At 44.8% G+C, this 70,550-nt stretch overlaps 4 protein-coding genes and 1 pseudogene across 4 annotated transcripts; all 5 read left to right on the top strand.

Annotated features, from left to right (window-relative positions):
• Positions 1-8,683: 8,683 nt before the first annotated feature.
• On the top strand, positions 8,684-18,410 carry LOC107527592 (membrane-spanning 4-domains subfamily A member 7). Its single transcript, XM_016200370.2, has 6 exons — positions 8,684-8,830; positions 11,163-11,297; positions 13,251-13,307; positions 14,540-14,743; positions 16,306-16,407; positions 17,152-18,410. Exons 1-6 carry the CDS (start codon positions 8,684-8,686, stop codon positions 17,233-17,235), a joined length of 729 nt encoding a protein of 242 aa, XP_016055856.2. The 3' UTR covers positions 17,236-18,410.
• Positions 18,411-23,565: 5,155 nt separating this feature from the next.
• MS4A14 (membrane spanning 4-domains A14) lies at positions 23,566-34,357 on the top strand. Its single transcript, XM_087822294.1, has 7 exons — positions 23,566-23,703; positions 25,093-25,221; positions 28,053-28,103; positions 30,013-30,162; positions 31,059-31,157; positions 32,243-32,758; positions 33,281-34,357. The coding sequence occupies exons 1-7, from the start codon at positions 23,566-23,568 to the stop codon at positions 34,355-34,357; spliced, it is 2,160 nt and encodes a 719-aa protein (XP_087678420.1).
• LOC148092079 (nucleoporin NDC1 pseudogene) lies at positions 25,292-27,382 on the top strand (annotated as a pseudogene).
• A 4,559-nt stretch (positions 34,358-38,916) lies between the features above and the next one.
• MS4A5 (membrane spanning 4-domains A5) lies at positions 38,917-46,450 on the top strand. The gene is made up of 5 exons (XM_016200368.2): positions 38,917-39,069; positions 41,115-41,243; positions 43,296-43,352; positions 44,923-45,075; positions 46,340-46,450. The coding sequence occupies exons 1-5, from the start codon at positions 38,917-38,919 to the stop codon at positions 46,448-46,450; spliced, it is 603 nt and encodes a 200-aa protein (XP_016055854.1).
• Positions 46,451-59,071: 12,621 nt separating this feature from the next.
• MS4A1 (membrane spanning 4-domains A1) lies at positions 59,072-64,719 on the top strand. Its single transcript, XM_087822295.1, has 6 exons — positions 59,072-59,230; positions 59,658-59,777; positions 60,663-60,719; positions 61,739-61,975; positions 63,251-63,352; positions 64,483-64,719. Exons 1-6 carry the CDS (start codon positions 59,072-59,074, stop codon positions 64,717-64,719), a joined length of 912 nt encoding a protein of 303 aa, XP_087678421.1.
• The last annotated feature ends 5,831 nt before the right edge of the window (positions 64,720-70,550 follow it).

The raw sequence follows: 70,550 nt of genomic DNA on the forward strand, positions 1-70,550 counted from the left end.
CACACTCGGAGGAACCAAAAGAGGCTAAGGCTGGGGCTTTGGACACTGATGGATAGTGTGTCTGTTGTTTTTGTAATGAATACCACAACCTTAGAGGTTTAAAATGACACACATTTGTTATTTTAGTGTCTATGGGTCAGGACTCTGGGCATGGCTTAACCACATTCTCTGTTTCAGGATCACACAAGGCTGAAATCAAAGTGCTGGCAGGGTTTCGGTCTCATCTGAGGCTTAACTGAGAAAGGATTCACTTTCAAGCTTCCACTGTTGCCATAATCCAGTTCCTAGCAGTTGTAGGACAAAGGGCCCCATTTTCTTGCTGGTGTTTACTGGAGGTCTTCGTAGGCTGTTGGCTAGAGGCCACTCTCAATTCCTAAAAGCTGCCTACAGTTCCTTGCCACATAGAGGCCCCTAAATAGCTGTCTCTTTCCTCAAAGCCAGCAAGGAAAAAAAAGACAGAAGATACACCCTTCTGCAGTGCAATCATGTAATCACAATACACACAATCACATACATCTTGGCTGTATTCCATTGATTCCAAACATGCCACGGTCTTGCCTATCCCAAAGGGAGGCAATCACAGAAGACATGAGCGCCAGGAGACAGGAATCATGAGGGGGAGCCTAGAGCCCGTCTGCTCCAGCTATGCAGGAGGTGTAAGTGGTACTGGGGAGGCCTGTCCCACAGGTGAGCCATGCGAGAGACCCCAGCTGGGCGGTCTTAGAGCTTGCTCCCAAAGGACACCAGGAGGAAGCAAGGAGACCTTGAGGCTGAAGGTTTTCGCTGGACACTCAGGGATGGGACAAAGGAGGAACTATGAGCAAGCAGCTGAGTAAGTGCATTAGAACTCTGTGGAACCAGAATCTCACTGGAACCACAGCTCATCCAACTCCTGTAGACATGACATCAAGTTGGGAAATTACCAATGAAGGAAGACATTTTCTGCCCCTCAGCTCTTCTCATTCTAACTTTGGCTCAGCAAGAATCAGAAATCCCTCTTAGCAAAGCTAGCAAAGGACAGGGGGAAAAAGAGAACAGTCTTTCCTTTTTCCTATTTTAGACAGGTGTCCTGACTAAAGCAGACCCAAACGGAGAAAAAGAAGACTGTCAATGACAATGACAGCTGAGTTTTGATTCTTGGGGAAGACTGTGCATTTTAATTACTGAAGGGACTGGAGAACTTTTCACTAGTTGTCAGTAATTTATCTTAGATTTTAAATAAGAAACGGAAGGGGAACTAGGCACACTGAGAATGTTTGGAAAGGACAGTTGTGGGCAAAGAGTAAGGTTTTCTTTGAATTCTCTGCGTCGGTCCTGTTTATTCTACTACAAGGCACAAAGATTTTGGAAATCCGAGTAGCAGAAAAGGGCTGTGTTCTTTTGAGGGTCTCCATGTTGCATATATTCATGCTTTAGGGACTGAACTATTAAATTCCTCGACACCATATGATTCTCCGTAAAGAAGACTTGGTATTCAGCAGCAATACATCTGATAAGGGGTTAATATCTAAAATTTATAAAGTACTCCTGCAACTCAACAATCCAATTAAAAAATGGACAGAGGACCTGAATATAAACTTCTCCAACGAGTACCTACACATGGTCAATAGATGCTCAACAACAGTAATCATCGGAGAGATGCAAATTAAAACCACAATGAGGTATCACCTTACACCCGTCAGAATGGCTGCCATCAATAAATCAGCAAACAACAAGTGTTGGCGAGGGTGTGGAGAAAAGGGCACCCTTGTGCACTGTTGGTGCAAATGCAGACTGGTGCAGCCACTGTGGAAAACAGTATGGAGGTTCCTCAAAAAAGTAAAAATAGAGCTGCCTTATGACCCAGTGATCCCACTTCTGGGATGCCACTGCAGCGTTATTTACACTAGGAAAGATGCGCAAGCAGTTTGCATTTCTCTGTGCCCTGTAAGGAAATCTCAGAGCACAAATCCACTGTGCACCGAGGGGGAAAGTCGGGGGTTTCCAGCTGGTGAGGACTCTTTCTGCTGATCATGCAAATTGAAGACCGAAAACCAGCACTCTGGGCAGGAAAGATGAATTATTTAAAACAAGTCCTGCTGTTCAAAGTTTATAATTATTCAACAGCTTCCGCGGGTTGAATTAGTTGTAATGAAACACAAACTCGGCTTTGATTTATTACCTAGAAACTATTACCTTTTACACTCAAAATTAATTGCTAGCCAAAATTATAGGAAAATATTGATGAACAAGTTTTGGTTTTTAAAATGCCATTAAAATTTGATTCATATAGGGGCTGTGTGTGGGGGGGTTAAAGATGAAATACAAAATTCTTCAAAATAATGTATTTTAATAATATCCGCAAAGTGATGGTAAAATAGTTCTATATCCACTCACTGTCTGGTTTAAGAAAACACTTAGAAGAAATCTTTTTAAGTCTTAAACGTGTCAGTTCATAATTTTTCAAATATTTGCAACTAGATCTTCACACGAGCTCATAACCAGGTTACCTGAAGTGTGCAAAGAAGCCAGCTCACCAGGAGGTCACCTTGCAAATTCAGCGCTAATTGGAAACAGACGACCTGCCTCTTCACTGTCCAGTGTCCCTGTCCTTCTTCCAAAACGACGGCGACGTTACTCGGCAACAGGACAGTGCGCGGCCAAGAGACGGCCTTTTCCAGCCTCCCGTGTGGATAGAAACGGCAGCGACACGGCCTTGGCCAGCGAGTCCTGAGGGGAACCTTGCTGGGAGAGCCTTGGGAACGCGCCCATTTCTTCCTTAGGAGTCGCTCCTCTTCAAAGCTGCCTTCCTCCTACAGGAAGGCGGCCGGAGAGCTGGCGGTGAGGCCCCCGGCCTGCCACCCTCCAGGCCCTGAGGACGGACGTGCGCCGTGGAGAGCTGAGCTGGAAGAAGACCAGGGGGCCCCAAACTCCGATGACGCCTCGAACCTTCTCCCTTAGCTCCAGGCAGGCCCCCGGGCTTCTTGAAGAGCCCTCGCTTCCTAAGCTTTGGTGTTCAGGAATCTGGGACGCAGAGTTAAGTGCCATCTCTAAATGACGGGCTAACATGGGCATGGCTGGAAAGAAGGAACATCGGCTGTGCCAACGAGCAGACAAACCCGAAGCTCTCGGCACAGAGCAAGGGTCAGAATGATCGCCACTGATCGCCTGGCCACCTCCCCGGCGCTTTGGGGCTCAGCGTTACTTAATGCTGCGGTTGGAAGGGCCGGAGAGTCCCCGGTTTTGTCGCCCCCGCATTAAACGGGCGGGGAAACCGGGCTGCCCCAGAAATGGGTCAGGCTCAGGCTCAGGCTCAGGGCTCCTTGCTCCAGCCTGGATTGCTTCCTACACCGTGTGTCTCGTCCACGGCGAATGATCTGGAGAACTGTTGGTATCTGGTTAGCTGATAAGGGACACGGGTCAGTCACGCCGAACGGCCTGGTCCTTGAAGGTAAGGCCGACAGGGAGGTTAAAATGCATTCTCTTTCTTAACGTTTGTTCTACTGGGGATAATTGCACCACTTGGGATTCTCAGGGTCTCCTAAATGCTTTTAGTGTAACTGCACCAAAAGTTCTCCAGGGGACTCTAGACATAAGTGGATCATGGGTGTAGGCGATTAATTACCTTCAAATGCAATTGTTGGGGAGACCCAGATGCAGCCAGCAAGCTGCCGGTGCTAGGGCTCGGGACACCTGCTTGTCTCCGTGAAAGTTCACGTGTAGAAGGCTCCCCGGGCTCGGAGCACGGACAGGATCTATTCCTAGCTTTCAGCTGCCAGCTGTGTGAATACTCACACAGGAATTTAGGCATCGGTACTATTTGTGTCATAGTGGGGGGATTGTTTGCGTGTAAATGTGTCCGTATTTTGTGTGTCTTTTGGCTCTGCTGGTCCCTGTATGGCTTCTCCCATCTGCGGCAGTCACATCGGCCCGGGCAGGTTCCTTAGCCGTCGACTGGACGTTGGCTTCCCATTTGTTCACTGCACATAGGAAAACGTAGACTAATCAGATGTGTGACTTTATCACATGTGCTCATTTCCAGAATTTCCAGTTCATAATGACAGGCCCTCCTTCACACGAAGGGCGAGCCCACTGCGTGTCACCAGGATCATCTATCGCCTCCCGTGAAGATAAGTGGGTATAAGAGCCGCTCTCTTGTGCCATGGTTAGTGAGCGAAGCTGCAAAGAATGAAAGAAATAAAACCTGTGCTCTATTCATGTTTTTCTCCCTAGTGGTATAAGAATTATCCCCGGTAGAACAAACGTTAAGAAAGAGAATGCATTTTAACCTCCCTGTAGAGGGAAAGTCACCTCATTAGAAAGCCTCTCAAATTTAACGAAGCCCTATGGATTGCTAGAGACTTCTACGGGTTTGTCAAAATTTAGAATAACAGGTGTCAGGGGCTCTCAGAGGAGACAGGAAAAAACAAAGGGCACAGAAAGGAGCAGAGCTGCTTCAGTTAAGGGAAGCGGGCGGTGACCTGGCCAAGATAAGAGACAGAGACGCACATGGGTGGCAGACCCGTTTTAAGGAATCCTTTTGTATTAAGCTACTTTTTAAGAGGCAGTAACAGCAGAAGTTTATAACAGTGTTAATAGTACTTGGTTGAGAAAAAAATATGCCAAATGTACTTGACTCTCCTAATTATGGCAAATTCTTGGAACAGATTGCTTAGGCCAAGTTGGAAAGACGGCCACCTGCCCGCCCTCTCCCCAAGGTTAATAAAGAACCGTGGAGCCTGTCAAGATTTTTGAGTTTTGAGAATTCAATGATTATATTGCTAAGGTTTGGAAAGCAAATTAATTGAAGTTTCCTAAAATTCCTTACACGTCTTCTAAATCAGATAAATGGAGACTACTCACACTAGACATCTGATGCTATGTAAGAATCAGCATTGCCTTAAATTAATTGGATTGCAGTAACTTATGCCTTGGTAATAATGGACTCGCATTCAGACAAGTGCTACAAAGTATGTGAATAGTGGACTAATATCAGGGTGCACTAACATTAAAGAGAAATTAATGAAAGTCTTTGTTAACATGACCATTTTTAAATGATTTAAAATTCATAGATACAAAGATCAAAAATCACTACACTTCAGTTTTAGTGCTTATGTTCAACAGTTTTGTTCCTCACAGCATTCAAAGTAGAGGGTAAAATTAATAGAGAAAAACCACTGTCATATGTTTGATAAAATGTCCCATATTTTAAAAGCAAAAACCAATGTTTAAGTAATATTGTCATCTAACAATATTAATTATTAGTTTATTTAAATAGATAATATGTTTAAATTAATCTTTTTTCAAGAAGATTGAGCATATATAGAACTGGCAATGTAGGTGGCAAAGTTTTTGCCTCACCCCAAGGAAATTATATTCCAGTTTTTAGGAAAAACAACAAATGTGTTAACTGCTAAGTTTTCAGAAGGAGGTGTCTTATTAGTAAGTAAATCATATCTGCTCAATAGATGCAGAGATTCCCTGGAATCTTCTTTGTTCTTGCTTTCAGACCACAAACAGTAAAACACTTTTACAGAAAGGACAGCATGGTCGAGTAGGATTCCACTATAACGCACCACAACTTTTTTACCCACGCATCTACTGATGGGCACTTGGGTTGAATTACATACAGGAATGCAGGAAATGGATTCTAAATGGGCCTGTGCAGCTCACTCGCCCTCACAAGCTCTTTCTTGCCTGTTACTTCTAATTTATGTCATTTTCCAGACCTTGACATTTAGAAAGAGGAAGCAGAGGCACTTTTTACATCAACTGTGTGTAAGTACGGCGAGACTCCTATCTTGTGCAATCGTAAATATTACTCTGAGAAAGGGAGAGGAAGTCTCAGAGGTTGGAGAGCAAGCAGAAAAATCGTGGCAGGAACAGCCAGTAGGAAGTTCTTGCTGAGAGTTCCCCAGAGGTGCCCTGGCCCACCAGCCACAACACACAGGAGCAGGCCGCAGGAACAGGTAGGCGTCTTGGTTTGGATCATAAATTTTGGGGGGGATTACTGTTTTCTTAACCGACAGCCAGGAATTCGATTCTCACCTTGTCTCTGCTGCTGACCACCTGCGTGGATCAGTGAATCAATTTCCCTCTTCGGGCCTCAGTTTACTCACTTTCCAAATAAGCGAACTGGGTAAAGCCATCCTTTGGTTTCCTTCATGCTTTGAGGTGGTGGTTTTATACAATCCTTTGCATTTCCTGATGTGTCACTCAGTCTTACAGAGTGCACTCTCCACAAGTACTGTACAGCTAGGTTAAATCCTGCAATAAGACCCCATTTTTCCATTGTAATTCTGTAATAGAGAAAACTGCTGTGTGCAGAGAAGTTGTTGTCCAAGCTATGACTTGTCCCCAAAGTGGGGATTTTAGAACGGTCTTGGAAAGTTGGGGGCCACACTAAGTTTGTATGCATGTGGTGAATGTGGAAGGACAGAGGATTGTTCTCAGACTGTGGAGTTTGGAGACGATGGCATCAGCATGGAGATTTCTTGTGAAACCATCCTCACAACCAAAACCCCCAAATTTTCATCTCAAACTCCATGCCCATCAAACAGTAACTCCACATTACCCTATCCTCCCAGCCCCTGGTAATCATCATTCTGTTTGTTAAAAATGAAATTTATTGGGGTGACAGCGGTTACTAAGATTAAATAGGTTTCAAGTGTACATTTCTATGGTACATCATCTGTATATTGCACTGTGTGCCCACCACCCAAAGTCAAATCATCTTCTGTCACCATATATTTGACCCACTTTGCCCTTTACTACCCCCCACCCCCTTCCCTCTGGAAACCACCACACTGCTGTCTGTGTCTATGTTTTTGTTTGTTTGTTTTCTTATTTGTTCCTTTGTTGCCTTTAGTTTTATAGGCCTCTATGAATTTAAGCACCCCGGGTTCCTCACAGAAAGAGGCCTGCTGTGTGGCATCTGTCGCTCTGTGACTGGCTCATTTCCGTCAGCATGTTGTAGCCGCGGCTCGGTCTTGGTGTAGCATGGGTCAAGATTTACTGTCGGGCCTTTACATTTGGGATTGCTAGTGTCTATGTGCATCGGTGTCAGCGGTGCCCACAGGAAAATGCTGAGCGCAAAGAGATTGGTGAGCGGCCTGGACGGAATGGCTGTTCGTGTAGGGTGAGGAATGTGCACCAACTAATACAAAGAGAGGAGGCAAAGGACAAAGGAGAACAGGAGCATGTAGGGTGCATGTGAAACTGGCCACTGCGTGACAGGTAAGGTTTAAGGAACGTTTTTGTTTTTTTCTTCAAACCTTATCGCCTCTTTGGTTGCTTTTGCTACACAATTCACTCTTTTAAACAAAACAGACAAAAGTAATACAAGAGAATAAATGTACATGGTATCCGAGAGTGCAGTGAGCTAGAGGCTCCCAGGCAGGCTCCGGGTTCTAGCCCTGGTCCTAGAATCAAGCACGTTCTGTAGTCCTTGGGTATAAGAATGGAAAAATACAGAAAGGAATTCACAAGTACAGAGACTTTGTTTTTAATCCTTAAATTGGGGCCAATCTTTGGCTTTCTTTCTTCGCAATTTATTTTTTTATTGTAGTAAAAATACTTAAGATTTACTCCCTCGACAGCCTTTCAAAAGGACACTACAGTGTTGCTATCCTTAGGCACCATGTTGTACAGCAGACCCCTAGGACTGATACTGCGCAATGGAAATTTCATATTGCACAGCAGCTCCCCATTCCCTCCTCCCCCGGCTCCTGGCACCCACCATTCTCTGAGTGGGACTATCTTCCATACCTTATATAAGTTAAATCATGCAGTAGTTGTCCTTCTGCGACTGGCTCATTACACTTAGAGCAGCGTCCTCAAGGTTAGCCTTAGAATAAGAAGGATATTTTGCAACACGTGACAATATGGATGCAGCTTGAAAGACTGGTTATTAAGACTAGAAAGAAGAAGGGATCTACATGGCATACTTGGCTATTAAACCCCAGCAGCAAGACAGAAGCCAAGTTACCAGGATATGGGAACAATTGTGGAGCTAGAGACCATCGGCCACGTTCCCTGAGGTCAGAATGTCGCCGTGGGTGACCATGGAGCTGATGAGCGGCCACCAGTGGGCCTCAGTGGTGGGGGAGGAGGGAAAGGCTCCGGGGGCCGAGGATCGCGTGCAGCTGGGCGCACAGGCCCAGACCTGCAGCGTCTGGAAGAGTTCTGGCATTAGGCTGTGTGGGTTCACACTGCACACTAGAACTCTGGGTGGAATAGGAAAGGATCACCCAACATCGTAATGGAAAGAAAATAAGACAACGATGCAAGACTGAGCAGCGTGGGTGCCGCATCCCGGGAGGTGGAGCGCGGGGACGTGCCGCAGGCGAAACAGGTCCAAGGGCCGGGGAGGGAGCCGGCAGGGCTTGCTGGAGGGATACGCTCAAGGCTGAAAAGCGAGTTCTATGTAAACTGTCTGCCTCTCAGCTGTGACGCCTCCGAATGTTACAGTTTTCTCCAGGGACATTCTTCCCGTCCACATGGACGGGCTGTGTCAAGCCTGCTAGCTTTCCAGCTCTTCTTCTGCTCCCCATAGGCAGCTTTGTCCCTGCAGGACAGGTCACCCCTTGGACAATGGAGGAAAAGCTTAAGTTCCTGCGAAGTCTGGTCCCTGGAAGTTTCGTATCAGCGAGTCTAACCGCGGGTCCTCACTGAGTTCACTGCCTCTTCCAGCGTCGTCAGCATCATGCGGTCACAGCCCGAGACCAAGGGAGCCTTTGCCTCCTCCGCTCCCGAGGACACAGTTATCCCCCAGCGAGAGGGGCCCGGACACGTCTCCCAAAAAGAAGATACAGTGCAGAGTGATCTCCAAAACGAAGCCACAGTTCTTGGAGTAAGTCCACCTTATTATAAGGAAAACCCTGAGGAAAGATTGCGAATGTAAACCGACTGCAGATCTGCAGTGGATCTGGGAGAGCCTTTCATTTTCTTGGTCTGACTCCAGGCTAACTGGGACATGGAATGGGGTTTTATGGGAAGACTGTGTCCTTCCCAACCTTTCTGTAAACTAACAAAAACCACTGGGTCTTTCCCCCCTGAGATCTAGACAATAAATTCTCTTGTAAATTGCCCTTAATATAGTAGAGATAATGACTTAACCATACGATTTTACTCAATATGGTTAAGTTAGGTCATCTTATTTTGAGCTCATTTCTCACACATTTTAAGGCGAGACAACCTGGACTAATCTCACCATACATTTTCTCCCTGTTCACCTGGGCAACTGTAAGACACACCCTGGTGTCCCAGGTCCTCACCCTTCAGATCCAGGACTTTAATTCCTGCACGGTTCTGAATATCACCTTTGAAGACCCAGCTCCTACTCATTCTAGGTTTTGGAAACCTGCCCAGTTGTGCCCTCTGGAATTCAGGGCCAGTCAACAGCAGAATCCTCTTTTTTCTCCGTGTTCTCAAAGGCCTCTTCATTGCAAAGGCCATTTCTGTGCAAACCGAAATCTAGCCCTGAGTGAACTGCACCCCTCACTTCCAGGCGTGGAAGTGACGACTGTGTCTTCCTAGCTCCTCGTGGATGCGTCTAGATCAGTCTTCCCCGCTCATCTCTACACCTAATTTAGAAGCGCACAACACCCTACTAGGTAATTCACTCCCATTAAAAAAACAACAACAATCTAATTGTTCTTTTTAGTTATTATTTGAAAAAGCCTAATTCAGTCTTCTACCCCAAATGATAGTTTAAAAAATGTTACTTATATTTTGAACACTGGAAAAGAATAATCATTTCAAGTCATTATAGACAGTCATGAACTTCAAGAGGTTTTTTTTTTTTAAGGTAAATTTAATATTAGGAATAATTGAGAATTGATAGGAGAATTAAAATGTAAGAAGACTGAGTTTAGTTTAAGAACCTAAAAATAATCAGTGTTTTATAAAATAACACGTACTGATGTGTTGGCAAATTTGAAAAGTGATCATCCTTAGAGAAATCCTTTGATGAATATGTTGCTTGAAACTAAAACCAATTAGTGTTTGTCATTCTACTATTACTTACCAATATTAACTCCTAAATTAACTTCTTTCCAGTGACCGATGCCCTGCTAGGTTGCCTTTTTCCCTCTGAAGAAACCCCTTGTTCCTTCAGCTGACGCTCCCTACAGTCTAGCCTATGTGTAGCCTAGAATCACAAACGCAATTCATTGTTGCTCCAGCAAGCAATAAGTTATTGTAAATATGTTGACTTACTCACACATTCATCTATCATTAATTGAGCACCTTCAATATGCCAGACACTATTTTACACACTTAAAATTATCAGTGAACTATACAGGTAAAAGAAAAAAATGACATTCTCATAGTGTTTAAGAGATAAAGACAAATTTTAGTGCGCTCTCACTTCCTTCACTCTCCCAGGTAACTTACCTTTTTCCTTCATGACATTGACTCCTCAATCACTGTCAATTCCTTTAGTAAAGTTACTGTCATAAGCCTTGGCTATTTCAATATTCATGTTTATGATTCTTCCAGTATCATGTCTTCTCAGTTCCTTCACTGCTTCTCCCAAGCATCTTACCCATCCTTCCCTAGACAAGCAGTCCCCGAGTTTTACCCTGGGCCTTATCAATACTAACAGCAGTGAACCCATCGTCAGCGACATTTCCAGCATCCCATACTCCAATCAGCAATCTAACCTTTCCATGTCACTCCCTCTGATTCTACATTGACTCTACTTTCTTTAATCCCACTGACACTTATTGATAATATCTTTTTTGCTGTCTTAACTCCTTATGTTGCCATTTCCTTCTTCACCTGGACAAGATCTTATAGTTCGCTCTCTCTTGTGAAAGCTCTCAACAGCCTCGTGTCCATAAACCATGGTCTTCAGGAAAAACTGTAACATTAATACTCTTTATAATTCACAATGTACTTTTAAAAAATATATATTTTTATTGATTTCAGAGAGAGGAAGGGAGAGAGAGAGATAGAAACATCAATGATGAGAGTAATAGATCCACTGCCTCCTGCACCCCTGCTGGGGATCAAGCCCTCAACCCGGGCATGTGCCCTGACCGGGAATCGAACCTCGATCTCCTGGATCCTGGGTCGACGCTCAACCGCTGAGCCACGCCGGCTGGGCCACAATGTACTTTCAAATGCCACTTTCCTCTATTTAAAGTATATTCCAATGTTTTCCCTCTTGTCTCTTGTAGACTATCCACATCCTGTGTTGCCTGGTGATTTCAAGTTTCGGGGCTATTTTGATTTCTCCTGCCTACTCTTCCCACCTGAAGCCCGCAGTTTCCACCCTGTTGATGTCCGGGTACCCATTTGTAGGAGCTCTGTGTGTGAGTAGAGTGGGGTCTCCAAGAGAGGACATGCTTTCTAAATGCTAACGGGGTGCTAAGTCATGTGGTAACTCAGTCCCAAGAAGTGGGGAGAGAGGAGGAAAAGGCTAAGGCCTCCGACTCTCCCTCTGTCTCCGTCGCATGTCATGCCTCTGCGCTTCAGGAAGAGCAGAGGGGCCGTGACCGCCCTGCGGGGTGAGCAGGCACCCCGGGAGTGAATGGCGGGGACAAAAGGCAGCAGGGGACACAGTGGGCGTGCCAGCACTTCTCACCTGGCCTCACGGCTTGCCTCTGGAAAAGTGGAAGCTTCTTCACAGCCTTCTTTGGGCCTTTGATGAGGCCGTTGGAATTTCTCCGGTCTAAGAACAATCTAGCTATCAGGTAGAGAGTGAAAAGGTGGTTTTTAAAATAAAACGAGCACCACTGGTAGATGCCGCAGGTTTGCAGAGGATTAAACCAGCAATGGTAGAGTTCCTGGCAAGCAGGGCGCCCTTGCCACGTGTTCAGGGGCAACCAGAACACTGGAAAGCATGTTTGCTGCCTGCCATGTCAAGGCTCATGAAGAAGGTCCCTTTCTTTGGGCCCTCGCCAGGGCCTAGGCATACCTCCCCACACACTTCTTTTCTACGTAGTATTCTGTACAAAGGAGAAAAAGCACACATTCCGGGCAGATGCATTTTACCAAGGCATCACCTCTGTGTGGATACAGTACTTGTGTGGACGCCAATCACGCAGTGACATAAGAAGGCCCTGCTCCTGCACCCACAGCATAATTTGCCCGTGATTTTTCTATCTAGCCAGTAGTTGTGGCTTCCACATTAGAATTAACTCATGCTGGACCCTCTTTGCCTGTGACAACCAAATCCCCAAGCCACGGCTAACCAACATTGTACTTTCTCAGAATGTCTTTCTTCTACCAGTTGGGATCACTTACTGACTTCTGGGGCTTTGTGATGAAACACTCTTCACATCCGACCCTGTGCTTCCCCCTTTCCTCCACCCCAGCCTGACTCAGGCCACCCGCACCGATGGCTTGAAGCCCACGTGCTTCTGCACCTTGCCCCACGGGTGCTTCTGCTGGCTCCTCCCATCTTCCTCTCCCTTCAAGTCATTGGTCTTTCTCAACCTCCTTTCTTTCAACCACGTAATTTTTTAAACGTACAATGATGTTTATTATGGAGTTTCTTTAGACGGTGAAACATGGCAAACAGTGAGATGTCCAACAATAAGAGATGGACTAATAAATTATGCATCAGCCATATGACTAAATATACAACCACTACACTTAAGGCTTTAAAGGAATAATGATTTAATGAGAAAAAGCTTACAAGATGCTGTTTAGCGGGAAAAAAAAAAAAAAATAACACCAGAAAACAACTCTATAATCAAATTCAGAGAAGAAAAGCCATACACATAAACTGTATTTACAGTCAGATTCTATGATGGAAAAATAGAGCCCTGGCAATAAATATAAATAATTAAGAAAAATTCCCCATCTATTAAAAACAGTTGATTCTAAGTGGGGAGTTTCCCGATGCTTCCATCTCACATCAAGTGTTTTGCAGATACTGCTTGTAGTCAAGTCTGGCCCATTACAACAATCAGATGTCCCTAGACCCCTACTGTATGGAGATTTCTAGATCAGACACTACACCCGGGGTAGCAGTCAACCTTGTAATTTATAACACTCTCCTCCTCCATGCGCACCTTCTCTCCAGGCGTCCTCAGCTCTCAGTGATTTTCACTGACATGAATCCAGACTCTTGAGCATTTGCCGATTCTTGAAAGTCAGTGGAAAACACCTTGAGGGCAGAAACCAGGCCTCTCTATCAATATGGACCCACACCATTCCTAAGCGTCACCTCCCTAAAAGTTCTACATTACTTATCGATTGAGTGGTTGACACGTTTCCACAAAACAACTGAACTGATCATTTCTCTCTCTTCTGAGCAGTTTGCCGTCACCGGATTCCTCTCCATTATCTCTGGGAAAAAATCAACTAAGCCCTTTGTAAGTATAAGAACCATCAAATCTCAGCTTGTTGGTATAAAAGAAACTTCAGAGTTAATTCTTCCAGTTCAAAATCCCCATTTGACTGTTTAGGGAAACAGGCGCAGAGCAAGTGAAGGGGTCCAAGTTCCCCCGGCCCACTGGCAGGACCAGCAGCAAAGCCCGCGTCCCTTGCCGCCCCAACCGGTGCTCTTTCCCCTACCAAACGGAGCTCGTGGGTCACAGCCCAAGCTCGGGGGAGGGTCACCTCAGTTGCTTAGCCAGCAGAAATGTTTACGTATGCCAGGACTCTTTAAAACTTGTTATCTTGGCCCTGGATAGGGTAAAGGACCATCCCACCTAGATCCTAGGGATTCTTTTTTCTAGAAAAGTTCACCTAATAATTTGTCAATTTCCCTAAATGGCATGGAGAGAGGCAGAGGTGTGTGGGCTTAGATCCTCTCTGGCTGTCTCCTTTACGCCTTCAGGAACAAGGAATTGTCAGGCTGTAGCCACTCTCTGGACCAAGGTCAGGAGTTGGGGGGCAGGGGGCAGAGGCAGCTGAGGTCTTCGATCTTCTCCATAGCAACCTTTCCCTCTCCCCTGACACATACCCTCAAGGATGACTGCAAGGAAAAGAGCGTGCGCTGGGGACCTGGTCCAGAGCCCGCACATCAGTGTCTTGGCAGAGGAGTCACATCCTGTGACAGCCCCTTTCCCCAAAGAGACTATGACCCTGGAGTGAGTGTGGTGATGAGGTCCTCATAGGCCCGATCCACCTATAGAATGTGTCCCAACTTCTCCAGTTTGCTTCTTTCTTTTTTTCTGAAGCTGCTTCTTTATGGAAGAAGCAGCCATAGACTGGTCTTCCCAGGAGGGACCACAGGCCATAGTCTAGGAGCCCTGAAAGCTTCTAGAAGCTGATTCTAAGTCTGTTGAGGAGTCGAGGGAGATATTAGCAGTACCACTTGTGTCTTCAGTGCTGCAGCGTCAAGGAGCCAGAACCCCTCTCCCAAAGCAGGAGTTGTTCATAGAGTTTCTCATTCAACAAACATTTACTGATTATAGGAGGTGAGGAACTAGACAGTGAGGAGTGCTTCGTTCATGTGATACAGGCATGAATGAAACACAGCGTGTGCCCACTAGGACTATGTGGATTAGACGGGAGACAGACCCAGGGAAGCTCGGCTGCAGTGGGGAACAATCACCTGCTGCTTCTGTGATGAGGTCCCAGCGCAGAATTTCTCTTCCAGGCCACGAGCAGCCTGACCTCCAGTGCAGTGAGTTCTGTTGTCGCTGGAGTGGGCCTCCTCTTCCTCATTTACAGCCTGGTAGCCCTGGGGGCTGCCTCTCAACTGTGTGACTCAGAAAAGGAGCATCTATTCTTGCCTCACTCGGGGTCCCCCAATCCAACATATGAAGTCAAGGACTGTGTCCTGGACGGTATCAGTCTCACAGTAAGTACTTTCGGATGGAGTGCCCTGTCATGTGAGATCTGTCTCCCCTTTGCACAATCTTGCCTTTCCACCACTCCTTGCCCTGTCGGCCTGAATACCTGGAGGCAGGTAGCAGAAGAAAAAATCACTACAGTTGAAAGAGGCCCATCAGCAGACTGCATAATATGGGGGGTGCCTTGTGCGAAGTTGAAAAAGGAATCCAAGAAGGCATGTGGGCAGTCCGTCCCTTCAGCAGTTTTTCTTAAATAAATAAAAATTCCCTTCTCAGTAGGTTTAACTCTCAAAGTGCCCTCTTCGTTGAACAGGCATTATTTTCCTCAATGAAACATCTGAGAAACATACTCTTTATTTGAATTTCATTTGATTTGGGATGAAGGTATCCTACCTTAAGTTACATACAGATTTTTGAACCTGAAGCCCATACATCTGATTGTTATACTTTGGCCTCATAGGTCTGGCGGGGGGGGGGGGGGGGGGGGGGAGGTGGCCCACCAGCGGATGCGACTCCTCGCAGAAATGCCAACATCTCTAGACAGCACTTTCTTACCTCCTTTCCCTCGAAACTTGATAGTCACCACCTGCTGATGGAGACAATCCTGGCTTAATCCATCCTTTTATATACAGGCTCAGAGTTTTAAAACCATCACCTCTGGTCCTTTATGGAGAAAGGTTTCTTCCTTTGTGACTCCTGCCGTTAGGCGCTGGGGAGACAAAGGCACTGCCCCTCCCTCCCTGGGACCTGTCTCGTGAAGCTTAGGGGGTGTGCCCCTGCCCATGAGCCCGGGGTTGTCCACAGCAAGCCCTGTGCCCGGGCCTTGAGGGACTGGAAGAGCACAGGTCTGTCAGCCTTTGAAAGGACAGGAGGCTCCAGGCCCAGGGAGCGCGCCGGGGCCCACGCGGCGTAAGTGAAAACGGGCCCGCACCTGCGGACACGACAGGGCGGCCCGAAGGAAAGGGACATAGGAAAAGCCGCTCGAGATAAATAACGGATTACTCTTCTCTCCGAAGGTGGGACACCAAGGCTCTGAGATGAAGCTGTGTTATTTTTCTTTCTGTCCGTCCTTACATCGTTGACACTTACAGATGGCCCCATTCTCCCCCTCGCCCCTTTGCCCACCTCCTCCCAGCTCCCACCCCTTGCCTCCGGCCTCACCGCGCTGTTGGCTGTGTGTGTGGGGTGTGATGTATGTTCTTGGACAAAGCCCTTCCCATTCTTTCACCCAGTCCCCCCCCGCCCCCCCCGACAGCTGTCAGTCTGTCTCCATTCGTTACGGCTGTTCATCTTGCTCATTAGGGCCCACACGTCAGTGAGATCCTGTGGTTCTTGCCTTTCCCTGCCTGCTTATGTCACTGAGCATGACCGTCTCTGAGGTGACACCGCTGCTGCTTATTTCCCTTCTTCTGCTAAGCGATCCAGAAGAGAAAGCCGGAGAGAGAAGGGAACGACTCTCCCTGTCCCTCGTTCTGTCCATGTCGGGAGCCTTCGCCCCCGGCCGCCTCTCAGTGAGGCCCGGGGCCGGCTCGCCCCGCTCACGCGGCGCCCTCCCTGTGCTGCTGTGCAGGCCGTGCTGGCGGTGATGCTCATCTTCTCGGCGCTGGAGCTCCTCCTGGCCGCCTACGCTTCTGTCTTTTGGTGGAGACGGGTCTGCTCCAGCAACCCTGGGGTGAGTACTCCGACACGTCACACGATGCTTGCTGGGTCCCTAGATTTGAGCTAGGATGATCCAGGTCACTGGATGCATGTGGAAGGCAGGTTTTACGGTGAGAAAAGAGTTGGAGTAATGGGCGCGGGGCCTTCATGATGACGCTCAGGCCATCTGAGATCAGTCGGTGCCCACTGAGTGGCAAACCAGTTAGAGAATTACTGAATATTAGAGATCATATGTCTCAGTGCCTTATAAAAGAACCACGGCTTGGGTAAGTCACGTGGAGAATGAATAATACAGACTAATGGGCTGAGGTCGAGAACTTGCATCTCCTCAGTCTTGCCATGAGCAGCCACCCGACTCCCTAGCACAGGTCCCTGCCTGGCTGATGTGATGAGATTTTACTACGACATCTCTGTTCTGCTTAGGCTTTCCTGTGATCGCCCTTATTTCTTCTTAGGTCTTGACATTACACATTTAAAATACTCTTTTCTTTAAAAGCTGTAGTAGGAAAAAGAGAGAGAGAAATATTTAAAGGGACTGAATAAATTATGACTCAGTTATGATCTTATCTGAAAATGGCAACATAATTAGCAGATTGGAGAATGGCATTTGTTTGAACTAACTGGTGCAATCATATATTATTGGAAAGTTGGGAGAGCTCCTACTCTACAACATTTGGGGGGAATGCAGTATAAGTATATATTTAAAAACCTCCAAAATTTGAGTTTAAAAACTGTTAACAAATTTTATCTTTCCTAGAGTTCATTTTCCTTGCCTCAGTCACAAGACCATATCAAACGTGTCAAAGACTTCTTCAAGGCCATGGATATGTGTAACTGTTAGACTTAGAGGAAAAAGTAAAGAGAAACCCAGTGCTCCTGGGAAAGTGTGATGAAACTTTCCTGAAGTTTCAGCTACTTTACACTCTGAAAGAAACTTTTAAAAAATAGCTTTTGTTTCGTATTTTGTCTCTATGAGTAATTTTTTAGTTGCTCTTAAAAACAATTTCCCCAAAGCTCAGGTCAGTAAAATTTTACTAGCCTGTCTTCTAAAGTGGCCATAAAATTTCTATGTTTTGGGGTAAACTAAACAGGAAGTGATTGTCTATTCATAAACAAGGAGAGAAAAGGCGCAGTCTTGTGCTAATGCAAATTGGCTAAGTCATGTGGCTGTGCAGGCTCTGTTTCTGTATTATTTTCACATGCATATTGCTTAAATAATAGATGTTAGGTTTGCAAGAACATTTTTATTAAAAATACTTTAAAAATATATGGCTCCATTTCTGTCAATTGAATTAATTACATTTCTGTCAATTAAATATAGCTCAACGTTCTGTCTCATTTAATGACTTTATTCTAAAATATGTGGATTCAAAGATTAGAATTAATCACAATGCTCTCTCCCATCTAAGTTCTGGACCAAATAAGAAACTAGACATATAGAAATAACATCAGCTTAATTACTGTATTGGAGTAAACAACATGACTGACCTAATAAAGACATTCCTAATACTGCCCCTGGGTCTAGGTCTTGGGTTCTGTCCCAGAGGGGAACATGCAACAGACGTGCACTTAGGTGTTTTCTAAATGACATGTACAAAAATGGTCATAGAAGTCATACACATACGAGCCCCCAAAGGAAAACTATTCAACTAAACAGCAGAAGAAACATAAAAAGGGTGGTATATTTAAACAATGGAGTAGTATGCAGCACCGTGAATGAACACACCACAATTCATGCGGCCACATGGGTAAAGCCACAAAACAATGATCGGGGAACAAACACTATGTATGAGAGAGTACATACTGTATAAATGCATTTACATAAAATACAGTTTAAACACAAGCAAAACTAATATATGGTGTTAGAATCAGGGGTGTGGTCACCCTTGGAGTTAATAATTGGAAGGGAACCAGAAGGCCTGTGGTTTCTGGAAATGTTCTTTTCCTTGGTCTGGATGCTGGTGCTGTGCATATAGGACATGTCCTCTTGTTCCTACGTTACAATGGAATAAAAACATTTTAAAAGTTACTTTTGACCTCTTGTGCCTGTCTTGTTATTGAGCCATCCCTCATTTCTCCATAGTCAAATTCCTTTAAAACGTCATCTCCCCCAAACCTTGGAGTCATCCTGGGCTCTCCTGTTTGCCTCACACACCATATCTAATCTACCATTAAAACTTGCTAGATCTAACTTCAAAATATATCAAGTCTGATTACTTCTCTCCACCTCGCAAGCGCTCTGGTTCATCGTTTTCCACTGGCATGACTGCAGTGAGCACCGGGCTGGTCACCCATGCGCCTCGGCCTGTTCTCCACACAGCAGACGGTGGGAGTTTTAGAAATCTAAAACCGTATCATGTCGTTTCTCTGCTCAAACCCATCCCGTTCCATTCTAAATAAGAGCCAGGGCCCTTCAGTGGCCTCATTTACTCTCCGATCTGCTCCCTGACGTCTGTCCCCCTCGCTCTTTCTGCTCCTGTCCTGCTGGCCTTTTGCTGTCCCTTGGCATTTTCTTTGTTTCTGGAACTGTACACCTGCAGGCTGCCCTGTCTGGAATGCTTTTCTTGCAATCATTTTCATCACTGGTTTTCTCACTTCTTTCAGGTCTTTCTTCAAATCCCTCAGCCTCAGTGAAACGTTCCCCCACCAACCGACATAAATTGTGACCCTCTTTCCCCTTGCCTTGCTAACTTTTTCTCCATAGTACTTACTGTCATCTCACTTACTATACATTTTCTTTGCTTGTCAATTGTATGCCTACTGCCAGCAGTCTGCAAGCTACATTAGGGCACTCAAGTACTACTCCCCGCTGAGGCTTCAGCTCCCATTTCGGTGCTTTTATGTGTGTGTGCCACTTTTAAAGTGGGGTGCAGAACCTTAGAGATTCCCCTTTATCCTATAAGTCAAGCCATGCAATACAATTATATTTTGCCCAAGATCTATTTCTTGTTTGTTTTTTGTTTTTTTTTTAAATTTATCTTTATTGTTGAGAGTATTACAGGTGTCCCATTTCCCCCCCCAATTGACCCCCTCCACCTCACTCCCACCCCCTTCCCAGGCCTTCACCCCGTTATTGACTGTGTCCATGGGTTATGCATATATGCATATAACTTCTTTGGTTAATCTCTTCCCACCCTCCACCCCCCCTTCCCTCTTTCCTCTGAAATATGATCGTCTGTTGCATGTGTCAGTGTCTCTGGATCTATTTAGTTCGTCAGATTCTTTTGTTCATTAGCTTCTTCTTAAAGAAGACACTTCAACTTTTCCTGTAGTGCTGGTCTGGTGGTGATGAACGCCTTTAGATTTTTCTTATCTGTGAAGCACTTTATCTGACCTTCAGTTCTAAATGGTAGCTTTGCTGGGTAGAGCAATCTTGGTTGTAGTTCCACGTTTTTCATCACTTTGAATATTTCTTGCCACTCCCTTCTGGCCTGAAAGGTTTCTGTTGAGAAATCAGCTGACAGTCCTATGGGTGCTCCCTTGTAGGTAACTAACTGCTTTTCTCTTGCTGCTTTTAAGATTCTCTCTTTGTCTTTAACTTTTGGCATTTTAATGATGATGTGTCTTACTGTGGGCCTCTTTGGGTTCCTCTTCTTAGGGACCCTCTGTGCTTCCTGGACTTATAAGTCTATTTCTTTCCCCAGGTAGGGGAAGTTTTCTGTAATTATTTTTTCAAATAGGTTTTCAATTTCTTGGTCTCTTTCCTCTCCTTCTGGCACCCCAATAGTACAAATGTTGGCCCTCTTGAAGTTGTCTGAGGGGCTCCTTATACTATCTTCATATTTCTGGATTCTTTTTTCTTTTTGCTCTTCTGGCTGGGTGTGTTTTGTTTCCTCATGTTCCAAATTGCTGATTTGATTCTCTACTGTTGACTCCTTATAAATTATTCTTCATTTCAGTTCCTGTAGCCTTCATTTCCAATTGGTACTTTATTATGTTATCGATTTTCTCAGTTATTTCCCTAATAGTCTGCTTAAACATCCTTATAAACAAAATTCTGAACTCTGTATCTGTTAGGTTGCTTGGATCTATTTCATTTAATTCCTCTTCTAGAGATTTCTTCTGTTCTTTCCTTTGTGACATGTTTCTTTGCTTCTGTATTTTGGCTGCTTCCAGGTATTTGTTTCTATGTACTAGGTAGAGCTGCTATGTCTCCTGGAAATTGTAGAGTGGCTTTGTGTAGTAGGTGTCCTGTAGGGTCCAATGGCTCAGCCTCCCAGTCACCTGAGCTGGGCCTTCTAGGTGCTCCCCTGTGTGGGCTGTGTGCACTGTCCTGTTGTAGTTGAGCACTGGGTGCACTGTCTCTGGGGCCTCCCGGGAGGTGAAAAGTCAGCCTGTGCCAGTGCCTTGCCCAGGGCCACGCAGCATGAGCTACACAGCAAACCGTAGTTGGCTGCTACTTGGGCTGGGCTTGGAGGTGCCCAGGAGAGGCCAAGCTATGAGCCAGTGCAGCTGCCGCTAGTGCCAGGCCTGGGGCCGCTTATCAAGCCGTATGGGGCAGCTGCTGCTTGTTTGAGAGATTTTAGGAAAGTCCTAAGCATGAGGCTGGAGAGGCCACTTGAACAGAAAAGCCCCTGGAAGTGGCCTGGATGAGCTGCAGGTGGGGAGGGGCGGGGCCTCCGGGAGTCACGGGGCGGGGCCAAAGGTGAGTCAGGTGCTGGCGACTCAAACATGGCGCCTGCCTGCCGGGTGTGTGCGGGGAGGACTCGCCACAGGAGCCATGGCCTCTGCCAGCCCTTCTGCCTGGAGGAAGCCGCCCTCCGCCTCTCGCCCGGATCTCAGGCAGGTTAGTTCCTCCCGAGGGTCCCGGGTCCTTTCCGGCTGCTGCCCGGCGCTGGGCTCAGAGGGAGCGTCCGAGTGAGTCCGCGCCGGGCCCTTTAGAGGAGCTGCTGGGGCTCCCGCAGCCTCCGCGACCCTCAGGGACAGTCCCCGCTGGGTTCACAGCCCGGAGTTGTGGGGACGTCTTTTCCCGGCCTGGAGCCCTGGGCTGGGGGCCTGCTGTGGGGCTGGGACCCCTCCCTCCTCCGGGAAACCCCCACCGCCGAGATTCCCTTCCGGGTTTACCCGTGGCACCGGGTGTGGGCCCGCGGCCACGTCTCCGGGATCCAGCCCTGATCCACCCGCGTCTCTGCTCCTCATCCCGGTGTTGGTGCTTCTTCAGCTCCCTGGTTGTGGGGCTTCTGTGCAGCCAGATCTCAGGAGGCTCTGAGTGACGGTGGTTCAGGGTTTTAGTTGTGATTTTGATGCGGCTGCAGGAGGCGGCGGGTGCAGCTGCTCCCTACGCCGCCATCTGGTTTCTTCAGCTGTTTGTTTTTTGCTGTTAATAGAAAGTTTCTTCAGACTATCTGGAGAATTCTATTCAGAATTGTCAGAAGCAGTAGAAAAAAGCAGAGGCTGAGAACCAAAATGGTAAAATGAGACACATTTTGAAATAACCTTCGCCTGCTTAATATCAGTAATTCATCCCTAAAAATCAGGGATTCTGCATGAAGACAGTTCTTTTTCATCATTTTAAAGGAAACAAATTCTATGCTATTACCCAAACTCCAATTCAATTTCCTAAAATATAAGCAAAAGGCAGTAAACTATCTACATATAGGTAGTAAGTTAACAGGTTATAAAAGGCTTAGAATATTGCAGTTACTTGCTCACCAAATAATCACGGCTCTTGGCTGCAAACACGCCGTGTGCGCAGTTCGTGGCTGCGGTTCATGGCTGCGGTTCGTGGCTGCAGTTCGAGCCAGCACCCTCTGGCCTGCTCTTCCCTTGCGCTGCACAGAGGGCTTTTCAAAACCCCACGTGATTCCGAGGGCCTATCAGCTCACTTAGAATTTAAATACACACTTGCCTCACACTTGGTTTTGTTTAAAATGTTGCATTGCACGTTAGGTACATACATTAAAATTTACCTGAATAAACATCGGCAGAAAAATGTTGTGTTGAGAAATACATCCCTTCTCTGATGTTTGGATGTAAAAAACAATGAGGAATTATATATATATAAAAAATAAGCAGAAAGCACAGTGTGCGATTATTTCTATACACCAGTGGTTCTCAACTTGGAATGATGTGTTTCCCTCAGAGAGCTACTTTGGCCATATCTGGAGACAGTTTTGGTTGTCACGATTGGGGACGTGCTACTAGCATCTGATGCGTGGAGGCCAGAGATGCTGCCAAATATCCTACAATGCACAGAACTTCCCACAGCAAGGAATTATCGGGCCCTAAATGCCAGCAGTGCTGAGGCCCAGAGACCTTGCTATGTGTGGTTGCCACGAACTAGGAAAATCTCAAGATAGTATTTGTACATTATTTTTGGTTTTCTGAAATCATTTGTCTTTATGGTTCACTAGTTAAAATCACAGCGAATATAAGAATATAAAGGATTAATGTGGAAAGCAAAATTCCAAAAGGACCCTGTATATTGATTTAATTGCATTTGTATAATTTAAAGCAGGAAGGCCTCCAGCAGAATTAGTTTTACTGGTCTTTCTGAAAGCTAAAATGTGCTCTATTAAAGCGGGAGCTACATCGGGGCCTATACCTTCTTAATGACTGGTTTTTATACTACAAAGGAATCTGGGTAAATAATATAGGAGACAATTCATGAGCTGCAGGTGGGAGCCTGCTTCTGAAAGAGGGTGGAAGCTCGAGTAGAAACAGCACAGATGCCAAGATAGAGGAGCGGAGTTCAACTCCTTCCCCTGTCCCGTAGCATTGACCCTGGGCACCCGGACCTCTCTGTACCTCAGTTTCAGCCCTGAATTGTTCAAAGCAGTTTAATACATGTTAAAACCAAGCCCCTCCTACAGTGCCTAGAGCACTTTATGTCTCATGAACATAGTTCCTTTATATCTCATGAACGGAGATGCTGGAATTTGTTTATACATATACCGTCCATTTATTTGGTGTTTACTGTCTGTCTCTAATCAGCTGACAAGGAAGCACGTCTTGTGAGTGACTGAATTCTTCACCAGGAAGGCAGGGGACGGATGTGCCCTGGAATTCTAAGCCTCTGTGACTCAATGACTATGATTCTGTGGTTCTAGTACTGAGTGGAGAAATCACTATGGCTCATTGCTAAGGACTCCACGTGTGACCAAGGGAAGGCCATGACCGTGCCTGCCATGCTCACTCACTCACTCTTCTACTAGAGTCTTGCCATTGAATCATGGATCCACCATTAGAGGTCAAAAGACCGACCCGTGTTATCACTGTCCAACCAAATGAAACGGTACTGACTGCTTTTCCCTACGTGCCTCACAGCTCTCTGCTGGATTTCCTCAAGGGAGAGCCAAGAGTCTTGGGGGTAAGTCGTCTCCCATCCGTGGGTCTTCTTGGAAGGGAAAAAAGATGCTATTTTTCCATGTATGTCTGCAGAGGTGTTTTTCAGGAAGGGAGTGGACTCCCTCTTTCCCCCCTCACCTTTCAACCATGACATATCCTTCTTGATGAATCATAAGTACTTTTAAATCATTTGCATGTACAAATAATTGGATCATCAGTACAAGAGCCAATGTGTAGCCAATAATACCATTTCCCTAGAGTTTTGATAGGCAAGAGAAATAAAAGTTCTGTTTAGAAACACACACAGTTTGCCTCATGCCTTGGAAATGTTCCTGAGGGCTTATTTAACTCTGAGAAATAGAATATTTCATTATAATTACTAACTCCCCTTTACCCTGAGGAGATCCTAGGACTGTTTCATAAGGAGTTAGTATTGGTCTTTGAATCATAACGGAGGGGATGCAGGAAACCAGTGTAATTTTTCCAAATATTTTATTGAGGAGGCAACTTCAGGCTGTGGTGGCACCTCTGAGCTTGGAGCAAAACCCATTAGAGGAGAGTTGAAACTTCCCCTTTGTGCTGTTACAGGCACTAAGAGTTCTTCAAAAACCATGTCCAGTGCTCCATGGTCATCAACAAAGTAGACGTACACATATGAACAGTTTCAGTCATCAATGTACCTAGAAGGGAGGTGTATGCACAGCCTCCTTAGGACAAGAGTGAAGTCACTACCTGTGGCAAGGCAACACAGAGGTGTGCCCTGGGGACAAAGGCCAGCATGCTGGAGGAGCAGCTCTGCTCTGAGAAGAGCCGCTGGCCCCGCAAGACCCCCGAGGAGTTCCCCTCCCTGCAGACCGATAGCCCACTAGGTTACTCTCAGCTCCAGTCGGGCCGTCGCACTAAGGGGTGAGACATAACCATACCCCAGCCTCTCTGCCCCGCGTCAGCGAACTTCGTAAGCTTTTAGAGAACTGGGCTGAGCTACAATCCCCAAAGCAGGCAGCGAATGTGGAAAATGTGTGTGTGCTGGGGAGGGAGGGTAATCACGGGCTGCTGGTGCTACAGAAGGAAAAATGTAAAGGAGAAGAGCTTGTAGCCTCTGTCCTCGGGAAGTTCACAATCTACAGGTCAAGTCAGGCAAATACTCAAATTTTTCTGATACAGGATAAATTGGTATTACCAGGGGATATAGCAAGTTGTGATGGATGAGAGTAAAGCATTTGACCCTGAAGGGCCCAGATGAGTGTGATGGGGAGAGAGACATATTGGCCTCCTGGAAACCTTCGAGCGGTTGGTCAGTGGAAAGAGGAAGGTGTTAAGGGACTTAGAGGGAAGCTCAAGGGGCCTGGGAGCGCCAGTGCAAAGATGCTGGGGCACTTGTGACCTCAGGTACCCGTTTCTCTCTTCACAGGCTATCCAGATCCTGCTTGCCTTGATCATTGCGGGCATTGGAGCTATATTTGCATTTAATTACTTCACTTTCTCCCAAAGATTTCCACTTGTTTTCTTCACAGGATACCCATTCTGGGGAGCACTTATTGTGAGTACTGTCAGGAGCTTTAGAAAAATTACTATAAAGACTGGTTTGAACTGCCTCAAGTCCTGGGATAATGAATCCCATGAACCTGGTCCCCAAGGAGACCAGGCCCTTCCATGGTAAGAGAAATGACTCCATTTAGTCACTGCACTGCCATCATCATAGTAATAACTACTCTCAGGAGTGCAGTGTTTAAAGGTTTCCAAAACCCTTGTGTGTATAGTAAGGCATTGGCTCCTTTCTACCAATCTGGGAGATTAGATGAGTAAAGATCCTGCTTTTCCCTTTGCAAATAAGGACACTGAGTTTGAGAGGAATCGATAATTTAAACATATCTAGCTAGCACTCATGGAATCACAGACTCCCACAGCTTAAGGAGAATTTTAAGATGATGATTATGGTTCAACCCCCTTGTTATCCTGAAAGACAATCTTACATGTGTTACTTATCTAGTTAATTTTGGAGCCAGAACTAAAATTCTCAGTACAGTGCTATTTCTGTCCAATGCCCACAGCCTTGGCTCCTGTCTTTGTGCTCCAATATTCAAGGGCAGACTCATTAGAGCTTCCACCACTGGAACATACACTCCCAAGAGGGCAAGAATATTGCCTCAGTGGCTGGTACAGCCTCAGGACCTAGACTCCTGCTTAATGCACAGTAGGTGTGAATGAATGGATCATTCAATGAACAAATGGATGGAATGAAAAATAAATAAGACTTTTGTCTCTATTAAAATCCCTGCTCCCTCTAGATGAACATAAATATTCCATGCCTTTTCTACCATCTGTGTTTCGAAGACAGTTCGTAGGGTTTTCATTTCCAAATATACATAATCCTGAATGTGATCTTCAAACTACAGGTGTCGCACTGTAGAAAAATCAAACAGACCCACTTCTCACTTGCCCATTTCACAGCCAAATTTTCCCAGTGTGACTTTGTGTGATCTGAAGGCATGAATTTTAATGAGGTCCCGGCATACCGCTTGTTAAGACACCACCCTTCATTGAGAAGATATTTACTGAGCATAAAGTATATCTTCAGTAGTGTCCTAGCTGCTGAAAGTTCTGGTAAACAGGCCTTCTCTGAGAGAAGTGGTGAATTGCTCTTAGAATTAGATGGTTTGTCATGTAATAGGGAGTTTTAAATAGCAGTTCTCCCCTCATCATAGAGGATGTGGCCTTGCAGGGCCTGGTGCTGCTTTCTCAATAGTCTCCTTCATGAAGACAAGAAGGTTTTAGTCTTAGCCAACCAGGAGGACATCTGCACAATCTGACAGCCACTTCAAGGGAGTGTTGAAATCTTTTATATGATATGACTCAGAAACTGGTTCTCTGCCAAGAAGCCGCTGCTATGAATGGAAGAGTAATGTCTTCATCATACCCAGAGGAACCTAAGAAATTGAATTCTCCAGAAGAAACTACTTCTCAGACCCCAAAATCTAGCCAAGTGCCTTGTCCTTCAGTGTCACCATTCGTTAAGACACCAACCACTGTCATCCTCAAAATTATCTACTCCTGATGTTACAAGTCCCCTTGGATGCCCATTGAATGAGTAGGATGGCTGAGATTTTTATGTAAATACCTGCTATGGGTCACCTCAAAGTTCTCAGTTAATAAGAAAAGGGCCAAGATTATGGACTTCTGCTTCTGATCAGAAAATGAATGAATTTTCTAGCCTTCCGTGCGCTGTTAGTGCTGAGGGAAAGACAATGAGAGCCCAGTGTGATTTATTCATGGACTCAGAATAAATGTGAACGGATTAAGAATTTCTTGTCAAAATGGGTGCTGATCATGTATTTTTTCAGTAGGCACCCAGAGGCCTCCATTCAGGCTGTTGGAAGCTCTGTCTCAGGAGCAGCATCATTTACAGAAGATAGATTTGCAGTTGTCCAGACTACACTACCAGCAATTCTCAGTACTTTGTTGATGCTGCAAGGGGCAGCTGACAAGTACTTCAAGCTTCTTCGTGGTTCCAGTAAACCACCTCGGATTTCAGGAACCTTGTGGGTGCTTCTTGTGAAACATTAAGATTTGCATTTAGGGCATCACTAAAAACTACCATCTGTTGAATAACTACTACATTTGGTCAACATCTGAATTCTGTTCAAGCATCTGCAGAACATCAGAAGAGACTTCAACAGTTCTTCGAGTTCAAAGATAGCTAATATACACTGTGTTCATTACATGGCTGATATAAGGACAGATGGACAGTAAATGTTCAGCATTCTTGGATCAGAAGAATATAAACTAATTAGATGCTTCCTTTGTCATGGCGGCTGTTTTGAAAACTATACTTTAATGGGAGAAATCATGGAAAGAAATTCTCAACAGAATAACTGAAAACAGCTTTTCTGTACCAGTTGCTTGTTATGTGTGTGGTATAATAAAATCTTTATTCAATTTCCAAAAAAGGAGTGGCTGAGATCATTACACTAGATTCCAGCTCCCACATCAGCCTTGGAGAGCTCCACCCTGAGGAAGTCTCCTTCCATCTGCTCAGAGCAGACACAGCTCACCCTTCCCTTTTCCACACCCCGAGTCCAGGATCATCTTTTGTTCTGGAGCCCAGCTGGGCCAAACATCTGAGTGGGATCCTTTGGACCTTAAAGAGGGGCCTGCCTCTCCCAGTTGACCCTGGCAAAGAAGTTTAGTGCTGAGCACAGCCCGCACAGTATCTTATGTCCGTGCTACCGTCCTCTGATGTTCAGGTGGAAAGACTAGGAAGTCTGGGAGAGTCACAGACGCATAGATTACAATATAACTTCCAAAGTAAATTATATTGTAAGGTGGTAAAGCCCATCACCTGTTAACTTTTGTCTCTTTTCTTCTGAAAAGTTCATTATTACAGGATATCTCACAGGACTCAACAGGAAGAGAAATTTTCTGGTAAGTAATTTTCATGACTTCTTTGTAATTTAAAATCTTCTACTTGCTTTATCTCATCTTTGTGTGTAAAGCCTTTAGTAATCTAAGATCTCCCAGGAAAACCCTTATACATCAGATTCGCATTCATGTCATTCCTGTTCGTCAGTGTTGCCACTAGCCCTACATTCTTTCACCGGTTCCAGTTTCCCTGGTCAACGAAACTGAAAGAGATGCTTATTAGAAACCTTCCTACATTCCTCTAACAGCAATTTTCAACCGGTGTGCACAAGAATATTTATTTGTTTGTTTATTTTTGTTCTCACCTGAGGATATTTTTCCATTGCCTTTCAGAGAGAGTGGAAGGGAGGGAGAGAGAGAGAGAAACATGGATGTGAGAGAGACGCATGGGTTGGTTGCCTCCCACATGAACCCCAACCAGGACCTGGGATCGAGCCTGCAACTGAGGGACGTGCCCTTGGCTGGAATCAAACCAGGGACCTTTCAGCCCATGGGCAGGAGCTCTAACCACTGAGCAAAGCCGGCCAGGGCAAGAATTTTTTTTTTTAAATTTTTTTTTTGTTTAAAATATTACAGATGTCCCTTTTTCTCCCCAATGACCCATTCCACCCCGTTCCTTCCCCCTCCCCAGTCCCTCTCCCCACCATTGCTCGTGTCCTTGGCTTGTGTAGGGCAAGAATTTTTAAATGAAGGGATACCTGACTATTAGTCAGGGGCACTGACCTCTTTTCCCTTAGATTGTCCAAAAAAAAAAAACCACAGAAAAAAATGACAATAGCCAATGCAACAATAGCCATCCAGTGTGAAACTGTGAATGAGTCAAAATTATACCTATTTTTTTTTTGTCAAATCAGCAAAAAATGTTGGTGTGCCTTAAAATTTCAGTAATTAGTTTATGTGTGTGATGAGATGGAAAAAGGTCGGAAATCACTGCTCTAACTCAGTGGTTCCTAATTGAGAGCGATGTGGGGCCCCGCCCCCACTTTTACCCCCTAACCGCCCCCCCAGTATTTCACAATGTCTGCAAACATTTTTGGTTATCACAGCTGGGTAGAGGGGTACTGCTGTCATCTAGTGGGCAGACACCAGGGATTGTTTGAATCGCCCTGGGGAATGGATTAAACCACATGACGGCAGGACCTCGGCTACCCTGTTTATCTCTGTATCCCAGGGGCTCAACTTAGTGTCCGACACATAGCCAGTGCACACTAAACATTTGTTAAAATAGGTGAATAAGTGGGCACTGCCCTAAAATTAGGTGACATCACTCTCATTTTTAAAGGTAGAAATTGAGATTCCAAGGGATTAGCTATCTTGTATGAGGTCCCAGTTCACTAAGACTCAAAATCAGGTCTGATTACAAGGCCAAGGTAATTTTTTTTAAAAAGATATGGTTTTATCAGTTTTTAGAGAGGGATGGAGAGATAGAAACATCGATGAGAGAGAAACCTCATCGATCGGCTGCCTCCTGCACGCTCCCTACTGGGGATCGGGCCTGCAGCTTGGGCATGTGCCCTGACCGGGAATCACACCAGTGACCTCTTGGTTCATGGGTCGATGCTCAACCACTGAGCCACAGCAGCCGGGCCAAGATAATTTTTAACAGCCTATGTTGCTTATCGATTGTGAAAGGTGGTGCATCAGGATAAAGTGACATTTTCTTGAGTATTAACCATAGAGCACCCCTACTGTACCCGTTCTTTTTCTTGGCTTCCTGGCTCATATTAAAGCAGTTTATCTTCTGACTTTGATGAATCAGGATTTAACTTACCAAGCCTTTCAAGCACGCTGATCTGGTGGAGCAGTTCATCCTGGAGGGGTATCTGGAAAGATAAATGCACTAAGAATTTCTTACAAGGTATTTTTGGTTTGGTTTTTAAATTATTTTATTGTTTTAAAAAAACTTTCCCAGGGGCAAGGCGTCATGGCCATGAATGTGATCAGTTCCTTGGCTGCGGTGGCTGGGATCACACTCACCATTATCAGCTTTCAGTACCAGCACCATTACTGCAAGATGCCTTCCCTAGAAGGAATATGTGTTGTAGGTAGAATCCTTTTCAATGTAAGTGGTCTTGTTCTGTATAATCTTATCTGAGCTATGTTCACAATGCATTTAAGGTTACTATTGATACGTGCTTATTTAATGCCATTTCCCCCCTTCCCCATGTACCTGCCTCTCAATATTTCTTGTTCTTAAAGCAGTCCTTTCAGCATTTCTTGCAATGCTGGTTTGGTGGTACTTAACTCCTTTAGCCTCCTTTTGTCTGGGAAGCTCTTTATTTCATCTTCAATTTTAAATGATAGCCTTGCTGGGTAAAGCAGTCTTGGTTGCAGGTTTTTGCTTTCATTACTTTGAGAACTTCACACCAATCCCTTCTGGCCTGAAGAGTTTCTGTTGAGAAATCTGCTGTCAGCCTTATGGGGGTTCCTTTGTAGGCCACTGCTTGTCTCTCTCTTGCAGCCCTTCATATTCTCTCTCTGTCCTTAACATTTGCCATTTTAATTATGATGTGTCTTGGAGTGGGTCTCTTTGGGTCCCTCTTGTTTGGAACCCTCTGTGCTTCCTGAACTTGTGTGACTTTCTCCCTCGCCAGTGTAGGGAAGTTTTCTTTCATTATTTCCTCCAGGCATCATGGGGCCAATATTCTCACATGGTAACTATTGTAATGGATGAACCCTAGAAATCCCTTTACTCTCTACCATCTCCCCTCCTAACTGTTTCACTCATTTAAGATGGTTGCCTGGCCCATATGGGGTTTGGAGATGGTTCCCCCTGCTTATCAGGAAGACATAAGATGAAAACTGTTCAATCACTGATTGCTACAGATGCATCTAAAGTATGGGTTTTGCTTTACTTGGTCATACAGTGTAAGACCAAGTAAAGCTTGGCTTAGATCTTTAAAATAGAATAGCTTTCATCCCAAATGCCATTTATTTATCCTCATATTTTTTTTGCAGGGAATTCTATCCATCTTACTGATCCTCAGCATAGTGGAACTCAGCATTTCTGTGACTGTAGCCTCCTTCAGAAGCAAGTGCTGGTCCAAGTCAAATGAGGTGTGTTCAGTGTTCTAAGAACGGTTCCCATCAGGACATTCCAAGGTGACGTCTGGCCTGTCAGTGGGCAGAGTAATGTTCTCAGATGCTGAACTAAAACTTTTCACATTAGGAAGGTCAGGGAAGTACAAGCTTAAAACTAAAGGCCCATTCCACCCTTTGAGCCAACTATACTTCCTTTTCTTGCTCTATCTGCTGTCCTTCATCGTTTTGACATATCCCCTTATCTCCCTGCCAAAATATATGAAAGACCAGACTTAATGGGAACCATGTGACTGTCACATGAGGAGCTTATACTTGGGTCATAAGGGTGTGTGAGGCCATTCCCTCACCAGAGAGAAAGCAGAGAAGAGAAATAGCACATAGCATACCATCTAAAAATATCTAACTGCTTATCGCCTGCCCTCACACTGTGCTACCTCACAGCCTTATCTTTTTGTACCCACTGTGTCCTTGACCTGGATTTTGACTCCTATCTCACTTCATGTTACTTGATTGCCTGAGGAATTCCTACTCATCAAGATATAGACCAAATACCACCTCTTCTATGAAACATTTCCTGGCTTTCTCAGAATTAGGTTGTCATCTACAGTCTCATAAAGCACTTAGTGGCTACTTACGTAATAGCATTTGCTAAACTACATTGTTATCTACTTATACCTTGGTTTACCTATAGTTGTGAGCACCTTATAGGCAAAACCCACTTCTAATTATCTTTGACCTGCAGCATCTAGTTCATCTAGTAGGTGATCAATAAATAAATAAAACTGAGTATATGAATATTGACTGGATAATTTTAAATGTCTTAGAAGCTTTATAATGTTAAGTATGGGAAGACTTTCAGGCTATCTTAATAAAATTTTCCCATTCAATATTTGAGATAATAGAAGGTGATGACTTGTCCAAAATAAAACCAATGAGTTGATGGCAAAGGGCAGTAGCATTGGTTTTCTTACTCCTCCTGTAGTTGTTATCTCCTACCTACTGTCTTAACACAGAGATGAAAATGACTTGGGAATACAAGAAGGAAAGAACCACCAAAGACGATTATTATATTAATGTTTCCCTACCCTTTGGTTTTATAGATTGTGTTTTTCTTGCCATTGGATGTTACTCAAAGGAATGAATTATCTATAACAGAAGAAAATGCTGTAATACAGTTTGACATTCAAGAAGAGCCTTCCAGTGATGGCCTAACGACCAACGTACAACCTGTTTTCTTTGGAGGCTATAGCTTCTTCAGATTAAAAGTATCAAAAAATCCTATAACCATCTATCATTCAGACAAGAGAAGCAGTCATAATCACACATCTTTGTGTGGGACATATGAACAGCAGAAATATACCCCTCCTCTGTTAAAACATTATGAGAAAGATAGTGAGAAATCTTTGTCTGTCATATTAGAGAAAAGGCCCTCAGAAAAAACCACACACACTGAACAAATAAGTGATGAAGAGCTACAACTTGCTATCAAACAACTCCCAGAAATGCAAATGCAATCACCGCAGGCTAAAGCCATGCCACTCAAAGTTTTGCCACCCCGTTATGTAAAAAATCTTGAAGCATTACCACCACATGACTTGTCATCTCAAGCTCTGCTAGTACAATCCCTGCTATCTGAAACCTCAACATCCCATGCTACACAGTCTCATGACCTCACATCCGAAGATATGCCATCCCAAGGCACACTATCCCAAAATACACGATCCCAAGACACACAATCCCAAAGCATACTATCCCAAAACACACGATCCCAAGACACACAATCCCAAGGCACACTACCCCAAAACACACAATCCCAAGACACGCAATCCAAAGAAATGCCTTCCCAAGATATGCTTTCTCAAACACAAGTTCTGTCATCACAAGCCATACTAATTCAAGCCCCAACATCCCATATCACACAGTCTCATGACCAGATATCTAAAGATATGCCATCCGAAGACACACCATCCCAAAACACACAATCCAAAGACACACCCTCCCAAGATATGCTTTCCCAAGTACAAGTTCTTCCATCACAAGCCATGCTATTTCAAGCACCAGCATCTCATATCACACAGTCTAATTACCTGATATCTGAAACCATGCAATTGGAAACCCAAACATCCCATACTTTGCAGACCCATAATGTACACCTAGAACAGCAATCCCTGGGTAATCAACTACAAAACACCCAACAGCAAGACCAGCAATTTACACATGTGTCATACCAAGACATTCAATCAGAAGTCAAGTTACTGACCCAAGATTGGAACTCAAAAGGGAAACACCAAATGAAGAAAGCCGTGAAGCAGCATTCCTTCGAGCACCATAGCAAAGGCTGGCAATCTTCAGTAAAGCAATCCCTAGACTTGCCAGTCCAAGACCAGGAATTACCCAGGAAGAAATCCTTAGATGAGCAAATCAAAAACTGGATATCCCCAAAGAATCCCCCCATAGTTAAGCAAGTCCGAATTATGCAATTCTCAGATCAGCAAGCTGAACACCAGCTGACCCAAGGAAAGCAATACCTAAAGCAACAATCGCAAAATTGGCAAGGTGAAGACCAGCAGGGCAAAGAGGGGAAATCCCCAAAGCAGCTAGGTGAACATCTGCAATCCAAAATCCAGAAATACCAAGACTGGCAACCTTTAGGCCAACAATCCCATGACTGGGAAACTCAAGAATGGAGAAACAAAGGTGGTAAAGCAGAAGAACGCAAATATGAAATGCAACGTTCTCTAAATTTGGAATCCCAAGCCTGGCAAACCCAAGAACTATTAGAAAAACAATTCCTAAAGCAGAAAATTCTATACAAAGAAGCCCAAACTTTGCATGCCACACCCGAACATTTCCTTCATCAGCAATTACAAGAGAGTCAGTATCAAGATAAGAACCAACAAGACCTTCAATCCGCTGGTATCCAAAAAGACGATATGGAAATAAACACTATAAAAACAAAAGACATGAAACTGACGGACATAAAAAGTCTGTGCCCAAAACCAAGTGACCAGCAATCAGAAGACATGAAGCCAGAATTCCATCATTCCTCTTGCCAAAGCTCTGTACAAGACGAATCTTCCACTTATTTGTACAATGTAGGCTCAGAACAAGACGTGCAACAAAACACTTCAATGAGCTCAACTTCATACAAAGAAGATCCAGCTTTAACCTCATGCTACCCAAAGGATCAACAGCAATCTGAGGACTCTGACTAACTTGCAGAATCTGCCCAAATACCACACTGCTCCCAGTTATGGAACCAAATTGGGGGAAAACAATATGGTTGCCTCCAACTTATCTTCCCAAGTGTTCTTGCCAACTTACCAGAAAATGAAGGGCATGCAGGACACTCAAAGGATTTGTTCTTAAGTAAAATAAAATGACAACAAATATTAAAACTGTTTCAGAACTTTCTGGGGGTAAAAGAACAATTCACCTTCAAGTTCTTTGTCATCAGTGTTAGTGTTTCAATTTATGATCAGCAATTCATTTTACAACTTAATATTTAGAGGACCTCCTTTTCTGTGGTGCTGGTATTTCTCGCCCCCTCCTCTGTGTATTATAGGGGCTTAGTACATCAACCAGGAGGAAGTCTATGCAGGTTCTCTAAGGGCCCAAGAATCAAAAGAGTTGGTAAAGAATAAAAACCAATCCCACCATTCCTCTGTTTTGCTATTTCCAATCACCCAACTTAATTCCCCACTTCCCAAGTCTATGTTGAGGATATATACTATAAGTTTGATCAATTATTAATGTGGCAATGTGGCAATGAGGACAGAATAGGACAATAAAACACACCTAGAGCTGGGGAAGTAGGCGGCAGAGAAGGTTGGAGAATGCAGGTATCATCAAAGAAAGTATGAAAGACCGTAATACACTGAATTACGCTAGCTCCCTTCCACTCACTGCTTCTAACTTCTCAACCCTTATGACATATCATTTCATCCTCACTGTGAGCCATCAGTTACCCTGATTAAGCCACCCTCCAAGCTTAATTACATTCTCCAGTCCTCTTTGTCCTCGATCACTTTGATACACTTGGAGTTGCTAACCACCCCTTCTTTCTGCAATCTTCATCACCCTGGTTGGCTTCTGTGTTTTTCTCTCCATTTCAAAAAGTCTAAGATAAGTATTTCCAGAGGGACCTCTCATCAGCTTTCTTCTTTTTGAAAATCATATACACTTTTGTAGTTCTCTTATCTTCTTGTGAATAAGCCCAGACTGTGTCATATCTGTCTTCTACAGAATTCCACACAAAGGCTTGCTTCTGGCAGGCATTCAATAAATCGGCTTTAAAAGCATAAATGGGAGCCTGAACCCTCCACCTAGAGATAAGTGAAGTTCTGTGCAGCAGAATACTGAGGCATAGAGCTAGAGAGACTGGCTATAAGTTCCCTGTCTTTGCTTCTGGAGTAAAGATTAGCCTCTTGAGCTTCCCAAGGCTGTTTGACCTTTCAAGGGCCCTACTTGGGTTGGCCTCCAGTTCCTAAATGATTGCCACTTTGTATTCCACTTACTCTGAATAATACCAGTAATTCCCCATTTTGCTTCCGCTAGATTAGTACATGTTTGCATGGTGTTTGTATAATGGCTTTAACTTTCAGTCCACCCACTCAGGTGTTCAGGAAATATATATTTGCAATTTTTAAATCAAATAGTTTGATAATCCAACCCACATAGGCATTCCTGCTCATTCAGCCCCATGCCTATCTAACATGCACACACATGCACATGGATGCACACATGCATTAGGGTTCTGGGGTCCTAAATAGTGCCAAGTCATTGGAGAGAGGATTCCTGTCATCACTGACAAGTCTATACCATTTCCCATTGAGAAACTCGTCCCAGTTCACGTTGACTGTGTGTCCTGTGAACTTGATGCCTCTGCATTGTTCTCAAAATCTCTCTTCTCTCGTGCACTGGACAGATGCAGAGAATTCAGGACCCAGAGCAGCTCAGATCTGTAGAGAATCAAACCTGGCCCATAAATAACTGCAGAGGTTAAATCCAGTTGGATTGTGACCTCTGATACCAGGCCAAGGAAAACATGGAATTGTCTGTCACAGAAGTTACCCTGCTCTGAATAATAGTATCTAAGGCAAAGAACTTCAAATCTTGTTCAAAATGGTAGAGCCTTACCTTTATCCCCTTGTATTATCTATTGATAATTACCAAGAAATGCAGGTGCTTGAAACAACACAAATTATTTCCGTTTCTGTAGGTGAGAAGCACGGGACAATCTGGTTAGACGATTTGCGGAGTCTCACTCAACTAAAATCATGGTGCTGGCCAGGCCTGGGGCTCTGAGGCCTGAGCCCTCTTCCAAGCTCATTCATTGTTGGAAGAATTCAGCTTCTTGCAGCTGTAGGTTTCCTTGCCCTTTGCCAGCTTGGGGAACGGGAGTGGCACTCTCCGCTCCTAGAAGCCACCTGCATTTCTTCTCATGTGGTCCCCTCCATCTTCAACCCAGCAAGGGTTTGTCAAGTCCTCAAACTTCTACCTTTAAGGTGTCCGGTGATTCTATTGAGCCCATTCAAATAATCCAGGATAATCTCCCTATTTTAAAGTAAACTTACTAACTTTCTCTGCAAAGTTCCTTTTGCCATTTAAGGGGACATACCCATGGGTGTGATGTCATAGTCGCAGTCCCGAGAATGAAGTGTGGAATTTCCTCGGGGCCACAGTTCTTCCTACCACACCCGTGAGGAGTGATAAAGGGAGGAGGGAAAGTGATTCAATGTATTTTGATGCATGTTTTCCTTTTAATATAGTAACTTGCCTTGTCACACATGAAGCCAAAAAGTACAGTTGATCCTTGAATGACATGGCTTTCAACTGCATAGGTCCACTTATATATAGATTTTTCCCCCCCAATAAATATACAGTCATCCTTCTGGATCCCCAGGTGTCACATCTCTGGATTCAACTAACCACGGATCAAAAACAGTATTTTCCATTCATAGTTGGGAATCTGCAATGCAGAGGGCCAACTGTATGCATTGTTCTATGCTGTTTTATATCAGGGATATTAGCCGACCGAGGATTTTGGTATTTGTGAGTGTGTGTGTGTGTGTGGGGGGGGGGGGGCGTGTCTGGAACCAACCCCCCATGGATACTGAGGGATAACTAAAGTTTTGGGGGAGTCAAAGTTATACATGGATTTTTGACTGTGTGAAGATTGGCACCCCTGTGCCCCTGTGGTCCAAAGATCAACTGTAGACAGGTTTTAAGGTTTTAGTAATCATAGTTATATATTCACATGGTTTAAAAAATTAACTAGTCATACAAAATATACAGGGTGTCCCAAAAAATGTATACATACTTTAACAGTTGATAGCTCAATTAATGTTTCTTTCTTTTCATATTTAACCCATTGGAATGAATAATTATTCAAAGTGTGTATAAATTTTTGGGGACACCCTGTATATGTGTGTGTGTGTGTGTGTGTCTTACTGGTCTGCTTCTCTGGAGAGCCCTAACTTAGATTTTATGGAAAGTGGTACCTAGAGGAACAGAATTTTAAGGATGAGTTTTCTGAATTGGTGCTGAGGTTTCTGGAATTGGCTCTGTAATCTCATTAGACTTGAAGATGCTAATGACTCTATTTCTCATAGTAAAGGGAGCACTAATAGTCCATGGCATGATCTGGCAATAGAGATACAGATATTGAATAATACTATCAACCACTTATGAGAAGCAAGGAGTTAGGTAACTGCATGTGATGCTTTTGAACATTTTTTGAAAACTAATATTATGAGATTGGCAGGTCACTCCTATTGTCACTGGACTAGGTGTGGAGAGAAAATGCTGAGCTCAGGGGTTTGAATTCCTAGCTCAACTGCCACGTAAATGACCTGACAACTTAGAAGCTGTGAGCCCTGAAGGAGCCCTGTACATAGAAGGCCAGATATACAGGGAAAACTAAGAACTCAACAGAAGCAGGAAACCAAGAGATTAAGACCACTAGGCAAGCCCGGCTGGCGTGGCTCAGCGGTTGAGTGTTGACCTAGGATCCAGGAGATTGCGGTTCGATTCCCGGTCAGGGCACATGCCCGGGTCAGGGCTCGATCCCCAGCTGGCCACCGACGCATGAGAAAACCTGGCAGAGAAGAGCTGAGCTGGACAGGAACAGTTGAACCACACATAGGAACCACAGAATTGTGAGCAAAAGCAAATGGTGGTGGTTTGAAGCCACTATGTTTGTGGTCATTTGTTCACAGCTAAAGCTAAGACGACCAGATGGCAACACACACACACACACACACACACACACACACACACACGTGACAGGCTACATAGACACTATGTCTACCTCAAGCAATGGCTAATTAATTTATGGCTTAGGGGTTTTGGCCTTTACCTGACTTAAGATAGAGAACTAAAATAAATGCTCATAATACTCTTTTACTTGAGATCTGAAATATTTTTATACATCTCTAGTCCAACCTGATCAATGTGTATATATATGGAAGCTGAAACCAAGACCAAGAGAGGGATGCGACTTTCCCAAGGTCACAGTGAGTTCCTGACTGAACCAGGACTAGGGGTCAGGTCCTCTGACCCCTAGTCCTGGGCCTTTTCCTCACTCACCTTCTTGAGATCTTGACCAGTCCTGAGATTCCATGACTCTGTGACTCTATGGTTCTAGAATTCCAAGACAAAACACAACAATGCCAGTGCCCCAGACAACCTTGGGACACGATAAGAGCATGGTCTATCTAGACTGAAGTACCAACTAAATAATTTTACACTTCAAAATATCAACTCCACCATCATGGGTTCAAAAACTGTACGCAATCCCGTGTTTATGATATTTCCTCCAGAGGTCACTGCTCCCGACTTTCCGTCAACGAAAAATGCAGCCACAGCCTATGGGCCTACCATGCCCTTTTCAAAATTATTTACTACAAAATTTAAAATCTTTGGGGTAAGTAAGATTTGCCCCAATGTAAACGTTACTATAGGTGTGTTAGAAACCTAATATATGTGTTCCCTGAAACTCGTATTTGAAACCATGATCCAAATGTGATGCTATCTGGAGGTGGGGACTTTGGGGGATAATTAGTTCATTAATGTGGAGCCTTCATGAATGGCATTGATGCCCTTATAAGAAAGGGTCAGAGAGCTAGCTAGGTTTCTTTGTGAAGATACAGCAGAGAAGACTACAGTCTACAAGCCAGAAGGGGGTCTTCAACAGAATCTGATCATTTTGGCACCCTGATCTCAGCCTTTCAGCCTTCAGGACTGTGAGAAATAAATCTCTGTTGTTTATAAACCACCCAACATATGACGCTTTGTTATAGCAGCCCAAGCTGACTAAGACAGAAATTGGTACCAAGAGGTGGGATGCTGCTATAATAAATATTTTAAAATGTGGAAGCAGCTTTGGAACTGGGCAATGGGTAGAGGCTGGAAGAGTTTTGAGGTGCATGCTAGAAGCAGCTGAGATTGTCCTGAAGGAACCCGTAAAGGCAGTTTTAGGGAGGGCTCAGAAATGAAAGAGGAGAGCTATAGAGAAAGGCTCCATCTCCTTAAAGAGTGAACTTGGCTTTGGACATATTGAACAGGAGGTGGTGTTAACCATGGAGCATTCAAGTGGGGATGTTTGACAAGAGCTAAAAATGTGGGTCTGAAGTTGAGGAAAATATTGTTTACAACTCAACTACTTAAACGTAACAGTTGCAATGGGAGTAAACGGAGAAGGTGGGCGGGAATGAGAGAGCTGAGGCCACGGGCTATTACCCTGTACCCCTTCCATTCTTCATGGCATTCCCATCAGGCTCCCCAGCATTCGTCAGACCCCTGCACAAGTGACGCAGGGACAAAAACAGAAAAGATGGGGAGTGCTGTGCCCCCCGGGGTGTGATAATACCTCTACGGGCTCAGGACTGGTCATCCAAAGGAGGGTTCTTGACAGTCCGCTTTTGCTTGAGGCCAGGCTGGCATGGAGGCCTAGAATTCAGCGCCAGCTTTATTGAGATGTATCTGACATATGACATGGTGTAAATTGAAGGCGTATAATGTGATGATTTGATACACACACACACACACACACACACACACATATAATGCAAAATGTTTGCCACAATAAGGTTAGTTATCACACTTTCACTTCATGTAATTGCCATGCTGCTGTTGTTACGGTGAGAGCTAGAAAACTCAGCTCTCACAGCAACTCTCAAGTGCATAACACGGTGTCGTTAGCTGCAGTCACCATGTTGTACCTTAGATCCTGGAACTTACGACTGGGAGCGCACCCCTGGATCAACGCCTCCCCATTCTCTCCAACCCTCAGGCCCTGACAGCCACCACTCTCCCCCCGTTTCTATGCATTCAGGGCTTTCAGCTCCCACATAGAAAGACGATGGGACAACGCTTGCCTTTCTCTAACTTACTTCACTCTGCACGATGCCCGCAAGGTCCCCCGCGCTGTCGCAGACGGCGGGATTTTCTTCTAGTTTGTGCTGAATAGTATTTGATGTCCTGGATCCATTCGTCTCAGGGGACACCTGGGCTGTTCCCATGTCTCACCCACTGTGACCAGTGCTGCCGTGAACATGACGGCGCAGGTTTTCCTTTGGGACGGCGACTGCGTTTCCTCTGGGGACTTGCCAGGAGCGGGGCGGCTGGGCCGCGTGGCTCTGGTTTGGTTTCTAACCTGCGGATTCCGCCCAGTAGGCGCAGGATCGGGCCTGATAACTTGCATCCCCAATTCTCAGGTGGCCACGGGGCTGCCAACCCACGGGCCACATTCTCAGGAGCATTGATTTAGAGTATGTTGCTTATTACCAAACACCAGGTAGAGGGATCTGAAAATTCCTGGGTGCATCATAAAGGGGCTTCCACTGTCCTTCCCTTATTTACGAGATGATAACTGCCGAACCCTTTACCAAGAGGGGATCTCCGACCTCTTCGGAAGGGGGGCCCGCCGTTTTGCTTCTTTCTCACCGTGTCTCTTTCCTCTATTTGTAGACTATCCAGATCCTGCTTGGACTGATGAACTTTTCCCTTGGAGTCATTTTCTTTTTCACCTTTGAAAAACCATACCCAAGGTTCCCCTTTATATTTGTTACAGGATACCCGTTCTGGAGCTCCGTTTTGGTGAGTAGAGTGCATCAGTTCAATATGAAGCCATGCCAACCAGGGTGTTAGAGAATTCTTAGTTACAAAGTGAGCTGCATTCAGCTGCATGATAGGCTTCGAAAGGTCAAAATAAAAATCAATCTTGTTGAAATTATTTCCCCACGAACTCATCAGAGTTACTGATATTCCGTCATTGGTCTTGAAGTTCCTTTGGGAATATTTCTTTGGGTCTTGAGGTTGTTTGTCCATTCATTCATTCAAAATGACTTACCATCTAAGCCAGATACATAGAAGGTGGCAATCAGGATCCAAAGCTTAATACATGGGCCCTGATTATGGAAAACAGTATGGAGATGCCTCCAAAAATTCAAACTACATCTATCATAGGATCCAGCAATTTCACTTCTGGGAATATATCCAAAGGAAATGAAAACACTATGTCAAAGAGATATCTACACCCCCATGTTCAGAACAACATTATTTACAAGGCATGAAAAAAAGCTAAGTGTTCATCTACAGACAAATGGATAAAGAAGTTTACACCCACACACAATGGAATATTCTGTCATAAAAAATAAGGATATTCTGCCACTTGTGACAACTTGAGAGCATCATGCTAGATGAAATAAGTCAGAGAGAGAAAGACAAATTCTGTAGTACTTCACTTATATGTGGAATCAAAGGGGATTGGGAGGGAGTAAGGGTCAGATATATGGTGATGGAAGATTTGAATTTGGGTGGTAGGCACACAATGCAATATACAGATGATGTGTCATAGAATTGAAATCTGTATAATTTTATTAACCAATGTCATTCCCCAAATTTAATTTAAAAAACACACAAAGGGAAAAAAGATCATATTTGAGGTTATTAGTAGCAGGGAGGGGGGTGGTGTCAAAAGGCATGAAGGGGTGAATGTGACTATAGTTAACACTTCTGTATGTTATATATGAAAAATTTAAGAGAGTAGATCCTAAGAGTTCTTATCAAAAGGAAAAAAAACCACACATTTCCTTTCTTTTGTTTTGTATCTGTACGAGATGATGGATGCTAACTAAAGTTATTGTGGTGATCATTTTGATATATGTAAGTCAAATCATTATGCTATACACCCTAAACTTATACAGTGATGTATGTCAATTATATCTCAATAAAATTGGGAGAAACAAAACCCAACCAAACAAAAATAGTAACACACGAAAAAATTACTATGCACGGTGACAAAGGACTCACAAGCTGCCTCTTTAGGAAAGGCACCTACGAAACAGAGGGGAGGTTGCCCAGAGCCTTTCCAGCTTGATTGAGTTTTAAAGAATGTTGATCAGATGAAGACACACACAGAGGGAGGGAGTGGGGGGCGGTTGGGTGTAAGGGGCAGGATATCTCGCTATAAGTCAAGGGACAAACACGAGAGAAAAGCTTAAGGTGTGAGGAGCACTTTGCATCCTGAGAACTGTGAGAGCTCAAGGCAGGGAGTAAGGGTGGAGGGGCGAGGCTGAAGGAAACCAGGCAACGGGCTAGAAGTTTAAAAATGGATGTACCGTGATCAGATTTGAAGTTTCTCCTAGACAGCAATGCTGCCAGTACGGCTCATCCCCGTGAAAATTCCTGGGATTTTTACAGAATTCTCTGCATATTATCTGCAGCTCTGCCTGTGTTCCTGTCCAAGAGAACACATTGGGTTGCAAATGGGTAGGAAGGATGCTTCTTATAAGAATGACGAAACCTGACCTTGTTGGTTGTAAGTTGATTTGACACCAGGATGTCATGATGTCAAAGCTGAGTCAGCAATAGCTATAAAAAGATGAACGAGAAAACTAAAGCCCAGGAAAGTTAAAAAAAAAAAAAAAAATCCTTACGTTCAAATAAATAGTTGAAGCTAAAGGAAATTTTGAGTTCAGTATTTTGTCCACTACTCACGTATGGACAACCCATTTGAGGCCTCTTGCCCTTCTCGCTCCCCTGAGGATGTGTGAAGTACGAAGGAGGGTCTGTGAAATGGGCACATAGAAGTCTATTCTGCGAGCACTCTTTACACCCATCACTAAGAGATGTATTTTTTCCTAACAGTTCATTTATTCTGGAGCCTGCCTAATTGCACTGGAAAGAAAAGGCACAAAAACTCTGGTGAGTTACATTCACCTTTGTTGACAATGTATTTATAACTTTGAATTAATTCATTCGAGCCTTGAAAGCAAATTTGGAATATCATTAAGCCATTATAATCCCACAAACTCTCAATTACCCATACCGATCGATGTTATTTGCTTCCTTTTTTTCATAGAATTATAAAACATTAGTGCCAAAAGTGAATTTCCTAGGTCATCCAGTTTAGTTCTGATTTTATATGTAAAGACACTGAGGCCTAGAACAAATGACTTGTGCAAGTTCCTCAGCCACATGGCAGAGTGGGTCTCATTATTCCAGTAACGCCCTCACTCTTCCTGCAAGGATTTCTGGTGCCTACTGCATGCCAGGTGCTTTGACACACACATGCAGTTGCTTGACACACACATGACAGGCACACTATGTAGATGACCTGATTAAACTTCATGAGGAGAATCTGAAAAATAGTGTTACTGAATGCACAACTTTAACTTCCAGATAAACTCTAAGTAGAATATTTTTACTTTTCTCAAAGAAGCAAAGCTATGGGATACTAATAAGCCAATTATATATATTATTTTAGTTAAACAGAGTCATGAAACAAAAACGTAATTAGGTCATGACTTTGACCAGAGCAGCAATATGCAATGTGGGCCCCTAAGAACCTTTATTGTCCAATGTGTGCCCCTCCCACCAATTGAATGGGATTTCTTTATTTGTTTTCTATTATTTTTTATTGAGTTTATTGGAGTGACGTTGGTTAATAAAATTGTACAGGGGTCGGGTGTACAATTCCAGAACACCTCCTCTGTATATTGTACTGCGTGGTTAGCACCCCAAGTCAAGCCTCCTTCCCTCACCATTTATCCCCCTTCGCCTCTCCTGCTTCCCACCCCCCTTCCCTCTGGCAGTCACCACACCGTTGCCTGTGTCCCTGAGTCTTTCTTTTATTTCTTTGCTGAATCCCTTCACCCTTCTCGCCCAGCCCCCGACCAATCCGTTTACAACCCAAAAATTATGAGATGAGCAAAACCAAGAAAGCATCACCCGTCTACAGGGAAGAGAGCAATTAATAGAAACTCTCTGTGAAAATGCCCAGACATTGTATTTCTTAGGCAAAGACTCGAAACCAGCTTAAATGGGATTTAAATTAGGCACAGATTCCCCAGCCGGGCCGGGCGTGGCTCAGCGGTTGAGCATCGACCTAGGATCCAGGGGATCGGGGTTCGATTCCCGGTCAGGGCACATGCCCGGGTTGCAGGCTCGGTCCCCAGTCGGGGGCGTGCAGGAGGCAGCTGATCAATGACTCTCATCATTGATGTTTCTCTCCCACCCTCTCTGAAATCAATAAAGATATATTTAAAAAAAAAAATAGGCCCAGATTATGGGAGATGGAAGGGTTATTAAAAGCTTACTGGACCCCCTCATTCTGTAGCTGAAGGCCTGGCCTCCAAAGAGGTAAAGGGCCGCATGGACGATGCCCCGGCGGCGTGGTGGGCTGCGGCTGGCACCCGCTCCCTGGGCCCCCCGCACCCACCCTGTCTGTAGACTCGGGGCCTGGTCATTGCCTTACCCCTTTGCTCTCCCGCAGGTGAGGATGAGCCAAACCATGAACTGCTTCAGCGTCCTGGCAGCAACGACCGGGGTCCTTCTCCTTGTATTCGGTTTTATTCTGGATCAAAACTACCTGTGTGGCTACTCCGGAGAAGCGAGCGAGTGCAAGGCTGTGAACACCCTGTTCATCGTAAGTGCCGCACCCGCCGGGCGAGGAGCCAAGGGCTTGAGCCAAAGACGCGTTAGCGCCTCATCAGTACCGTCCAGATAACGCTGCAGACAAATGCAGTTTTTACTCACAGGCGTACAGAAATCATAGTCTCTAATAGGCATCATACCAGGCATTGGAGAATGGAAAAATAAACATATTATAACCCCCAACTTTAGGAATTCACAGATGAGTAGAGGAGCTAAACGTGCATAATATAAAAAAAAGCGATATACTAAAAGAAAAAAACAGGTCTAGCAGTATGGTAGTGGTTATAGCCCTGCATGTACATTTAGAATCATGAGTGGAGCGGTGGAGTGTTTTTATGGTTTGGGTTTTAACATGTAGACTGGACTTCTGATAAAACGTGAGAGGTTGAAAACAGGCATTTATTTCTGCTCTTTGAAAATCCCACTAAAATTAGTATAAAGGCATGTAAAAGATATGAATATACGTGCAGAGAAAAAATAGCCAATAAGAGCCATTAAAAATTACTGAGAAAGCTGAAAACGAAACACCTAAGGAAAAGGGGGTCCTACTGGAAGTAGAATATTTCATATGGCAGAGTCAAAGGAATGCTGCGCATTTGATGCAGCAGGACCACAGAAAACGAGGGAGGAGAGATGAAAACAGATTAGTTTTGGAAACAGTAAAATGCGAAATGTGAATCAACACTCCTCTGAAAACAAAGAAAAATGCTACATCTAAAAAAAAAAGAAACACCTTTTTAAATTATTGCTCAAAATATTACAGATGCCTCTTTTTCTCCCCATTGCCCCCTCCCAGCCCACTCCGCCCCCTCCCCAGTCCCTCCCCACACCATTGTCCCTGTCCTTGGGCTGTGCATAAAGCACATAAATTCTTTGGTAAATCTCTCCCCCTCCACCCCCGCCGCCCTCCTTCTCTCTGAGATTCGTTTTAAAACCACTTAAATGCCCCTGAAGAGCTGCAAAGTCACCTGGAACTCCCGGGTCAATTTTTAGAGGAAAGCCTAGCCGGAAGCCTGTCAGTGGAATGCCTAAGAGCAGCAGAGCTGCTCATGCCTCAAGGCCGTGCGCCCGCGTCGCCCATGTGGAACCTGGGCCCAGGCTCAGTGCAGTGAAAGAGAGAAACCAGGGCCTGTGAGCCTGCGTGAGGCACACTTGAGATGTGGAGGAGCTTTCTTACCTGGGTATTGCTACTTAATTATCATCTGAAAAACCTTTACTGTGCTAACACCATGACTCTTCTTTTTCTTCTGTTACAGGGAATTTTGATTATGTTGATAGCCTTCAGCATTATTCAACTACTCATTGCTATGTCTTTCTCAATTTGTAGTAAATCCTTTGACTGTTGTGATTGTGAGGAATGGTGTTGAAAAGCACTGTGAGAATAAAGAAGTGTTATCATGTCGTGGAGAGACGAGTTGTGGTTGTGAGGAAAAGCCAAACGGAGCACAGGATTTTAAGGCTGGCGATTCTTTGAAGCAAAGGGGAGGGACTCGGGGGAGCAGGACTGGGGAAGATTTTGGCTCGTAAAACACATCCTGCCTCTCTGCAATGCCATCTCCTCCGAGGCCCGAATCACATGGTCGCCTTGGTGTCGCCTCCTCTGTCAGTCATGCGTTCACTGGCCTAGAGAACTGCGGCGTGGTGTTGCCACTGCGACAGAGAGGAACCGAAGCCCAGCGTGCAGGGCCCAGCTCCTGCGGGTTTCTCTGAGAGGCTCGGCCTCCTGGCTCCTGCTCCTCTGTCCTACAGACAGATTGTTACCGGGACACCCTGGTGGGGCTCGGGCAGCCTGTCGCCGTGTCCAATTCAGGAGGCAGGGGTGAATCCTATATCGCTGTGTCCAATTCAGGAGGCAGGGGTGAATCCTATATCGCTGTGTCCAATTCAGGAGGCAGGGGTGAATCCTATATCGCTGTGTCCAATTCAGGAGGCAGGGGTGAATCCTAGAAGGCGTTTATTGAGAAGGCCGCCGACCGAGAAGACGGGCACGCGAGCATCCCAAACTTGTCTCAGGAGTGGCCTGAGGGACAGGGCTGGATGGGGCAGACGGGGGCTGGGACCGGAATGCAGCTACGTGCAGTCCTGGAGGTCATTCTTTTGATCTTGGTCGCCTGGGGATGTCTCGATAAGGTGAGATCTTCACTCCTTCGATCTGGGTGGCCTGGCGATGTCTCCATAAGGTGATATCTTAACCCATTGTCCACAGCTGCGCCACCTCCTTAATTGCTTCAGTCCGGGATCAAGGGGAGTGCAGGGCGCAAAGGCCCAGGAGAAAGAAGCCTAAGGAAAAAAGTCCCTGCTCACCTAAGTATATGTGTTCTACAACTTTATAAGCAATATAATTATATTTCAGATTAATTCAGGTGCTCAATCTTTGGAAAGTATAAGTGCCCCTATCAAGATGAGTTGGTTAGAAGAATGGCTTGGCCCACAATTTTACACTGATCGTGTAGAGGTTCAATATTATGCACCTGTAACAACTCAATAGTAACAATAGTGAGGGAAAGTATTGGTGAAAACTACTACAGTGTTCCAGGCACGGTGAAAAGTGTTTAATGTGTATGACTCATTTAATCTCACAAAAATTCTAAGAGGCGAATTTTATTATGATACTTATTTTATGGGCAAGGAAGCCGAAGCACAGCGAAGGTAAGTAATATGCCCAAGGTCACGAACCTTGCAAGGGCAGAGCCATGATATCAACAGACAGTGTGGCTCCAGGGCCCAAGGTCTCAACTCTTATACCAACATCTCTGAAACTTTTGGTCTTGGAACCCCTTTTCTACTCATATTATTGAAGACTCATTACGTAGTACTACAAATAAACCTTTTCTTAACATAACTATATTTTCCAAAATTGAAAACAATTAGTGTGGAGAGTAGCACTGATACATATTTTGCAAATCTCTTTTTATAGATTCCTTAACATTCTTTTCTTTTTTTTTTTTTAGCTTTATTGAGTTATAGTTTGTATACAAAAAATTGCACACGTTTAATGTATGCATCCTTCCGATGGCACGGTAACCAGGATACTAAACACATCCATCAGCTCCAAAAATTTCCTTGTGTTCTTTTGTTGGGTTTTGTTTTTTTGGTAAGGACACAACATGAAATCTATCCTGTTAACATATCTCACAGTGCACAAGACCGTATTATTAACTATAAGTCCTCTGTCGTACAGAAGCTCTCTAGAACTCATCCTCATAACAAAAACTTGATACCCATTGAAAAGCAAATCCCCATGTAACTTTACTCTCCATTCACATCGCCTGAGAAACTTTTATAAATCGCAACGCACCACATGCTACCCTATACCAATGAAATCAGAATGCGGTGGGAGCGGGCACCAATCTTTTTCAAAGATCTCTAGGTGACTGATGCAGAGCAGAGTTTGGGAACCACTGCTTCTCTCTCACTTAATGGAAAATGAGTGGACCCTCTTAACTTCTTTTGTACCCAACCTACTGTGACATCTCATCTGTAGCCTATGGAGAATACCACTGTAAACTCACGGAAAGGGGTAAATAGGCCTTAGTGTTATTATGAAAATTGTTTTGAACTCACAGACTCTACAAGGGTCTCAAGGACTCCAGAAGGTTCCCAGTCCACACTTTGAGGATGGTGCCTTATATTATATTGCATCCACCAACGGAATACCTGCTCAGCATTAGAGCTCTTACCTCTCATCTCATTTAACAGTCATGACAGCCCCCTGAGAGGTATGACTGGCCTATGTCATGGTAATGAAAACTGAAACTCATTGTGGTTTTCTGAGACCACAGACGGAGTATTTAGAACCAGGATTTGAAGAAAGATCCCCAACTCCAAATCCCATCATCCCAGCCTCTTTTTGGCATAGAAAACACTTGGCATACTCCAAGAAACTATCAGGCTTGTTTCTGCTATGAGCTGGAAGGAGGCTGTCCTGTAGGTGCATGTATGCTGGCAGGGGATAGGGGAGTGAGGTTCTGATAAAAAATATTTTTAAATATTTCCTTCCAATGGAGTGAGGTTCTGATTTAAAAATATTTATTTTTAAATATTTCCAGTGGAGCGAGGTTCTGATGAAAAGTATTTGGTGGTGGTGAAGTTTGAGATTTATTTAAGGGTGAGAATCTGTCACCTCACGGTTAGGACTTTTAAGTCAGACCTAGTTTTAAATGTCATTTTTGCAATTTAAAGCTGATTGACCTGAACAAATTATTTAACCTTTGTGAGCTTTCAATTCCTAGACTAAAAGGCAATAATAATAGCTCCCTGATGGGTTTACATGAGCCTTAAATGAACCATCTGCACTGGTTTTACCACTGCCTCAAACTTAAAAATCACTTAGGAAATGGTAGGCTTTCTCTTAAATTTATATTTGAGGTTTTCTTGCTTTCCAAAATCACATTTTATCTCTCTGTGACTTTGGGTCAGTTTCCCTTATTTCCTGAATGTTAGTTTCCACTATTATAAAACAGAATCAAACTATAGTGTTATATGGACAGTGCTTGGTATATAAATAGGTATTCAACTGATGTTACTTTCCTAACTGTAAAAAATGTAAAGTAGTCCCCCAGGACAAAAAGAGGATCTTGTCAACTGCAAAGCTCTTAAATACTTGAATTTACATTTTCCTGGGTTTTAATTATTTATAAGTATAACATTGGGACTTTCCAACTTGTAACCAAGTTCTATTTGCAACCAGAGAGAAGGGGGTTGGGCAGGGGACAGAGAAGTAAAGGGTAAAGGGGGTCAAATATATGGTGATGGGAGAAGATTTGACTGTGGGTGGTGGGCACCCAGTGCAATATACAAACGATGTATCATAGGAATGTGCACTTGAAACCTGTGTGATCATATTAACCAATGTCACCCCAATACATTTAATTTTAAAAAGTACTGGTAGTAAGGTCTTTAGTTTCACCTCTGAGGAACCCTGAATCTCCCTAACCGATTCTCTGAAAGCAAACCCTCCAGCACCAGGTAGTTGGGGTGCCGGCGCTTCCAGCAGCGGAGAGGCTGTGATGACCCCTCACGGGAGGCAGCGCCCAAGCAGAAGCTTCGTGTCTCAGAGGACACGGCGCTCAGGAAAGCTGGCCCTGCTCGCGGGGGACGTAGAGGCCTGCTGTAATGCATCGTAAGGCATCGCGAAGGCAGGAACTGCACTGCGAGATGTACTTTCCATAAGAGAGGCGAAATGTTTCCAGGATAAAAATAAACAGGGGTGTTAGGAGGTGGGGCAATAAAAGGAAGAGAAATTCTTATCAGGCAAATGTTAAAAGTTGAGTTAATGAACTTCTATGTAGAGTTGAAGAAAGAGATCATTATATGAAAGTAAGAAGGCCACTGGACAGTAACAAGAGGTTTAATTCAGAGGAAAAAAAATTCTAAATGTGTAATAGAGCTCATAAAATATCTTCAAATGTAACAGAGAAAAAAAATAATGGAACAAATGAAGTGCTACTGACAAACCCAAACTGTAGTGGGGATTTCAACCTACTCAAGCACCAAAAGGTGAATCTAGCCAAACCAGCAAAAGCTAGTGAAAGTTTATTTATGTATATAAATTCAAATTCAAGTTTAGTCAGGAGCAATCACACATAGAGCCACCTAAGTGATCTCACTTGGCCATACACACACACACACACAAACAGACTAGGGCGGGTGCAGGGAGGGGAGAGAGTAACCAAAGAATTTATATGAGTATATGCACAACCCAAGGACACGGACAATGGTGGGGGGAGGGCCTGGGGAGGGGGGTGGGACAGGGTGGAATGGGGCATTGGGGAGAAAAAGGGACATCTGTAACATTTTAAACAAAAATAAATTATTTTTTTAAAAAATATATCTTTATTGATTTCAGAGAGAGGAAAGGAGAGGGAGAGAAACATCAATGATGAGTCATTGATCGAGCCCACAACCCGGGCATGTGCCCTGACCGGGAATCGAACCCCGATCGCCTGGATCCTAGGCCGACACTCAACCACTGAGCCACGCCCGGCCGGGCAACAAAAATAAAATTAAAAAAAAAACACAGAGTAGCCAAAACCCCAAGACAGACTTCGGGAAATGGGGCCTACACAGAGACAAGGGTATGAAGAATCAGGTGTGCAGCCCCAATTCGAGCCTCCCTGATGCCAGATATTTGCCAAGTCTGGCCCCACTCCCGTGCTCACGAAAATGAAGGCGCACCCTTCCAGCCACCCAACACCCTGGACCCCAACCTTGGGCCTCCCAGTCATCCGCAGCTCAGGCTCTGTGAAATTACCGTCCCTGTCGCCAACCGTTCAAGCACTGGAGCAGCTACTCATAGGCCCACCCCCAGAATGTTAAATGGATGGCAGGGCCTGTGTTTCCTCTGCACCCTATGGCTTTTGTGATAGGTGACTGCGTGCTTACCTGTGTCCTTGATGGCAGTAAGTTCTCCATTCAAATGGCAGCCTTTGCCACTGATGAACTGCTCCAGTGGCGGGGAGATGGCATTTTTAAATTTTTTAATTTATTGGGTGATTTTGGTTAATAAGATTGATCCCAAAGGCAAGGGAAGTAAAGGCGAAAAGAAATGAATGAGATGACATTTTTTAAATGTTGCATTAAAAGCAGCCTCTCTAGACCTACTATTACCCATTGGTTCTAACCCTTTGATTCCAAACCATCCTAAAGAAAAGAGACAAAGGGACAAAAAGGGAAGAGAAGGGGGAGACTAGATATGAATTAATCTCAGATTCAGCAACAGAGCTGCCATATTTCGGCCCTTTAGATTAGGCATACAATTACCTAACTACAGCCCTGAGTCTCTAATGAAATTAAGAAATGGACAAAGAAATTTAAAAATAGTGAAAAATCCAGCATATGAACACACAGTAGTCCCCAATATCCATGGGGGATATATTCGAAGACCCCCAGTGGATGCCTGAAACCACAGATGGTGTGTCCCAAAAAATTATACACACTTTAACAGCTGATAGCTCAACTTTGAAAATGAAATGCACTTTAATATACGCTGCCTTTATAATTATTCAGAGTGTGTGTATACATTTTGGGGGGACATCTTATATATTATGTTTTTTCCTATACATACATAACACTTCCCGGCCTCTCTTTGGCATATCCAAGTTGCCAGCATCACTACTCTTGTGATTTGGAGCCACTATTAAGTAAAATAAGAGTTAGTTGAACACAAACACTGAGATACCACCACAGTTGATCTGATAACATAGACGGCTACCAAGTGACCAGTGAGCAGGGGCATATAAAGTGTGGAGATGCTGAACAAAGGGATGATTCACATTTCTGGTGGGCCAGAGCAGGACAGCGTAAGATTTTATCACACTGCTCAGAATGCCATGCAATTTAAAACTTATAATTTGTTTATTTCTGGAATTTTTCATTTAATATTTTCAGACCATGATTGACTGCGGATAACTGAAACCCCAGAAAGTGAAACCACAAATAAGGGGGGACTGCTGTAAAGGCTGTATATAGTGGGCCAGGGGGTACAGTATCTTGGGCAAAACTTTCTTTGATTCATCTCCGAAATGTTGGCACTCTCCTGGCCACCAGCTTCCTCCATTCCCTCACTTGACTTGGCACTGGGCTTGCTAGTCACAGCGCCAGCCCAGAATGAAGAGATGGGACCCAAGGGAACTGAACAGATGGAGGAAATGGTAGAAGTGCTACTTCAATTTATATCCCCAAATATGAAACTCTTATCTCAAGCTCCTGGGAACGTGGTCTAGCACCAGAGTATATTTTTAGGCCATTTCTACTAAATCTGGCACAAGACATATGTGGTGCCACTAGAACCCTAAGTGTAGGTCAGTGAGACAATATATGGAGATGGACACACAGACTGTCCCAATGTACCAGCTTAATGATTCTTGACTGTCTCTGCATGGATGCCTCCTTCCCACCTACTCACTCCTAAAAGTGAAGTAAAGAGGTAAAAGTCCTCACAGCCCATCTTTGCAGAATTTCTAGAGCCCTTCTTGCCCTTGGGGACCCACGATCCACACCTGCTTGCAGGGTGGGGGCTGCCAAGTTCTTCTAATTAAGGTAGTGTAAAGTACGCCATGCGGTCCCCTGGGGTCTTTTTCAAGAAGTGAAACCTCCTGGTAAGGCAGAAACTTTTTTGTATATCCTTCAGCTTTGGTAAGTGTGTATTAAACCCAAGTAATTGGGGCGATGCCCAAGGTAGCAGAAGCCACCGACTTCCTGTCACCTGGTATCTACCAGAGATCCTGGGCCTTGCCGATCTCACTCATCCCCGTGTACTTGAGAAAGCAGCAGCCAAGTGCACTCAGCAGCAAGCAGCAAATCAGCCCTTGAGCCCTAAGGCCTTGGAGACTCAGGTAAGGAATCCATTGACTTGTTTCAGTGACTAAAAGGGAGGGACGGATAACGTCTAGGGTGGTTTCGGAGACTGGAGATTTGGGGCTTTAATTCAAGGCCTCCCTGGTCAAGTTTCCTGATAGTGCCATGATTTGAGGAGGGGGTGATGTCAAGGCTTGCTGCCCACCCACTCTCTTAATCTGTCTGTCTGTCTGTCTCTCCCCCCCCCCCCCCAACTTTGAGTTATGCTAAAAAATAGCGGACTGCAGCGTGTGGATTAAAGCACGGTTGCCAACCTGCTGGGCTCGAACCTGCACGCTACCATTTACAAGCCATATAATGTCAGGCCAAGTTACTACATCATTAAGACTAAATGAGCTAAAATCCTGAAACTCTTAGAACCCGTTGGCTGGTACCAAACAAGAATATAACCAGTTGTGGCTATAATGAAAATAACTATTCCTCTCGTTTAAAAGTTTTTTCTCTTCAAAGATAACCCGCTAGAGGTAAATATCCCTAGACACTGTTAAGCCTCATAGGCTAACATTTCTGGAGGGGGCTGGTGGACACCAAAAGGAGCCGAAAATCCTGCCTCAAATCCCTCACAGAAACTTAGAGAGCGGACACTGGAGGCGAGAGGAAGCTCTAACGAAGGGGAACAAAAATCATGTTAGTGATGTCATAACTGTCTCTAAAGCCAGTATATAATGTGACTCCTGTGCCCTGTTTCCCGTAAGACGGCTTCATCTCACTGATCCCACTACTTTTTTGTCCGCTGTCCTGCGCGTTCCGTAAACCTGCTCCGAGGACGCAGTTCAGTTTAGCGTTCACTGTGACATTTACTGAGCTCAAAGTGCAGAGAAAACGAGTTCTCTGCGTAGCCCTAGTAGGACATTTCCTTGCGGGATTTACTACACCCCATTAGAGAAGCTGCAATATGCAGAGGAAGAAAACTGTCGGTGACGAGTCAGAAAGGCCAAGAGCTGTGGCTTTGGAAGAGAAGTTGCTGCCAGGGGCGAGAAGAGCAGGGACAGCCTCGGGCGGTGTGCATGTCTCGTGGGGAGTTTGACCGAAAAGGAAGGGGCAGGGGGGGCATTTCGAGGAGGGGATTCGAAGGAGAGAGCAGGAGGCATGTGCAGACCCGGTAAAGCTGGACTCGAAGGCTCCTCCGCAGGCAACGCCAGGTGGCAGGGAGAGCTCCAGCTCGGGAAGCCACGACTTAGGTAGCAATTTAGGGCTGAGCGCGGCCTCACGTTTCTGGAGGGAGTCGGCGGACACCAAAATGAGCCCCAAATCCTGCCTCAGATCCATCACAGAAGGGTGGAGGGAGGGTGGGTTAAAAAAGAGAAAGACTGAAGGCAGAGAAGCAAGACTTCTGTGCTTAAACCAAGGGAGGAAGTGAGAATTGAATGCATGAGGTGACAGTGGAAGTAGAACAAATGTTCACCTGCCAGATAAGGTGCATCGCAGAGGCCCATCCGGCAGGGCCGGGCCACGAGTGAGCGTGGGAGACAAAGGAGCGAGGGACCGGCGGCTCCAGCTTGGCCAGCCTGGGCCACAGGGGAGCAGAAATAAAGCGGCCTGAGGGGCGACGCCTGAAGGAGGGCCGGGGGCTGTGCAGCGGGTCCCTGAAGGCGCAGTTCCAGTTGAGTGGCCGCAGCCGAGTGAAGCCTGAAGGGTGAGGAGGGGAGGGAGTGGGGGGGAGGAACCGCAGCCTTGAAGAAGCCCTGGGTAAGGGCAGGGGACGCTGGCAGTGGCGGGGACACTGCTGGATTAAAGGAAGGGGCTTGGGTTGGGGGACACCGTGGCACATTTTAATCATTAAAAAAAAAAAAAAAAAAAGGTCTGGTAATTACAATTATTCTTTGACTGTTAAGTCTTTTATAAATTGCAAGGTATCTCATGTTCTCAAAACAGTACTTTGGATAGAGGGGTCTCAAGAGTAGCAAGCCGCGGAGCGGGGACTCGCTGGCACAGGGCGCAGGCTTCCCCGGAGGGCAGCGACTTGGTGGAAGGGGACAGGCCGGGCGTGGGAAGAGGGACAGTCCCCCCAGGGTGCACAGGGGGCCGCGAAGCATAAACCGCAAAAGCACTGTGCGTGGCAAAGGAGGAAGTCGAGGTAACCAAGGGGGACGGTAAGGGAACAGCAGCTTTGGACTTCACAGTAAGGGATGGAATTTCTGGGCCCACGAGTCATAACTCAAACCCAGACCCGTGAAGGCCGCGAGCCCGTCTGCAGTGGACGGACGGACAGCAGGCCTTTCAGGATCAGAAGGCATTTGCAGACCCCGCTGTCATAAAATGGGGCAGTGTCTGGTAAACTGAGTCCCGGTTTTAATATGGTTTAGTGAAAATAGGATCCTGTTGTTACCGCATTTTGACCAATGTGGTCAGTAACCCCGACTAAAGTACCAACAAGTCTTTGGGCATAATTATTTAGGTGATTGTGAACAATTTTTTTTTGGAGGGGGCTAAGGCAAAGCTTCAGGAATCTACAATATCCTTAGGAGTATGTGGTTTAGTTTTATATACTCCCATAGGATGAAACTTTTCATTACCCAGTCAGTCTATAATGCCCTAGCATATTATATATATATGTATATATATATACACACATATATATGTGTGTGTGTGTATATGAGATTATTTGCATAAGACATGGAGTAGCATATAGAAAGAGGTATGTTTGTGTTTATAAACTACCATTTTACAGTAATATTTATTGAAGATTTTGTATTAATTTACATAGCGAGACATCATTTTAACACAGAAAATCATTCCCCCAATAGTCATTACTGCCATTAGCCACTGTCATTAGCTTGAGTAGAACTTGTTTACAGGAATGGTTTATCTCACCAATAATACAGACACAGCCTTAGGCAGTTGAAAACTATGGAGAAATTAAAAGCAACAGTAGCCCAATCATCTAGATAATTGATGACCTTTGCTCTTACAGTCATCCTCACTAAAATGAGCCCTCTGGAGAGGAGGGTGGTGACTCCCAGCTCATCCCACACTTGCCACGGGAAAGTGAACCTCTCGGTACCTCCATGTCCCCATCTGCAGAAAGATGAAATGCCTGCTTAGTACAGAGGGGGTTGGGAGAGCTGGAACTAGATGCATATACACCATCCCTGGCACATAGCAAGTGCTCAGTGAACAATTCTATGTGGCCTAGCTTGAGGTACAGCAGAAAGAGGACCAGCCTCAGGGCCATGGTGACTGCCTTCCCGTTTGGCTCGGTCACCGAGCGCAAGGTCTTTGGTAAGGCATGTCCCATCCCTGGGCCGCAGCTTCCTCACTAGTCAAATGAACAGAATGGTTTCTGAGGTTCCCCTGACAAGCTCTAAAAACCCTGCCTGGTGACCAGAATCCGTTTGTAAACTCCCTAGCAGGCTACATTAATATATTCCTTTTGGTTGGTGGTCTTGTGGGGTGGTTTGTGGTACAAAGCAGATCCCCAAGGCCACATGACAACTGATCATCTAGGGCTCGGGCAAAATCAAGTGCAAAGCACTCACTCAAAGCCACCTCTCTTCCCTCCAGCCCAGACGCTCTGTTTTCAACTCATTTAGAGTCACCCATCTATTTGAAGGAGAAGGAAAAGGCTCGTTAGTAAAAGAGACTGAATTCCTATTCCCCACAGGCGACAAAGCAGCCTGGTGCCATAGGTACCTCCCTGGATACGTCAAGTCCTCATCTTAAACCTCCACTGGTCCTGAAACTTTGAACAAGTTGCATAACTTTTCTATGCCCTTGCTACCTTCTGTACGAAACAGGGACAGTGACTCATCCCTAGGCTACTCTGTGAGGCTCCAGTGAGATGCCAGGTGTGAAATCTCTTTGTCACTATACAGTAGGTACAAAAGTGAGGCCCGGGAGACTCCCAGTCACCTGTCCCATGTCACACCTGCTGTTGCCCAGCTCTGTGTGACTTCAGTAAAATATCCAAGGTAGAGAGGCAGCTTTGGTCTCCACCAACTTCCAGTCAATAAAGGCAAGAACAAAGGCATGTCCCCAAAGAGAGCTTTCCAGGGCCCAGGAAAGATCCAATACAATTCAAGTAAGTTACGGACATTTCACAAATGATTACCAAAGGGAAGCCCAAGGTGAAGAAGGCTGAGCAGTCTTAAAATATTAGAGCTGGGCCTGGCCAGTGTGGCTCAGGGGTTGAGCGTCAACCTAGGATCCAGGAGATCGTGGTTCGATTCCCAGTCAGGGTTCATGCCCAGGTTGAGGGTTCGATCCCTAGTCAGGGGCATGCAGGAGGCAGCTGATCAATGACGACTCTCTCATCAGTGATATTTCTCTCTCTCTTTCTCTCACTCTCCCTTCCTCTCTCTGAAATCAATAAAGATATATTTTTTAAAAATAAAAATTAAATATTAGAGCTGGGAAGGACCTTGGTAATAATCACTGTCTAACTTCAGAAATAATTAACTCTAAGAACAAATAGCATTTACTACTTTCTCCAGGTACTAGGCACTTTCACATGTTAACTTACTTATTTCTCACAAATACCTGTGAAAGGGGTATTGTGCTTATTTTTCACATGGAAACAATAGAAACTAATGCTCATAAAGGTAATAATACTAAAACAAGAACAACAACCAAGACAGCTAATTATTATTCAGACATGGGTACATTACATACATTTTCTCCAATCATATTTACTAAGAAACCACTAAGATACTGGGTAAGAGAGATGAAGGCCTCTGCTTTGATGGAATTTATATTCTAGTGGGGAGATTCAGAGCATAAGTAAGCAAGCAAGTAGTCAAAGTAACTCCCCCCCAGGGATAAGTGTCTGAAGCAAATACAATGGGGCGCTGTGGGAGAGAGTAACTGGGAGGATGCATCGGGATTGAGGGTTCTGGGAAGGCTTCTCTGAGGATCTGACATTTGAGCTCCACCTGAGTAGAAAGACACCAGCCACCCATAGATCCTCAGACCATTTAAGCCTTATAGCAACCCTGTGAGATAAGAATTATTATTATCCCCATGTTACAGTTGAACTTGAGGCTCAGAGACTTTTAAAAAACTTGCCCAAAGTTTCATGGCAAATAAAAGAATCGTGATTAAAACCTAGGCAACTTGATTGAGGAGGCTGTGGTCTTACATATAACCTTAGAGAGCTTCCTGGAAGTGATAAACTGAAGGTCACAGAGTAGTGGCAGGGGGCAGACTCCAGTTGGCCCCTCCTGGCTCTAAGGGCAGTCACCATCATACTCTGTCACGAGGCCGCTGGTCCATCACAACAGACAAAAGTAGGTAAGCAAAGGGACAAGAGCAAGTCAGTCCAAAATGCATTTTCCAATATTAAAGTGTAAGAAAAGCACCCAGGGCTGAGAGACAAACAGGACATGCAGATATATGAGCATGTTCTCTACAAAGATAAATTATGCCCCAAACGTAGTTGTCAAGAATACCGGCAGCGACCCCTGGGCACATATGTCCTGGCCTGAGATGCTCCCTCCAAACCCTGTCTTAGAACACAGCCTTGCCTCAGATCCAAAGTCACAAGGAAGAGGCCAGGTGTACCCCCAACGACACCCATGGAAAGAATTCAGAAAAAAACAGTATGCAGGTTGAATGACACAAGATAAAAGACTACTGAAATCCTGTTCTCTTCTCATTTTATTATTTTATTTTTTAGGAGTATTGCGGTTGAAATGACGACACCCAGAAATTCAATGAGTGGAGCTTTCCCAGCAGATCCTATGAAAGGCCCTGTGGCCATGCAACCTGTTAAAAGACCGATTCCCAGGAAGATGTCTCCGGTGGTGGGCCCCACACAAAGCTTCTTCATGAGGGAATCCAAGGCTTTGGGGGTGAGTCAGTTGCCCTCCATTCCATACCCTGGGGACTACAGACGCAGATGCTGTAGGCCAAGTACAGGACTCAATCCAATTTGAAGGTATCTGATCCAACCTGAGGCGTTCTTTAGGTCTAAAACAGTGGGTCAAATCAGGGACATACAGAGACGTTATCACAGTGATCTATGTCCCCTTTTGATTCTGAGGCTTGCGCATTTAGGGATCTCCCATTCCAGTTGGTCACCAGCATCCCACGCATACCTGCCTTGGAAATGTCCCGGGTGGTGGGGAAAATGAATCCGAACAAGACACGTGCCTTGGCATCTTCACCACTTCCTTTGGGCACTTTGAACAGGCCCAAGCCAGGGCCTGCAGCCTCACCTTTGCCTTCTGACTTGAAGGTGATTCGGGTTCACCCATCAGTGCCCCTGCTTCCTCCCAGGCGGTCCAGATCATGAACGGGCTCTTCCACATCGCCCTCGGCGGCCTCCTGATGATCCACATGGAGGTCTATGTGCCCATCTGTGTGACTGTGTGGTACCCTCTCTGGGGAGGCGTTATGGTGAGTAAGAATCCACAGCCGTCTGGGGAGCGATGCAGGCAAAAATGTTAAAAAACTCCACAGCAACATGCCAGATTATTTCTGTGTTGAGGAGCGTTGAGTGGGAAATAGGTTGTGTGGTTAGAGGGACTGAGCGGAAGGACAGCTGACTAACCTGGGTGTGAGTGCCCGGCTGAGAGTTCGCCTTCGTGCTTCACAGGGGTCAGGGTACAGTGCCCCCCCGTGAGCCTACACGGGGAAGGAGGGTCGTTCAAGGCATGACCTCTCCAAAGGCAATGGGGGGCAGTGGTGTTTATATCACCTTGTATTTTTCTAGTTGCTGTGATAAAGATGAGCCCAAGGTTGAAAATTTCAGAACAAGGGGAGAGGGATTAGAGTAAGAATTTTCTCCATTTTTACAGCTTGAAAATGAGAAATAATCATCACCACTTCCTGCAGCAGCCAACATTTTAATGGGGTGCTTGTGACATTCAGGCCGAATATTTCCTGCATTGGTTCATTCTTCATTGACATCAGTCAGATAAATCCTTGGGAACTACAAAGCAATTCTACAAAAAAAAAAAAAAAAATTGTAAAGAAAGAAAACAAAACAGTGTGACTATTAATGGACATGGCAATGTGAATTCTGCCTCTTTAATTTTATTACATTCCTAGTCACAGCTCTCCAGTTGGTTGAATAAAAGGCGTGGATTGAATGTACTTGAACCTGAGTAACAGAGAAATATGACCACTGAAAAAGAAATCCGATAAAAACGGCTGGGTAGTTTAGCACAAGTAGTTGAAAGTGTGGATAGCTTTTCTGCAACCGTTTCTCAGTGTTAAAAAGTAACCTCCCTCTCTGCCCCCCCCACTCTCCCATCTCCCCTCCCCCCCCTCCTTTCACAGTACATCATTTCTGGATCACTCCTGGCAGCAGCCGAGACAAACTCCAGGAAGAGTTTGGCAAGTAATCGTATGCTCTCTCTACACATCAGGGAAATATTAATTTCTCAGTTAAAAACAAGGACTCTTAAAAAACCTTTGGAATCACAGTAGTACTGAGTTCCCTCGTCCCTAAAAAGCAAAAAATCCTCTTCAATGCTGTTAGGATTTTATTTAAGAAAAAACTTGGAAGTGAGATCTACCTGAAATGCATCCATGGAAACAGAATTAAAGGTCTGACACACTGGGTTTTGGGGGGAAAACTGTTATGAAGATTTTTTATTCTCCAAATTCAGCCGGTCCTATGACTTGCCATCCGCAGGTCATATAGTCAGGGAGGAAGTATGTGTGTCTTACCCATCAATAATCTCGTATCCTTATGGTACTTGTCACATTATTTTCCTGTCTTGGCCTTTTACTGTCCTTGCCCACTGACATCCTCTGACCTACGCTACCAGAGGCACCAGCCCCAATGGCATTTTGAAAGACAGCCGACTGGGTCCGATTGCCACTGATGCCGGTAGGGAATAGGAGGTGTTACTCTTGCTGCCGTTTGTCCCCCTGATGGTCCAGGCCCAGAGGGTTCTGTCTGTCTACCCACAATACCGTCCCGCTTCACTGAGACAGAGGAACCTCCTCCTCTCTCCTCAACCCTTTTACACGGCCAGATATGGTCTGAATACTATTTATCTTCATTTACCCAACAAATATTTATTAAATGCCTACTAGGATGGTGACAGTGGCAGTGAAAGGAAGTGCAAGGGGGCAATTTATAAGAATGATTAATCCTACAATTTTTTCTTGATAAACTGATCGGATGGCGATGGCATAAAATGAGATGGGGAAGACTGAGAAAGAAGCAAGATCGCGAGGTGGAGGTTTTTATTTGACAGTGACAGGCTAAAAGCTGAGAGGCGTGTGGAGGGGATGATCTCGGTGTAGTGCCTCTTAAGAGGCATGAGGCCTGGGATACCGCCCTGGCTTAAGTTCTCCAAATGGAAACCCAACCGCATTAATGACTCTGCATGTCTCCGTTTCAGGTCAAAGGAAAAATGATCATGAACTCATTGAGCCTCTTTGCTGCCATTTCTGGAATAATTCTTTTGATCATGGACATATTTAATATTACAGTTTCCCATTTTTTTAAAATGGAGAGTCCAAACTTCATTAACGCTCCCGTGCTATCTATTAACATACACAACTGTGAGCCAGCTAACCCTGCTGAGAAAAACTCTTTATATCTACAATATTGTTACAGAATTCGATCTGTATTCTTGGTAAGTGTGAAATCTGATTTCCTTTCAGAGAGGAAGTGTGGCATTTCTATTATGAGCATCAACTCTAGATCCAGGCTGTCTGTGTCTGGGACTTATTGCCTCATGGCTTTGCACAAGAATTTTAACCACACTCTCTCAGTTTTCATTGTGAAATACTGACTTGTAGGGCTGTTTTGATGGATCAGTCAATGTATGCAAAACTTTTAGAACAGTGTCTGGTACATAGAAAGTGGCATATAAGCGTTTTCTTTAACGTTAATATTAACTTTATTAGTGGTATTAGTATTTATTATTATTAAGATGAACATTGAAGAACTACTTGTTATAAATATCTTTTGCCTCAAGGAGTTTTTAGTGCAGAGTCTGAAGGGGAAAAGATGCATACCCCAAGTGTAAAGAGGTTTCCTTGGTGTGATATCCCAAAATAAAGCTGGATGCAACTAATTTGGGGCTCAGTAATTACTCTTTCCTCATGAATTTCCTCATAGTATTTCCTACACAGAACTGATTTTTCAACTAAGTATTACTCTTTTACTTTCTATCAGCAACACTGTTAACTATTTGTTGTGTGCCAGGAATTGTACTAAGGCTTAGGGTTATAAAGATATTCGTGTGTTTTTTCACTATTTTTTATTAAAAATTTTGCTGTTGACATTATTACAGGTGTCCCCTTTCCCCCCATTTGCTCACCTCCACTCCCTCACGCCTCCCCCTCCCTTGGCCTTCAACAAACTATTGTCTGTGTTCATGGGGTGTGCATATATGTTCTTTAGCTAATCCCTTCACCTTTTTTATCCAGTCACCTCCATCCACCTGGGCACTGGCCAGTCTGTTGCACGTGTCCATGGTGTCCATGCTTACGGTTCCATTTTGTTGGTCAGTTTATTTTGTTCATTAGATTCCACATACTAGTGGCATCATACGGTATTTGTCTTTCTCTGACTGGCTTATTATGCTTAGCGTAATACTCTCCAGGTCCCTCTGTGCTGTCGCAAAGGGTAAGAGCGCCTCTTTTTTTTTTTATGGCTGTGTAGTATTCCATGGTGTGAATGTACCGTGGCTTTTTTATGCACTCATCTGCTGATGGGTGCTTGGGCTGTTTCCAGATTTTGGCTATAAAGATACTAATAATTCTTACAGTTAGTCACTACTCACCTAAATAATTGATCTTTTAATCATTTAATTTTACTCGACAGTCATTGATTGAGCACAAACCGTATTCTTACGGTTTTTTTATTATTACATTTTCACCCTCACTTTTCTGTTCTTCTTCAGAGTCTTTTCACTGCGATGCTGATCTTTGCCTTCTTCCAGAAACTTGTGGCAGCTGGCACTGTTGAGAGTGAATGGAAAAAACTGTGCTCCAAACCCAAAGCTGTAAGTAGTAGCCACTCTGTCCCAACCTCCCTCTAGGAAAACCATGACTTACCCTAAAAAAAAGACCCTTTAAAGAGAATGTAATCCAATGAGACTTTGAGCCCGGGAGCTCCATCGAAAATGGCCTTGGCATGTTTCTGGAAAGTAGAAAATACCAATACTGAGGGAAAATGTCTTGAAGTTTGAAATAAATCTAAAGGTTCGACAGGGATACAGTTCTATAATGTGTGCACCCTCTTACTGACCTTGGCTTCTGCTTGGCTTCAGGCATCCAACTTGATTCTATATGTCATGTGTTAAAAAAAGCAGGTGGCTGAAGGGTGAGGGCTGATTAAAGCCACCAGTTCTTCTGCTTTATTTCTCATTACCCCCTGCTTCCACCCGCCCCTTACATACCACCTTTTCATCTAACCCCTCTTCCAGAGCAGTAGGTTCAGAGACGCTGAACACCTGGGAGACAGCAACACCCCTTCCCAGCTGCTTCGCAACAGAAGCCAGGCTCAGAACGGAGTTTAGGAATCAGCACTCATCCCTTCATTTTGCCAATGAGAAAAGTAGGATTAGAAGAAAACAATTTCCCCAAAATTACCCCCGATAGAGGCAAATCAAAGCAAACACCGGAATCCCTCTGCTGTTAGGGTGTTCTGTCCCAAATACTGTGTGATCATTCCAGGAAAAGTGGCAAAAACTGCTGGCCTTGAGGATGAGTCTTTTTTTAAAAAATGTTTTAATTTACCTTTATTGTTGAAAGTATTACAGACATCCCCCCCCCAGGTCCCCTCCACCACGCAGCCCGCCAGACCTTCACCACACTACGGTCTGTGTCGCGGGTTACGTGCGCGCACGTAAGTGAGGATGAATCGTGGTGTGTGTTTTTTCTCTCTTTTAATTTGTTTGTTTGTTTGTTTAAAATATTAGAGATGCCCCTTTTCTCCCCAGTGACCCACCCCAGCCGCCCCTAGGGCCGAGCCTGGCGAAGGGCCGGGAGGAGCGCGCACGCAGCAGCCGCCCGGCCGGGCTCGGCGCGGGGAACGAAGCGCGCGGCGCGCACGGGGCGCACTTGGCGCGCGCGGGGAAGCGCGGGGCGGGGCCAGGCGACGCCGCAGCGCGGGGGTGGTTCTGTGTCCCAGGGCGTGGTCCTCCTGTCGGCCGAAGAGAGGAGGGAGGCGGCGGCGGAGAAGCGGGAGGCGGCGGCGGAGCTGCGCGAGGCGGCGGTGGAGATGCCCGAGGCGGCCGCGGGGCCGCCGAGCGAGGACGACGCTGAGGCCATCCCCATCCTGGAGGAAGAAGAGGAAACGGAGCTGAACTTCCCCGAGCCGCCCCACGACCCGGCACCGTCCCCGACGGAAGGCGACTGCGCCCCTTGACGGCTCGGCGCCGCTGCTTCGTGCCCTTCCTCCCAAGCGTTAGTGCCCGCAGCTCCCGAGGCGCGCCCCGCACCCGACGCACCTCGCGCATCCCCCTCGCCCCGTCCCGCACAAGGTGCCCCCCCCCCCCCCCCCCCCCCCGGTCTCCTGCAGACGGTGTTTCTTGCTCGGAGCACTTTTCTTACTCTTGCCAGCGGCAGAAGGTGGCTGCTCGCTGGTCTGGCCTCGATGGGCTGCTTGTGTTTCTGCGACTCGCTCTGCGCTTCTCTGTAGGGAGACTGCACCCAACGAAAAAGCTAAAGGACTGCTCCACGCCATCCCCGAACCGTCCCCAATTCCCACCACACCTGCCTTCTGGGGGGGCTCCCTCTGCACCGCTGTGTTCAGGAAAGTAGTAATGAGACGCAACAAGAAGTCTGTTCCACCTGCTTTGCTACGGGGCTGACACCGGGGCGCATTCTTGGAGCCCCCACGCCCCGTCAGGGGGGCTCTAAGGGCTGACCCCCAACCCTCTCCCTGCACCAGCAGAGTGGGTGCAGATCCATGGGACCTGCCCCAGCTCCTGCTCTGGGCTCAGGGCTGCACTGCCCATTTCCTTTCAGCCTTTGGCCAAGAGGAGAGAGTGAAAGGAGAGCCCCAGGAGCACCCACGCCTCAAATGATAAGCGACACTTGTATTTGCAGAATATCTTCCAGCCAACAAAGTATTTTATCAAACAATTGCATTTGATTGTCCACGATCAGGAAAAAAATTCCTATCCTTATTTTACACATGATTCAAAGGGGCTAAGTAATCTGTAAATAAAGATAATTTCTCAATGGCCACAGCTACTAATTTTGAGAGACTTTTTCATATCCAGATCTTCCTACTCAAATCCTGTAATGTTTCAAATAACCAAACTGTCTACCCAATGCCCACATAAATGATAGAGTTGGGTCAACAGGTTTTTCAGGGACCAGGTCATTACTAACAAATTCCTCACTCTGGGCACTCCAGAATTTCACCGAACTATATGGCAGGCCCTCCGGCCTTGAACTAGGAAAGGGAAGAGGGAGGGGCAATGCCAGACTCAAGGGAAAAAATCACGGGAAAACCTTCACAAACGACAATATCTTATTTCTTATTTTCTCCACTTCTGAAATAAATGAGGCTTCTGCTCCAAAACCATGGTTTCCTTAAGAATTTAATTTTATTCATTTTTATGACCTCAAATAATTCGTTTTTACTAATCTCAGATAACTCCTTAGAATCCTAGACACCGTCAATATTGACTGCTAGAGAAGAATGAATATCCTTGCTATGATCTGCTCCCCAGTTATCCCTTGGGCAGCTTGTTCATAACAGGGTGATTTGTCCAGGACTGAGAGGTTTCCTGGGAGGCAGAATTTTCAGTGCTAAGACCCAGATAGTCTGAGGCAAACCAGGGTAGTTCATCACCCTCGTTCACAGTAATACATAATTTTACCCACCTGTAACCACTGTATAATATAATCTGCATTTTATACTTAACATCTCATAAATATTTTTCCTTATTGATATATAATTTTCATAACTGTTATTTTTAGTTGCAACTTAACATTTCATTAAATCAATATAGAATTCACCATTCCTCTATAATTGGTACTTACGGTATTTCCAAATTTTTGTTTTTTGCAAATCACTTTTGGAGCTGCAGGAACCTTGAGCAAAATACATATTTCCTCTTTTCATTATTCAAAATGTGTCTTCACCCTTCAAACCTTGTGAAAGTCCGTCAGAGGCCCAAATGTAAGAGCTAAAGCTATTAAACTCTTAGAAGAAAACAGGGTGCAAAGTTCAAGACCTTGGATTAGGGAATGGTGTTTTAGGGGTGACATCAAAATCATAAGCAAACAAAGAAAAAAAAAACTGAATATTGTCAAAATTAAAAACATTTGTGCTTCAGAGGGGAATATAAAGAAAGTAAAATTACAACCCACATAAGAGGAGAAAATACTTGCAAACTATCTATCTGATAAGGGTCTAGTATTCAGAATGTTTAAAGAAAGTTTACAAATCAACAATAAAAAGATAAATAAGCCAATTAAAAAAAACTTGGCAAAAAATCTAATTATATATTTCTCCAAATACACAAATGGTCAATAAGCACATGATGATACTCAATGTCATGAGTCATGAGGGAAATGCAAATCAAAACCACAATGAGGCACCACTTCACGCTCATGGGGCTGGCTATAATCAAAAAGAAAGTAATGATTGTTGGTGAGGATTTGGAGAAATTGGAACCCTCAGACACTGCTGCTGGTAATGTACGATGCTGTAGCTGCTTTGAGAGATTGTTCGGCAGTTCCTCAAAAAGTTAAACATAGGTTACAGTAAGACCCAGTAGTCCACTAGTAGGTATATATATCCAAGAGAATTGAAAATATATGATCACACAGAATCTTTTATACAAATGTTCATGGCAGTAATATCTGTAACTGCCAAAAAGTGGAAAAAATCCCAAAGTATATCAATTGATGAATAGATAAAACAGTGTGTTATATCCGTATAATGAAAGATTATTAAGCCATCAAAAGGAATGGTGAACTGGTACATGCCATAACATGGAAGAACCTTGAAAATATCATGTTAAGTACAAGAAGCCAGATACAAAAAGCCACATATTATACAGTTCCATTTATATAAAATGACCATAACAGGCAAATTCATAGAAACAGAAAGTGGATTAGTGGTTGCCAGTTGCCAGAGGCTGATGTGGGTAGGAAGGGGAGTGGAGAGTGACTGCTAATTAACTCGGGTTTCCTTTGGGGATGGTGAAAACATTCTGGAATTATGTAATGGTGATCGTTGCATAACTTTGTTAATGTATTAAAAACACTTTAAAAGGGTGGGTTTTAAGGTGTGTGAATCACATTCCAATAAAAATAATTTTAAAAGAGCAAACCAATGATATAGGAGTGCCAGGAAAGACTAAATAATAGTAAAATGCTCTAGTGCCTAGCACAACATAATTGCTCAATAATATCACAGGATAGAAGTGAGCTCAATGAAGGCTAAAGTATTAAAAAAAAATCTCATGGAACAGGGAGCATTTGAGTTGAACCTCAGAGAACAGGCAGAAATTATACGGTAAAAGAAAAAGGAAAGAATATTTCAGGTAGGGGCAGCAATACCTATATAGGAGGAAAACAGAAACATTCTAGCTGTGTTCGGGGGCACTACTCACAGAATAACCTGGCAGGATCGAGGTTAAATCAGAGTGCAATCAGACTTCAGGCAGCAGGTAAAGGCTGGGACCGCACTATGCAGGGTCTTCAACGCCCACAGCATCTGGTCTCTAATCCATAAACATTAGGGGATCATTGAAGATGCTTGAGTAGGGAAGTAAGAAATTATAATTAACAGCCACAAACCACTTCATTCCACAGTTTCAATTTCAAAATAAAACGAAACTCATACTGAAAAAACTAGTCTAGAAAAAAAAAAAGTGAGACAGCAGGAGTAAACAAGAAACTAGATCTGAATTAAAGACTAGAAAGAAGAGGGTTACATTTTAGAGATATTTGAGGGTAGACAGGACTTAATGGATGTGAAGGACTTTATTATATATAAAGAAGGAAAAAAAGGAAGAAATCAAAGCCATCTCTCGGCTTTGAGTTTGGATAATGGGGGGGGTGGGGCAGGAGAGATGGGAAGCTGAGAAAGGAGAAGCAGGGGAACTGATCACCAGCTGAGACTGAGCAGGGTCAATAATCTTACACTGTGGACTGAAGACTCATTACGACATGTACTGAATACCAGGGGACAGTGACACTTTGTAAGGAATGACCTCATTTAGCTGTTGGAGAAAGTGAGGTTAGTGAAGATGAAACTGAGGGTGTCTAACGAAGGAGAGGGACTTAGAGGGTGGTCTGTCTTGGAAGCTAAGGAAGGGTGGGTGTCTAAGGGGCAAGGAGGGGGGGCTGTGTTACTAAGAAACCCCCAAGCATGAGAGTCGAGTAGAAGTCACTGGACTGAGTAAGCAAGAGTCGCTGCCAGCGTTGGGGGAAACAACTTTAGAAGAGTGCTAACGAGAGCAGACAGACTGCGATTCAATGAAAAGGGAATGTGACGCGAAAACATCTGAGCTGTGAGAGCGGATTCTGCTGCGGGGGTGTTTGGTCCTAAAAGGAAGGAGAGACATGATTCAGGGGTTTGAATGAGAAGCAGGGGAAGGAATTATCCAGCATGGTGGGTGGTCTAAAACCTGCAGGCACAGACGGGAACAAGGCTACAGTCATTTAAGAAATGCAAAGATTTATTGAGCGCCCCCCATGGCTTGGTGCTGTTCTAAGGGATGAGTATACAGGGTGGGGCAAAAGTAGATTTACAACTGTGAGTACGCAAGACAGTTTCTTCGTGTTAATTACTGTATCATTTTCCATGCCAGCAACTGCAAGCCTGCATTTGCCCCAGCATGCGTACAGTGACCGACAGGCAGAACCCCTGCCTCTGTGAAGCGTACACCGTTCAGATGCACTACTCTGCTGTCACTAGTCAAGAGGATGCTGCAAAGTTTGGCCACTTTTGTTCACGTAAGAGCTGGGGTTTGTGGCATCACCTCCAACTTAATGACATTCTAACAACTTACTGACAACTGTGTGCGACTTTTATAACATTCCTGATCATCACATGTATATGTCCCCAGCTTTGACAGGAACAACCACTGCAGTCAATAGGACAGAAACAGATTTGTGGGCTGCAGCATCAATGACAAGAGTGCTATTACTCTGTGAACCAGATGAGATCGAGCAAGAGAGAAGAGGCTGGTCCTGGCCTGGCAAAACGCTCTCACTGAGTCAATAACCCTGACACCATTTTCCATCAGCTTCTGCAGCAAAAGACCTGCCCAGAGATCTATTCGCCATTCTCTTTATAGGAAATGAAACCTGTAAAAGTTATGCTTTTGCTTTTTGCAGGAAACAGCTGCAGTGAGCCTAAGCTTATGACAGGAACGATCCAAGTCACAAGGTGGTAGAAAACTTTATTAAAACTGATTATATAAAACTCAAATAATTTTTTTTTTCTTTTAAGTAAATGTGAATACTTACAATAAAGTAATTTAGGTAACTAGTTATCACTTTAAATAGCTTCTGAAATATACTTTGGAATTGTAAAGACAGTATTTCAAGGATTTGGGAAAAAGTGGCAAGGAAAACCAACGTAAACCAGGCCCTCTCTGACCACCCAGCTTCACCTGGGTCCCCCCCCCTTCATCTGGCTCGTCACCATCTGATGTTTCTAGCATTTGTTTCTTTATTTCTCTTGCTTAGAACATTTCAGAAAGAGAATAAAAGTGTAATTGCCCCAAACATGCACGAAAATTTTAAAAAGGCAAAGACTGCGGTGAAGGACCCCTGGTGGTGAAATCCGCCACCACCGTGTCACACTCGCGTCTCTGGAGCGCACCCGCCACCAGAGGCCGCCACTCAAGCTCGGGCACCGCGCCGAGGTCCCGCGCGTCCGCCCCAGCGCGCCGTGAACGGAATTTAACCCCTGTCCACATTAAATAGAAGACTGATGCCTGCTAGACTCTGAAAGGTAAATTCACCTCGGCAGGTGGATGAAACCTCATTTCGCTGTCTCGCTAACTATTCCCTTCATCAGTTTCCTTTTTGTCTATTTTTTTTTAAGTGAGTCATTGGTTACGCTATTTGCCTTCTCATTATTTCCACTTTCCAAAGTGGCCAACATGTGAGGGCAGGAAAGGCTGTGAGCAACGCGGGTGGCTCTGCGGCAGGTGCGAATACAAGACCCGCACCCGAGGGGCCGACACCGAAACGCGCGTCTGCAGAGGCCGCTTCCGGAGA

Source organism: Miniopterus natalensis, chromosome 11 (assembly GCF_054644295.1).
Source record: "Miniopterus natalensis isolate mMinNat1 chromosome 11, mMinNat1.hap1, whole genome shotgun sequence".
NCBI lineage: Eukaryota > Metazoa > Chordata > Mammalia > Chiroptera > Miniopteridae > Miniopterus > Miniopterus natalensis.

Bases quoted from the DNA above. Each gene is read 5' to 3' on its own strand.
- LOC107527592 (XM_016200370.2), top strand. From the start codon at position 8,684: ATGCGGTCACAGCCCGAGACCAAGGGAGCCTTTGCCTCCTCCGCTCCC. The intron at 8,831-11,162 runs GTAAGTCCACCT...TGTCTCTTGTAG, and splicing joins ACGAAGCCACAGTTCTTGGA to ACTATCCACATCCTGTGTTG. The intron at 16,408-17,151 runs GTGAGTACTCCG...TATCTTTCCTAG, and splicing joins TCTGCTCCAGCAACCCTGGG to AGTTCATTTTCCTTGCCTCA.
- MS4A1 (XM_087822295.1), top strand. From the start codon at position 59,072: ATGACGACACCCAGAAATTCAATGAGTGGAGCTTTCCCAGCAGATCCT. The intron at 59,231-59,657 runs GTGAGTCAGTTG...GCTTCCTCCCAG, and splicing joins GGGAATCCAAGGCTTTGGGG to GCGGTCCAGATCATGAACGG. The intron at 63,353-64,482 runs GTAAGTAGTAGC...TCTGTGTCCCAG, and splicing joins TGTGCTCCAAACCCAAAGCT to GGCGTGGTCCTCCTGTCGGC.
- MS4A5 (XM_016200368.2), top strand. From the start codon at position 38,917: ATGGGTTCAAAAACTGTACGCAATCCCGTGTTTATGATATTTCCTCCA. The intron at 41,244-43,295 runs GTGAGTAGAGTG...TTTTCCTAACAG, and splicing joins CGTTCTGGAGCTCCGTTTTG to TTCATTTATTCTGGAGCCTG. The intron at 45,076-46,339 runs GTAAGTGCCGCA...CTTCTGTTACAG, and splicing joins CTGTGAACACCCTGTTCATC to GGAATTTTGATTATGTTGAT.
- MS4A14 (XM_087822294.1), top strand. From the start codon at position 23,566: ATGGATCCACCATTAGAGGTCAAAAGACCGACCCGTGTTATCACTGTC. The intron at 31,158-32,242 runs GTGTGTTCAGTG...TTGGTTTTATAG, and splicing joins GCTGGTCCAAGTCAAATGAG to ATTGTGTTTTTCTTGCCATT. The intron at 32,759-33,280 runs GTACAATCCCTG...CATACTTTGCAG, and splicing joins TGTCATCTCAAGCTCTGCTA to ACCCATAATGTACACCTAGA.